A 72,089-nucleotide genomic window follows, 5' to 3' on the forward strand; every position below is an offset into this window, starting at 1 on the left:
ATGTAACTGACAGGCATTTGGCATGCACTTTTGTAAGCATCTGACTTTCCAAGTCTAGTCAACTGATGCCATTTGGAATTTGGTTAGGATCATGCAGTGTGTTACTAGTATTACAGAGGCTTTTAAGTCATTGCCATCTGCAAGCTCTCAAAAGAACAAGTACTTTGGGAAACGTTTTCCTCTTAGATGAGAAAGTAGAGTTGGTGGGAGAACTGCCAGTTATTTTTTCCTATTAGTGAGAAGGAGGTTTATTGATTCTTTGAGTGCTTATGGGGCTCTTATTTCTTCAGTCCCATAGCCAAACTGTCCGGTACTCTCATTGGCACTTTATTATTGTATTTATAAATGCTAAGAGCTCATCTGGCCCAAAGTTAGGCAGCTTGTACTTCCTTGCCATCTAAGAGTTAAAGCTAGCTACAAAGTCTTAAAATCAGCCAGTGCTCTGAGGTAAGAGCTGCAAATCTTGTTGACAATCGCAGAATGGTGAATCAGCAAATACTCTCATTGGGTTGTGAAAAAGAAACACAACAGACAATATTTATGGACTGCTTACTCTGTGCCAAGCTTTGGGCTCACTTATGGAGATAACAAAGGTGAATAATACAGAAATAGTCCTTAAACTTATGGAATTTGTAATATTGTGTAAAAACAATAGTTAATGTCAGAAGCAAATAATATCCCTAGGTCAGCAATGAAATAGAAAGGCACTTTGAAGATGAAAAAAAAAAAATCTGACAATTATGATGTCATCTTAAGGATATCCTAATATCTTCTGTATGATATGACCTATACATTTCTAATTTTTGTGCCAATATTCCATAACAATCCCATCCTCAACAATACTTATTGAGTACTAACTATATCCTAGGCACTCTGTTTGATACCAAAGAAAACATGAAAAATGGGAATGCAAGCTGGTGCAGCCACTCTGGAAAACAGTATGGAGGTTCCTCAAAAAGTTGAAAATAGAGCTACCATATGATCCAGCAATTGCACTACTGGGTATTTACCCCAAAGATACAAAAGTAGAGATCCGAAAGGGTATGTGCACCCCGATGTTTATAGCAGCAATGTCCACAATAGCCAAACTGTGGAAAGAGCCAAGCTGTCCATCGACAGATGAATGGATCAAGAAGATGTGGTATATATATACAATGGAATATTATGCAGCCATCAAAAGGAATGAGATCTTGCCATTTGCAACGACGTGGATGGAACTGGAGGGTATTATGTTGAGCAAAATAAGTCAAACAGAGAAAGACATGTATCATATGACCTCACTGATATGAGGAATTCTTAATCGCAGGAAACAAACTGAGGGTTGCTGGAATGGGGGTTGGGGGGGAGGGATGGGTGACTGGGTGATAGACACTGGGGAGGGTATGTGCTCTGGTAAGTGCTGTGAATTGTGCAAGACTGTTGAATCTCAGATCTGTACCTCTGAAACAAATAATGCAATATATGTTAAGAAAAAAAAAAGAAGAAGAAGAAGGTAGCAGGAGGGGAAGAATGAAGCGGGGGAAATCAGAGGGGTAGACGAACCATGAGAGACGATGGACTCTGAAAAACAAACTGAGGGTTCTAGAGGGGAGGCGGGTGGGAGGATGGGTTAGCCTGGTAATGGGTATTGAGGAGGGCACATTCTGCACGGAGCACTGGGTGTTATGCACAAACAATGAATCATGGAACACTACATCTAAAACTAATGATGTAATGTATGGGGATTAACATAAGAATAAAAAAATAAAAATAAAAAAAAATAAAAGGTCATAATGATGTGAAAAAAAAACTAATGATGTATTGTATGGTGATTAACATAATAAAACAAAATAAAATTAAAAAAAAACAAAACATGAAAAGACCAATATAGTCCCAGCCCCCATGAATCATGCATTCTATCTAAACATTAATAGCAAGAACAAAATATCTGGGCCACAAAAGTGTGGTTCATATTACATTATTTGTATATTCTGCATTATTGCAATTTTTATATTTTGTTAAATCATCAAATACACTCCTAAAAATTATGTTATTTTCTGGCCGAACTCTTTGATAGAAAGAGAGACGTAGATTAAGTGGATGGTCAGAGTTAGATTATGAATGAACTGCAAGAATGAAAGAGCAGACCTTGGGACTTTTGGTGATGTTTTCAATGGACTACCCAAGCATCTCACTACTTGTGTAATGAATGTTGTGAAAAGAGCACCACACTTGAAATCAAGAGTACTTGGTGTCCCCTTTGCCATGGAACAGAGCTGTGTGGTTTTGGGCAAATGACTTCAGACCTTTTGTCTCCTGTAAAAACAGGAATTTCAGCTCTGCTCAGCTCAAAAGATCTGTAACTCTCTGATCTATTTTTCCCATATAGTTGTTATTGACATTCCTCCGTGACTTGTGAAAGTTTAAATTTGTCAGAGACAACCGGCTATCTAGACAAAGAATTGTCAGTAAAGTCATGTGTTACTACTATTCATTTCAGCAGCAAGAACATGAGCAGCAAAGTGCATTTACTAATTAAGCAGGGCCTCTTTGTTTTTAGGCAAACAGGATTTGGGGCACTAGCCCAGTAGGATCACTGACTGTGAAAGCCTGTTGTAGCCACTGCTTCAGAGAGAACACTGAGCTTCAATTTCAGGATTTTAGCCCTGGCACAGGACGCCAGGACAGGCGTGTGTGGCCTTTGTAATTCTGCTCACCCACAGACCAATGGACTGAAAATCATGCATGAGTTTGCCTTAAATTTTTCTGCTGCGGAGCATGAATGGTTTCTGCCTCAGCAGCCCGGGGAACCCCTGGGGATATAGCCTTTGCAAGTCAGTCACCTTAAAAGCCACCAGGGGCCGGTTAGGGAGATTTCTTAGCTTGAAAATGTAAAGAGGAGTCAAGCAAAATGAAAAATATAAAAATGTTATTAAAACCCACGCAACAAATATGGATGCTTTAAGAATTTCAGGGTACTTTGGGGAGGGGAGCCCATCCAATTGCTTCTCACTAGGGAATCTTGCACATGAAACCCTTGACAGCACCAAATTAATGGCTCACTCCTTAAACCCTGGGTGAAGAATGATGACATGGGCAAATAAATATTAATGAAGCCATCTAGGGCATCAATATTTATAAAGGACTATTAATGTGTAAAGGCAGAGGGCAGGGGGGATAGAGGGCACCCTCTGCCTTTAGCTGCTACCTGGCTGCAAAGGAATTCTTAATGAAACTACCTCCCCAGATACCCATTCTCTCCCCACCCCCAGCCCTTCTAGACCTCATTATTTAGAGTCAACCTCTTGTTTTTACCAAAGGTACATTTTGGTTACCCATCGCTGAATATCTCCTCCTCCCATCTTCATGGCAAATATCTAATCCAGCATGACATCTCTCGTGCCCCTGTGGATTCCCGAGTGTTTTGGTATCTGTCATGGCTGCTCAGGAAATGCAAGCACTTTTTAATTTTAGCTTGAGTAAGGCACAATGTGAAGGTGAGTCTGTTCTGTGCAAACCAGCCGGCGTCCTGGGGTTGTTAGGTAGATTAAATGTTATAAGGGTTGTTAGTAGGATTAAAAGAGCAAATGCACATGAAATTCTTAGTGCAGCCTCGGACGTATGGGAGGCATTGGTACACTTTACTAGCATATTCATAGGGCCCTGGCCGGAACCCGATGGCACACTCAAACCAAATAATCCCAGGAGGGTTTCATAAAGGGTCTACAGGTATTTACAAAGGTATAGGGCAGTGTGTAAGGGCTAAAGACAAGGGATATTGCAGTACTGTGGGGATAGTGAAGCTCTAGGGGAGGGAATGGTTCCCAGAACCCAGAAAGGGCTGCAGGGAACCGCCTCCCCCACCCCCATGGGAGATGAGGTTTTCTCGAAGGAACACTGCCAGCCCACGTGATCTGAAGGGAGGGAGCCGCATACCCTGGGGAAGAGATGCTACTCCTTGTCTCTCCTTCTTCCTCCCTCCCTCAATTCCTGCCAGTACCTCCTTTCAGCTGAACCCAGCTCGAAGGGAACCTGTTTTTACAGTCCACGTGGGTCAGCCTTCCAGGGCTCAAGGTAGGGAGGACAGGCAAGCAGAAATTACCCAGGAGAGCTAACATTAGAATCTCACATGTCCCGACTAGCTGAGGAGGCAACTAGTCAATCTAAGGTTGTTGGGTTGTTTTTTTTTTTTTTACCTTGACATTCTTTTTTAATTTTAATTTTTTATTTAAATCCAATTACATCTGATCTACCGACTAGCCAACAAGACACAGCACAGGAAATGGAAATGTTCCCTGGCGGGTCACCTCAGTAAGTAAATAAGAAACCACATTTTGTTAGTACCTCTGTTATATGTAAATAGTGCTTCTAAACCAAATGAGAGTTTGAAAACAATTTGTTCTCTCCAAGCAGTGCTTTCTCTTTTATGTTATTTATTCAGCAAACACAGATAATAAAAAATTTACTCAGTGCTCTTCTGAATTCATCATAGTTCCTGATCCAGTTGAACCCCTTTGAATAAAAATTCTATTTTGGTACGTCTCAAAGATCCAATCACATAATTCTGGGATATTCAAATTTGGAATTTGTATTCGTTTGTGACGGCCACCACAACAAAGTAGCGCAACTGAATGACTTAGAAATGTGCTGTCTCATGCTTCTGGAGCTAGCCGTCCAAGATCAACCTGTCTGCGGGGCCACGGTCCGTCTGAAGGCGCTAGCAAAGATTCTGTACTAGATCTCTTTCCTAGTCTCTGGTAGTTCCTTGACCGGTGGCAGTGTATTCCAATCTTCACATGGTGTTCTCCCCGTGTGCATATCTGTCTCTGTGTCCAAAATCTCCCCTTTTCATAAGGACACCAGTCATATAAGGCCCACCTGAATGACCTCACTTTAGCTTGGTTACCTCTGTCAAGACCCTATGTCCAAATAAGGTCAAATTCTGAGGTATTGAGGGTTAGAACCCCAACATATCTTTTTTGGGGGGCACAATTCAACTCCTAATAGAATTCTTTGGGTTAACGTTTCCTCTGCAGGGCAGACAACAAGAGCTGGCTGTGTGGGGTTATCTCTGTGTCCCACTTCCATTGAGCTATGCAGGGGAATGATAGGTTGTAGCTGGGGATGGCTTCATGAAACAAGGGGCCCCAAGGGGAGATGACTCCCTGATACTAAGGAGCAAAGAATAAGAGCAAAATTAATATAAGTCAGCCAGTTTAAAGGGAATCTGGGGTGGCCTGTGAGAACAACCCCCCCCCCCATGGTATAGTGGCACCAGGACACAGAGCCCCTTGGGGAGTTGCAGACTGAGTGCCCCTCCTGGGTACTCGTGGAAGCAGCCTGTTCCAGAGCAGCCGTCAATGCCCCCCCTCCCCCTGCCACAGAGCACCCCCCCTAAAGTTTCCAGGAGTCCACAACACATCTAGGCCAAGCCAGACCCTACTGGAAACAGTTTAGACCATCAACTCCAGAACAACTTGAACGTGGTTAGCCTGTTACTTCCTCACCAACCTCTTGCCCCTAAAATCCTTGGGCAGTGACAAAAGGCAACCTGTTTTCTCTCCCCCTCCCGGGGCCCCTCTTCCTCCTGTTCCTCCCTCACCCCCAGTATCTCCTACCCTTTCATGTATGCCTTCTCCCTTTCGTTAAGCACAAAAATGAATGTTAATATTTCCCAGGATTTTGTCCTTGGCCCATCCACTTTTCTTCCCCTGTCCAGTCCAAGGCTCACCTTCTTTGGTGTCCTGGTTGCAACCCCAGTCCACCTTCAATTTCTCTGTTCTCCTTGTCTGCGTCAGACAGAGCCCTGCATTTGCTATAGTAAACCTCCTGCCACAGTGAATGTTTTCATCTCCTTCACTAAACCGTGTCTTGTTTGTCATTGTATTTCCTGGTGCCTCAGAATGATTGACATGTGATTGTCACTCAATAAATATTTGCTGAATTGTACAGGACAAAATGACTCCAAAATATTTATCTCGCCAGCCCTCCCGAGCTTCAGACGCCTCCTTACATCTGCCATCTCGTCGTTCCTTAGGTGCCCACGTGTCCCAAACTGGACAACTCCCAGTCTGCTTTGCTACCCCTGGATGGCCCAACGGTCACCCTCACCGCCCACACCGGAAGCCTGAGAAGCCATCCTTTACTGCACTCTCCGTTTTCAGTCAATCATGAGGCCCTAAACATTTCTCAGACATACCCCCTCTTCAGTCCGCCCCCCACTAGATACAGGCTCTAACAGGCGCTCAAAAATATTTGTTCAGTGAATGAATCCTGCTAACGCCCGAGTTCAGGGCGTGCACTGTCTACTTCAGTTATCCGTGCGGCTTCGCAAACCTACCCAAAACGTAGTGGCTTAAAACAACACTCATTTCTTTGACAGGTGGTTCTTGGGCTGGTCTGGCCTGGGCTCGCTTACGCGGTGGCAGTCGGGGGGTTGCTGGAATGGCTATCTGAGCAGGGTGCCTCGGTTCCCCAGCTTGTCTCTCATCATCCAGTAGGCTTGCCCGACTTCTGTGCGGCCCGGGGCTCTCTGAGCGCCCAGGGGGAGAACCTGAAGCTGCTTGGCCGCTTAAGGCCTGGGCTTGAAAGTCACGTTAGGTCACGCCAGCTACATTCTACTGATAAAACCCTGTCACAAGGCTCGGTCCAGTTCAAGGGTGTGAAGGATAAAAACCTCTCCGCAGGAGGAGTGGCCGCGTCACGCGACAGAGGGGTGTGAACACAGGAAGACAGGGCTCATCGGAGGACGGTCACACCATCCCTCTCCGCTTCCCAGAGCAGCCTCCAGCCGCCTGAGCTCACGCACACTTCAAGTCTGCTTTCCACCTAGCTTCCAGAACCATCTTCCCAGAGCACAGATCTGACCCCGCTGTCATCTTCCTTCATTTTCTGCCAACAGATAGAAGCTGCCAACAAGATAACCGTTGAATACCACACAGTTAGCTGTAATCACAGCTCCATCTACCTTCCACTGACAGTATGTGGTGAGGAGCAGACAGTGATGCCTGGACACGTGTCCCCAGGGGCCGGCTCGGATGGGGCCCTCGCAGTGCTTTCTGTGCGGCACAGAGACACCCCCACTGGTTGCTTTTATGACTTGGCCAACTCCTCATTTCGACTGTGAACTGAAGTCCTACAAACTGGGGAGTGGCAAAGGGGAAAGCGGCACAGAAGGAAGGTTCCTGGGCGCCTGGGTGGCTCAGTCGGTTAAGCGACTGCCTTCGGTTCAGGTCATGATCCTGGAGTCCCGGGATCGAGTCCCGCATCGGGCTCCCTGCTCGGCAGGGAGTCTGCTTCTCCCTCTGACCCTCCCCCCTCTCATGCTCTCTCTCTCTCATTCTCTCTCTCAAATAAATAAAAAAAAATCTTTAAAAAAAAAAAAAGAAGGAAGGTTCCACACCAAGGGCAGGCCGTTGGGAAAAGGCAGAAGCTGTGGGGAGAGGGGGTGGGGGGGTGGAGGGTGGAACCGGGACCCTCCCCCTCCTGCTTCAGGGCTCCGTCAGTCACTAAGACAGTCCGTGAATCTGGAATTAGGGAGAATGTATGCTTTCCTTATCTTTTTGTTCGTGTTTAATTTCAGTTTCTGGATTGTCAGTGTTGAAAGAGATGCAGGCATCTTAAACGCTTTTGCTAACAAGCTTCTGGGAGCCAAGTGGCCCTCATTAGCATCTTGGGGAAGCACTTCCCCAGCACCCACCAAATGCTCCTGTGCAGCGTTCCCCGATTCTGTTCCCGCACAGGCTGTGTCCTCAGAGCACCCGGCAGGAGATGATGGAGAATCCTGAGATGGAAGGAGTGCAGGGATGGCCTCAGGTGCGGGAAATGCATCTCTGCGGATTCCGTTTGCCCAGTGCGTGGTTCGAAGCTGTGGGGTTAGGGCAGGTGGCAGATGGCTCGTGTTTACAGGGAAAGGTTGTAGGAACAAGTGGGCAGAAGGGGGGTTCAGCTCAACATGCACCTCCTCCCACCTTTATTCATGGGCCCCAGCACCAGGGAAACACTCGGAGGTTCTCATTGTTCTGAACGAAATAACAGAGGACAGGGTGTTAGCAGCTTAAATGAAGAATTAGATGTGGATCTTGGACAATGGGGAAACCAGAAAAAGGATGTGCACTGGGGCCAATCGGGATGGGGCACCCAGAGCCAGGTGTCCCCTGTTTGAAGCCTGGGTGCTTCCCTACCTCACCTGGCAAGGTGAAGGGAGCTAGAATGCCCATGTGATGGCCACCATGACAGATAACCCTGGAGCTTCAGAAACCTGGGATCTTGGAAGACAAAGACACTAGAAGACAACAGACATCCAGCGTGGAAGGAATGGAACTGGGGTGGGGGGGAGGCAAATACATCTGCCAGCTAACTCTGCCTTTGCTCTGCTTGCAACTAGAACCCGAGATAGAATCTTTGCAAGTGGGGATGACAGCTCCCACCCACGGAACAAGGTTTTCTAATGTAACCAGGGTCTCTTGCTCTACCAGTTTGGGTACAATGACCTACCACTTCTAGAGTGGTCCCAAGGTCCAACACTGGAGGCCCCTCATGCCTCCATTAGCAGGAGGTCCACACCTTCCCTCATCAGGTCATCCTCCATGGTATCTAGAGCCCTGGGGGCTCCCCCAGTGCAAGAGATCAGTCCTATCCCTCCTACCTCATGGGAGAAACTGGAAGTCCGGTCATCCCATTAAAGGACCTCTCCTCTGCTGTGGCCCACTGCATGGCATAACTAGAAGACCAGCATCCCTGCAAGGTCTTGCTCACTTTAAGAAAAACCCCACATCTGCAGCAAACATCAAGCTTCATATGGCAGTGATTTGGGGGCAGGGCTCACTCTCCTCCAGGATTTTATTAGGATTTTTGTTAGGCTTTTATTTATTTATTTGACAGAGAGAGCACAAGCAGGGGGAGCAGGAGAGGGAGAAGCAGGCTCCCTGCCGAGCACGGAGCCCGACGCAGGGCTCAATCCCAGGACCCTGGGACCATGACCTGAACCAAAGGCAGATGCTTAACCACCTGAGCCACCCAGGTGCCCCTGCTTACTTCTTTTTAAGCAATCTCTACACCCAACCAGGGGCTCAAACTCATGATCCCGAGATCAAGAGTCACATGCTCTTCCAACTGAGCCAGCCAGGGGCTCCTCCATAGCAGGCTTCTTAATCACACCTCTTTGACAGCCCCTTCCACCTAGTCTGGCTATTATTTCTCTAAATATCTCTTTCTCTGTCATTCAGGAGTCTCAGAACTTGTAAAGTGCCTGATATGTTTTGTGGGTATTCACTGAATGAATGAATGAAAGAATGTTACTTTAGGAAATACCTAAAATTCCAGCTTATATTTATATAGGCTTGCAAGTGAGTCAAGGGGGAATATAGATAACAGAAGTAGGCTAAAATCTTCAAGTTATGTAGGGGGCATCAAAAGATGGTATTTCGTTCCCTTGCTTTGATCATTAGAAAAATATATATTCAAATATTTTTTAAAAGATAGATGGCTTTTTCACTCCTCTGCAGTTATTCATTCAAGTGGCTACTATGATTTTATATGAGGAACCTGAGGCTCAGGTTGGTTGAGTGACTTGACCAAGGTAACACAGCTAATAAGCAGAGGAGGTAGGCCCTATACTGAGACTGTCTGCCTTCAAGTCTCTTTCCACTAGGCCACACTGATTCCTTGGGACCCTTCACATAAAACCATTGATTGATTCATTTGCTAAGCTCCTAGCTTGGATTAGGCACTGTTTTAGGAATTAGGGATAGAAGGATTCAGAAAATCTATACTCTGGCAGCACAGAGAGGAGTGATCCCTCCTGCCTGGTGGGTCAAAGAAGGTTTACAGAGCAGTGGCATCTGAGCTAGGCCTGCCTCTCCTGACTAAGCCAATAAATCCCCTTTTTGACATAAACTAGCATGAGCAATGATAAGTAACTTGCAGCTAAAAGTTTCCTCAGACATGTTATTTGGATGTACCAGAATTTATTAACCAATCTAATACTGTTGGACATTTAGGTTGTTTCTAAAATTTCACTATTATTACTAAGATTATGATGAACCCTTTTTTTTTTTTTAAATTTTATACTAAGTAATCTCTACACCCAACACGGGGCTCAAACTCACAACCCAGAGATCAAGAGTCACATTGTCCACTGACTGAGCCAGCCAGCCATCCCTAGGATGAACCTTTTTGCGTATACATGTTTGTGTCATGTCTCAAAGGGTCAGAGGATATGTCTTTGATCCCTGTTACCACATTGCCTTCCAGAAAGATTAATCAATTACTCTTTCATCATAATTGCAAAAGAATGCCAATTTCTCTCCAACAACCTACTTCCTAATTGCAAGGTCCTGCATTAGGATCAGGATAATATGCATAAAAATACTTTACAAATAGTTACTAAATTTTTATTCATTATCACAGAACTTTTCTCTTAAGAGGGGGAACTGTCATGTTTTGAGTGTTTCCTATGTGCCAGGCACTATACCAAAAACTTTACAGGCATCATGCTTTTTAGATTTCATAACAACTCTTTAAGAGACTAATTTTTTTAATTGAAGTGTAACTGACATATAAAATTCTGTTAGTTTCCTGTGTATAACACAGTGATTCAACTTTCGTAAACATTGCAAACTGATCACCACAATAAGTCTAGTTACCATCTGTCACCTTACAAAGTTAAAACAATATTACTGACTGTATGCTGCAAGGGACTCTTATTATCCCCATGTTGTCAGGGAGAAAACGGGCTCATAGAATTGAAGCAATTTGTCCAAGGTCAAATGCAAAGCCAGCGCCGGAACCCAGGTCAGTCTGACTTCGGATTCTCACTCTTGCCGTTGCTTATGTAAGTGGCATATGGAAGTATGAAACAGTGGGGGTGTCAAACACACACATAGTTAACAATACTACCAGGCAAAGTTAGATAATAGGCAAGTTCATAGATGGATATGTAAGGCAAATGTATGCCTTTGCTAGGATGACTCAGCCCCAGCTCTGAGAGCAGGTGAAGGTGAAGAAATAGGTGGCCCGCAAGATACTGCTCCCCCAAGGTATTTCCCTCCCCTTTCGTCCCCACCTCCAGGTGCACCCCAACTCATTGTGAGCATCCCTCCCTCACCAAAAACTGTGCTGCAAAGGGCCCCAAACTTCTTTCATCTCATCCTCATCAAAATTCCTTTGTTCAGGGCGCCTGGGTGGCTCAGTCGGTTGGGCGACTGCCTTCGGCTCAGGTCATGATCCTGGAGTCCCTGGATCGAGTCCCGCATCGGGCTCCCTGCTCAGCGGGGAGTCTGCTTCTCCCTCTGACCCTCTCATTCTCTCTCTCTCTCTCTCTCTCATTCTCTCTCTCAAATAAATAAATAAAATCTTAAAAAAAAAAAAATCTGGGGGCGCCTGGGTGGCTCAGTTGGTTAAGCGACTGCCTTCGGCTCAGGTCACGATCCTGGAGTCCCGGGATCGAGTCCCGCATCGGGCTCCCTGCTTGGCGGGGAGTCTGCTTCTCCCTCTGACCCTCTTCTCTCTCACGCTCTCTGTTTCTCATTGTCTCTCTCTCAAATAAATAAATAAATCTTTAAAAAAAAATTCCTTTGTTCATAAAAAAAACTTAAAAGGTGTTAAGTTTCCTACTTTTTCTTAGTAGTAGTTAATTATTACAGAATTATTACCCCCCCAGAGACTAGTTTTTCCGCCCCATCTACTTCTCTTGTATTTTTATTCAAGTCAAAAAGCCTCACTTCATTATAAAAGTAATTCATTTTTATGCTACTAAAAAAATGACAATGTGAGTCAAATACACCAATTACATTTCTGTCCTTCTAGCACCTATCTGGAGACTTTGAAAACTGCTCGCAAGTCTTCAGAGACAACCAGCTGGCTTTCAGTCTCCTTCCGGACTGGCGCTCAGGTGCCCAAGTCCCAGCCTATGGCTGTCAACATGGATCAGCCTTCTCAGGCTGCGGGCTGGGGTCTCGGCCACACCTGCTGCACTCCCATGTCACCCTTTTGGGACAAAGGGGGGTGAGCTGGCTGGCCGCTGCCAAGGTGACATGCAACTCTGCAGCTTCCTGGTAAAGAGATACAGGGGCTCTGCCAGTTTACTACATTTATGGCCTTAGGTCAGCTTCAAAAATCTCAGTTTCCGCATCTACAAAATGGTGATAAATTACATTCTCAGGGCCTTTGTGGGGATTAAATGAGATAATGTGGATTAAACTCTTCGCCCTGTACTTGGCACACACAGGTAGTGTTTAAAACGTAATCATATATGTGGCTTCACCCTGGGAACAAGAAGGGAAACCATGTCCTGTGTGACCCCTGTCTTGAACTCTCAAACAGCTCTGCCTCTCCATTTCCTTGGCTCTGGATTCCTCTGACCTCTGGGGAGAGGACAGCAATACCATCATTACAGACTTAAGCACTATCGCATAGCTTGCATATTTTCAGCTATTACCTTTGTTCCTGCTTATATCACGCATTTTCCCTTAGAGCAAATCCAGGGGCCTATCTTAGTCCTCATCTCCCTGGCCTCCTGCATGGTTACGTCATGAGGAACAGTTGGAGTTGCAGGATTTAAGAAAAATAATGAAAATGATGGATTCATAGCCATTTGCACATAAAAAGCATCGGCTTTCATCAAAGCAGAAGGTGAAAGAACATTCCTAATCTACTTCAAATGATTTGAAGTTACATTCTTATAACAAGAGTAGAGTTAATAAAGGATTGTGTATAATTCACTGATCATACTCTATTTTAAACCAGACATTCTCAGAGCATGCTCTGCGGAATGCCTGTTCTGAAGAATGTTAGCAACACAACATTAAAGAAAATCCCTTGCTAGCAGAATATGAGAAGGGGTGGGCTAAGCAAAATTTAAATTGTAGGACTCTCAAAGCCTCCAAATGAAAGTGTGCACTGAATCTCCAAGGTGGGTTATGGTGTGCAATATTTTCCAAATTGGATTTTGAGCTCTGTGAGAAACATCTTACAGGACTTGCGTTCTTCTAAATCCACTTTGGAAAACAGATACAAACCCAAGGCAGATGAAACCACATTCGCTGATTGTTCTAAAAGTAGAAGTGAGGCTGAGAATGACACACTTGAAGACAGCCGGAGAATCTGTCCTTCTGTTGCCAGACAACCAGAATTTAAGAGGAAAGGGAGGGTAATGGTTAGCCCTGGGCCAGCCAATCAGATTGGGGCAGCAAATCTGGGGGACAAAGCGGCATCTATGTAAAGAGTTCTTTTGCCCTGGATGGTTGTCACGGAAGGGGAAAATAAAACATGCCCTAAAGAGAGCATATGCTACATAAACATGGCAGGGGAGAGGGGGGCAGGTGAGCATGGCGGAGGGGGAACATGGGATGTGTGGGGGCAGTCGGGGTACATTCCTCCCTTCAGCTTTTTGAAAATATGATAGACCTGTGCAAAGAAACTAAGCTCATGCCATGGATTATTAAATAAAAGATCCAAGTATGTATTTCTGCAACAGTATATAAAAATGACAAATTTGGGGGGCGCCTGCGGGCACAGTTGGTTGAGGAGCCGACTCTTGGTTTCAGCTCAGGTCGTCATTTCAGGGTCATGAGATCGAGGCCCACGTCGGGCTCCGTGCTTAGCGCCAAGTTTGCTTGAGTTTCTCTCTCCCTCTCTCTCTGCCCCTCCCCCCGATGCGCACACGCTCTTCCTCAAATACATAAATAAATCAATGAATCCTTTTAAAAAAAAAAAAAAATCACAAATTTTTTAACCACATGGAAAACAAAAAAGAAGAAAACTAGGAGTGCTTCACTGATGGCTCATTTAGACTTATAACCACTATGTCTGAGTAACTTCTGCTCCTTTCCCGCCTCCTCTACGTATCAGTCATGCTATCCCTACTTGCGAGGCCTTACACAGGCCACTGACTTTCCCACCACCTCTGCCTCACCCCCACCCCCAGACAAGATATATGCTTTGGTTTCGGGCTATTTCACTTGCCTGTGGCGACAAACAAATCTGTTGGCTCACCTAACTGAAGAGCTGAAGGGGAGTCTGGATTGAGGCACAGCGTGAGAGGGCCGCACACAGGGTCACGAGGACCCAGGTCTCTGCCACATCTTTAGGCCCCCCTCCTCCATGTGTTGGCTTCACTCTCAAGATCCACAGCAGGGCAAGATGGCCACAGCTGCCCCCAAGTCCAGCGGAGACAGTGGTCTCTTTTCCAGAAGTCCCAGCAGTTGTCCCCACTGAATCGCATTGGCTCTGGTTGGGTCTAGTCGCCGAGCCAATATAAACATTCCTCTCTGCTCCTTGACTGACCTTGCCCTCCATCCAAAATTCTATGAAGTTTTCACTTAGTGATTACTTCAGGGTCCCACTGCCTCTGTGTCTTGGTCAAGTTCCCTATATTTTAAAAAAGTTATAAACCATTATAACAAAATAATAAAAGCTATAAATGATACATGAATAGGGGGTGGATACTGGTGGTTCAGGATCATGAAGGCCTGGCCCTGGTGGTGCTGCCTGGACTGAGGGCACATGAGAGCGATTCTCCACTACAGTCCAGATGGCATTAGGGACCCTCTTCTCCCTCCACACCCTGAAGGAGAACAAGGGCTGTTGCCCTCCTGTACTCAAAGAGGGCACTGGGCTCCGCAGATCAAATCTGATGGAAACAGAGTAAACACAGGATCAAACTAGTGATGGGGTAGAAGCAGACTCTTTCTTCGTTTAGTACCTTTCTCTCCTTTTACCTGATCTTTAGAATATTCTAAGGGCTTCAGCTTTACTTTTCAACCATTCCCTGGTGGTTCATTGTAGGATTAACCAGGCTAACATGCATAATTCACTCGTGTGAATTTTGTGGCTAGGACTATGGTCTAGATTCCCTCATGTTTGGTTCTGGGTCAGCAGTATCAGACTCCTGGTACAGGATCAATAACCAGCAGTATCGGGATCCAGCCTTTGTGTGGCGGGGGAGCTGCTGTCTCCCCCTCCCCCACCCTTCTCAGCTCACCAGCATCCCTCTCCTTCACCCCACCTCTAGCCACCTCTCCCCAGCCTTCCCTGTCTGCCACGTACCCCCCTAGGAGTGTAAAAGAGGGTCTCACTTGGAGGTTCCCCAGCTATCGGTGATGCGGGCTCTTGCGCTAACCCTGCAGCTCTTTCAGTTAAGGCCTTAGAGGGGTGGGCAGCCCAAGAGCCTCCCTCCCCCCTCCCTCCCATTTCCTCCTGCTGGCAGATGCATGTGGAGAGACAGGCTGGGCTCCCCCACACCCACCTCTGTCCTGTTGCCTTAGCAACAAGACTGAGAAAGTTGGGTTTCTTGGTATCCAAGGTTACACTGTGCTCAGATGACTGTTACATGCTACATGTCCAAACAGGTCTACAGTTGGTTCAATGAGAGGTTCTAATTGCATACAGGTATATGCTGGTGACACAGCGAATCTGGATCCGACCACAAGATTCCCTTTCGTTTGTGTAACTAGAATTCAGAGTTGTAAGTAGGAACATTTGCAAAAGAAAAGTGGGTTCTTAAAGGCAGGGGTGAGAGCTGCAGGGAGAGTTGATAGAAAGAGAGGATGAACGTTATTAGTTACTTTTTACTCAGGCATGTGCATTTACAAAAGTAGAAGAGGACTGTGCATCTTTGCACTTTACAGTTCATAGCCCTGGATGTTTTCTTTTTGGCTGGTCCCACAGACCACCTCCCCCAAGACAGCCAAAGGTCAACCTTGTAGTCAAGGGACACATACAGCTCACCCCAGATACTTGGATCTGAGCAGAGGTAGCAGGCCCTCAAGTGCATGGTCCTTGGTGCCTTGGCCCTGCTCTGCCTTGCCTGCTCTCTCCTGCCATTGAGGAAGCCCCCCGGGGCCTGGCTCTGATCTGGCTGTGGCCTCCCAGCCCAGTTCGGCTGCACAGGTCTGTCAGCTGAGCTCCTGCATGGGCTCCTCAGGCCCGCAGGCCCAGGGTGCCTGGCTCCTAGTGTGGCTCATGACAGACAGCCCTTGGTGGTTTCTAGAATAGTTTCATCTCATGCAATCCCGAAAAAAATCCAAGGAGAAAGAAGGTACAGTATTATCGGGCCCATGTTGCAAGGGAGCAAACGGGGACTTTGAGCAACCCACCTGGTAGCTTGGAGCCTCTGCTGGACCTGGAGCTCAGTGTCCTGAGGCCTGGGGTCCTCCTCTCCCCATCTCTTAACCCCAAGACCTGGGAATGTGGTCCGGCAGGAAGCAAATTTGCCATCCAGTTTTGAAGAGATTTTGCATACCCTTTTACTTGGCATTCTTTCAGAGATGGGAAGAAATTAAAACAATCCCATCAGCTCTATTATTATAGTTCTCAATAAAAAGTTCATGGTGAAGGCACCTGGCTGGTTTAGCCAGGAGGCATGTGACTCTTGATCTCGGGGTTGTAAGTTCAAGCCCCACTTTGGGTGTAGAGATTACTTAAAGAAATAAAATCTTAAAACAAAACAAAAGAAAAGAAAAACCGTTCATGGTCACAGTGACAATATTTTCCAAACTAAAAAACAGGATAGGGGCGCCTGGATGGTTCAGTAGGTTGAGTGTCCGACTCTTGGTTTTGGCTCAGGTCATGATCTTGGGGTTGTAAGATCAAGCCACATGTTGGGCTCTGCGCTCAGCACAGAATCTGCTTGGTATTTTTCCTTTCTCTCCCTCCTGAATCTCAACCCTCCCCACCCCCACCACGCTCTCTACTCTCTCTCTCTCAAATAAATAAATAAAATCTTAAAAAAAAAATACAGGATATGCGGTCTCACCAATGGTTCTTGCTAACTTCTGAACTTGGTTTTATGAAAAAGAAAGCTCATCAAATTTAAATCTCATTCAGCTATACATTTAACCCATTGCCAACAGTGGAAAAAAATAAAATGACTTGGATCAGGATTATCCCAGCAAGCTGGGGACAGCTGTGCCTGCCTGATGATGCTGGGAGGTATGCAGCCACACCTACTTATTGTTTTAAATTCACATTCTTTTTTCCTTTCAAGAAGATTAAAGTGATTTATAGACAACTTTTATTAATCTTTGTGAACATTGAAAGGAAGTTTAACAGAAATTGATCACTTACCAGACTTCTTCTAAGAAACCCGGCTGAATTAATATTTAGGAGGAACTGTAGAATTCTCATCATTTACTACACCCTTTTTAAAAAATTCAGATTAGGAAATTAATAAAGTCAACAGTTCAAATGTGGAAAAAAAAGTGGTCTTTGATTAATGTCATGATCATTTTCCATTAAAGGCTTTTAAAGGAAACTTTATCGTCATTTTCAAGGGTTTTTTTTGTTTTTGTTTTTCTGGTTTCCTTCCAAGGAAGTTTCAGAAGGATTTAATAAACATGTAGGTCAGGCAAATGTCTAGAATTTCTAAGAATGAGATTATAAATTCTTTGCCACCAGAACTCTCCTCTAACAAGAAAATCTGGTGACAGCAAAGTGCCAGGGACTTTATTTTATGACAAATAGAAATAGTGAAGTTTTAGTATTAATTTGACAAAGCTATGCTCCAGAAACATGGAAACACAGCAGCCAAATCATCTCTTATAGTTTTAAAATTAATAAAAACCTAACTGCAGTATAATTTTATTACATTTTTATATCGCTTGTAAAATTATAATTAGACAAAGATGAAAACAGCCTTCTGTTATTTGAGTTCTTCCATGTTGTGCTGCTCTCGGGACAATTTATTCTTAAATATAACACTAAGCTATTTTGCAACATCAACAAAATTAAGCTCCCCGTGTGTCTTTTTTTTTTTTTTTAACGATTTTATTTATTTATTTGACAGAGAGAGACACAGCGAGAGAGGGAACACAAGCAGGGGGAGTGGGAGAGGGAGAAGCAGGCTCCCTGCAGAGCAGGGAGCCCGATGCGGGACTCGATCCCAGGACCCTGGGATCATGATCTGAGCTGAAGGCAGTCGCTTAACCAACTGAGCCACCCAGGCGCCCTCCCCGTGTGTCTCAATCGAGAGTATTACACAAGAAAACACTCTTCAGATTTAGTAAGTGTTTTATGGATTTAAAGGGAATGGAAATACATAGAGCCACACGATAGCTTTTCCAAAACAGGATTTGCATTCTCTCTGCAGGTGATGATAAAAAAAAAAAGCAACCAAAATGAAAACTCAGAACCAAATATATGAGGCTAAAGCTTTGTAGTACTTTGCACCATAAATACACATTTGTTCTTGTTTCATCTTAAAGACTGTAAATTACCCACCGCATCTAATGTCACTTGTGGCCACGTGTGTGTCCAGAGGCTTAAGTTTCTTCCCACTTTGGAGGTGGTCTGTGTGAAACTTACTGACGTGAATATCAGAAACTCACAAAGTGCCCACGGCCACTGTTTACAAGGATAGCTGAGCTTCCCGCATCTGACTGGTGTTAACGGTTTCTGACTTTGAGCAGGTGAGACACACAGTATCTTCTGGAATCCAGGTCTGAGGTCATTCAACCACTCAGTGGAGAAACTACACGCCGGAGAGAACCCTGGTACAAGATGTATCCTGCTTGAATCAGATTTCCCAAACAGCCACCAGATTTGCCCAGATTTGACTCTATGACACACACAACCAAGAGTAGTTAAAATGGGTCACAAACACAGCTTGCATTACAGAAGTGACCAGATTTTGGGCACTGCACCAGGGCCTTTCTTTTCCCTTTTCTTCTCCTCCGCACTTTATCTTTGGCCAGGCTACACACCAGCACAATTGGACCTTTGTTCTGCTGCCCACCCTCCAAAGTCAGTGGGGCTTCCTATTCTTGTGTTTTTCCTCCATCTGCACAAAACCAGCTCTCCTCCTACCGGCTAAATCAAGATTCATGCCGTGGGTAGCAGCTTTTGCTAATAGAACTTGAACTTGAAGGATGAAAGCAAAAACAGGATTAAGTTGTCTTTGGGGGGGTTAATTGCACTTAACCCTGGATGGAATGAATGTCTTGACTGTCACTGCCCTCCTTCTCTTCCCGTCCCCACTCTCCTGCTCCCAGTGCTATGATGCGGGGCTCCTGACACTCTCTCCTAACGCCAGGTTCTTAGAGACTTTGCACAGCACACTTGTTCTCTCAACCTGAACTTCTGACTTCAGTCAGTTATTTGTTCATGAGTTCAGCACATTTCCTGATCGTTTACTAGGGGCCAGGCGTTGTACTGAGGGTGCAAACTTCCATCATCCAACCAATCAATTATCAATATTTGTTGGACGACTCTTACACCTTCTACGTGCCAGTTACACAGCAGAGAACAAAGCTGCCTTCATGGGGCTTATAATTTACAGGGAGGGTGGTGAAGACAAATGAACGAATTATATACCTCAATTATATACTATGTTAGATGAGTGCCTGAAGAAAAATAAGACTGGAAGAGAGATGGGGAGGGTTAGGAGGGCATCACAATTAAAACTGGGTGGTTGGGAAAAGGCTCACTGTAATGACAACAGCAAATGAAGACCCGTGGGAGGTAAGGGAGCATGCCGTGTAGATGTCTGGGGTAGAGCCCTGGAGACAGAGGAATAGCCATGCAAAGGCCCTGAGGCACAAGAGTGGAAAGACTGGTGAGGAGTCAGCAATGTGGCTTGGACTGCGTTGGTGAGAGGAAGAGTAGCGGGAGATGAGATTAGGAAATACGGGGTAGAGGCAGATCATATAGGCCTTACAGGACTGAGGAGAACTTTCACTTCAACTCTGAGTGAAATGGGGAGCCATTTGAGGGTTTTAAGGCAGAGGAGGGACATGATCTGCTGTGGTAACCACCAACGGGATCGGGGTCGGGACTTGGGAGGCAGAGCAGGAAGACCCACGGAGGCCCCTGCAGTAGGAGTGAGAGGCTGGTGTCGGGGGGGGGGGGGGGGGGGGGGGCCAGGCAGTGAGGAGCATCGCAAGTCTGGATGTATTTTGAAGATGGAACTGCCAGGATTTGCTACGGATCGGATATGGGACGTGGAAAAAAGCAAAGGTGGTGTGGCTAAGGGTTTAGGCCTGAAATCGGGGACAATCAGAACGAGACACAATACCTGTCCTCCAAGAGCTCACAGTGTGACGAGGGCCCTTGTGCGAGGGGGTGCCTGCTGGGGGGCCCGAGGGCTGTGGGAAGTCCTGCAGGACAGCTCGCAGGAGCCTCGGGGCTCGTGGAAGGTGGCGCGAGCAGCGCTGGGGGCGAGGAGCCGGGCTTGGCCGGGGTTCCAGACTCAGAACCCAAGGAGGGGTTCCAGACTCAGAACCCAAGGAGGGACATGGCGCCCCGGGAATGGTGGCTGGGCAGGGCAGGAGGTGGCCACCAGTGACAGTCCCTCCCACCCCTCCTCCCTGGACCACGTACCATGGTTGGAAAAGCCAACCGGCTGTTTGTCCCTCTCCTCCACAGCTGTGGCCAATGACACGTGAGCTTCTCTGGCGGGGGGTTTGCCACCACTGGCTCTGCTCTCCGAAAGCAGGAAACTGTCCTGGCTGCTTCCGCCACTCTTGCTGCCCCTTGGGAGACCGACGTGGATGGCAGCAAGCTGCTTGCTCCTTTGAGGTGGTAAACCCACCCGCTAAGTGAGGAGGATGACGTGGGAAGGTGGAAAGAGGAGTCTTGATGAGGCAGAACTGTCGCTTCCTCTCTGATGGCCTGCTTCTAGACCTCTCCTGTGTGAAGCCACGAAATGTCTTTGCTTGCTGCAGCCTCCATTAACTGGATGTTCTGTAAGTGCCCAAAGCGTTCCTAAGGAATGGAGCCAGGGCCTTGCAGACCTTGGGAGTTGCTCTGACTCGCGGCTGGTGGGAAACCCGCTGAAGGGTTTATGCGGGAGTGATGTGATCTGATTTTTATGTTAGAAAAATCCCTCCGGTGGCAGCATGGAGCTGGACTGGAGATTGGAGGCAGGGAGGCCAGAATGCGAGAGAAGAATGGCCAGAGGGGTGGAGAGCGCTGTGTGCCGAAGGCTGGAAGACTCTTAACCTCGGGCACCTCTTCCATGACTTCTCAGAGTACTGTCTCTGCTTGTGGGAGAAGCAGGAGAGGGGCAAGAAGAAATTCTAATCCCTGCCCTTTCCTTCTGTAGAGGTTTCTAGGCCACACACCAAATTACCACAGGTGTAGCGGCTTACAGCCACACGCTTATTATCTCAGGTCTCCGTGGGATCAGAAGCCCAGGTGTCCACGGGCTGTCTGCTCAGCACCTCACCAGGCTGAGGGCAAGACATCAGCTGCCCTGTGATCCCAGCTGGAGCCCAGGGGCCTCTTCTGAGCTCATTTAGGTCTGCGGGTTGTAGGACTGAGGTTTCTGCTTTCTTGTCAGCCGTCAGCCAGGGAGGCTCTCAGCTGCTGGAGGCCTCCCCCAGCTCCTTGTCATGTGTCCCCATAAGCAGTTCTCAACATGGCAATTTGTTTCGCTCTTTGAGGCCAGCAGGACAAATCTTTCCTGCCGATCCGGCTAAGATGGAATTGCATGTAACACAAAGGAATCTCAGGCCTGATTGTCCCATCACATGCCCAAGTCCTGATCATATAAGAGAAGGGGGCTAGACAGGGCACGTATACCAGGGGGTGGGAATCTTGGGGGCCACGTGGAATTCTGACCACTCCTCCCATTTTCCTCCTTCCGTCTCCTTTCCTCCTGCTGTCTGCACTTGGGTGGGACCTAATCTTCCTACCTCTAGAAAAATTTAAGTCCTATGCTGGAATAGGAAGCTCCTTGTCAAAAGGGAATTTGAAGTGAATCCAAGGAATTGGAGTAGAACCGAACATCCCTCATTGGCTAATATGAAGTCCACCAGATTTGTTTACTGAACTATAGTGTTCATTGTGTCCCAGGTATTGCTGTTAAATGTTTTATATACATGATGTTATTTAATTCCCTCAACATCTGAGGGGAACATGGTGCCGCCATTTGACAGAGGAGGAATCTGAGACTCAAAATGGACTCACTCAGGCTCACACGAGTAGCAAGCAGGGGCGGCAAGTCTTCTCAAAGGCCTGCTCTTCACCACTGTGCCATACGACCTCTGGTACCACCTCACCAGGGTGTGCATGGTGGGCTGGGGGTGAGAAACAACAGAAGCACCACTCTGAATGACATTTCTCCATTGCGTTAAATAGAAAACTGCACCATCTTCCGAAGTTCTACACATCTGGTGCCTCAGATGGGTCCCCTTGGCTTCTCTCTTTGTGACTGATGGTATCTGACATTTTCAAATCCTCCTTTAGGCCTCTTCATCAGAAACACAACTTTGAATAAAATAAGAAGAATTTTAGACCTCAAAAATCAGAAAGAAGACCTCTCAGCCTGCTTCCTGCTCATGAAAGGATTTTGGCCTCTACCAGTAACTGTCAAGATGCTGAGACCTCTGTCACTTCCTAATCAAGTATGAGGTAAATGAAAGTGTCAAGTTTACTGCCCAGGAACTTTATGATTGTGTGTCACAGACTATCAGAAGTTAACCACTGGTTGCTGTCAACTGGTTGAGATGGAATATTCCATGTGACAGTGCAATGCATCTGTCTATATGGAGGCCAAAAACAGGGGTTGGTGTGGAGACATGTTCAACTATAGGACCTAAATGCTAGTTTATAACTTAAAAGGAATCGCATTTGTCTTCAAGAACAACAGAGTAGCTTTCAACCTTTTGAGTCAAACCCAAGAGACATGTAAACAATGTCCCATAGGTGCACATAGGTGATTGCTTATTACTGCAGATCCACTGAGGTTCTAAAAAGCCTAATGAATCCATTTGTGGGACAAACTGTGGACTCAACTCATTGGAGTTGACAATACCTCCCTACCTCTACTCCTGACGCTGAGCCAGACTAAGGAAAGGAGAACCATCTTTTTAATCACCTTAAGGCAGGAGCCACTGTGGCATCTGTGGAGGGCCTGGGCCATGGCATTAACGTCTTTCAAACCTACACGTGGGTATATGACCAGAGACACTTCCAAACCCCAAGAATTAGGACTTGGCCACGCTCACCATGTCCTACAAATGAAAGCTTATCCTGGGCTGTTCTATGATCAAATTGTCTTCCATGTAGACCTGGTAAACATGACCCACATCCCTTCCACTTCCCCCGGGACAATGAAAGTAGAATTTCAACTTCAGCTGTAACTTGCTGTATAGCTTCTTCTCTTCTTTCCTGGACTTGTCACTCTTCAGTGCATTTCTAATGGGAAGGACAGGGGAAACCCTTATACTGGGTTTTCCCTTAAATGTGAAGTAGCATGAATTTACAGGACTCATAAATTCACGTTTGCCCTTCATTCATATTTGCCCTTCGCTAAACCAAGTGTTTAAGTGACTTCTTACTTAGTTATATAGTAAGTTGGAAATCCTTGTTTACTACAGTATGTTATGCTTTTGTTAATATATTAGATTAAATCTAATTTGATACTCTATGATAAATGTTCATTTATTTTTTACAAAAAAGCAATACATTGTATTTTTAGTAAAAAAAAAATGGCATAAAAATAGACACATAGATCAATGGAACAGAATAGAAAACCCAGAAATAAACCCACAATTATATGGTCAATTAAACTTCAATAAAGGAGGAAAGACTATATAATGAGAAAAAGAGTCTCTTCAACAAGTGGTATTGAGAAAACTGGATAGCAACATGCAAAAGAATGTAACTGGACCACTTTCTTACACCATACACAAAAATAAATTCAAAATGGATTGAAGACCTAAATCTGAGACCTAAAACTATAAAAATCCTAGAAGAGAACACAGGCAGTAATTTCTCTGACATCAGCTGTAGTAACATCTTTCTAGATATGTCTCCTGAGGCAAGGGAAATAAAAGCAAAAATAAACTGTTGGGACTTCATCAAAATAAAAAGCTTTTGCACAGCGAAGGAAATAATCAACAAAACTAAAAGGCAATGTACAGAATGGGAGAAGATATTTGCAAATGACATATCTGATAAAGGACTAGTATCCAAAATCTATAAAGAACTTATCAAATGCAACACCCAAAAACCAAATAATCCAATTACAAATGGGCAGAAGACATGAATGACATTTCTCCGAAGAAGACATACAGATGGCCAACAGACTCACGAAAAGATGCTCAACATCACTCATCATCAGGGAAATACCAACCAAAACTATGATGAGATATCACTTCACACTTGTCAGAATGGCTAAAATCAAAAATAGAAGGATAAAGAAGTATTGATGAGGATGTGGAGAAAAAGGAACCCTCATGTACTGTTGGTGGGAATGCAAACTGGTGCAGCCACTCTGGAAAACAATATGGAGGTGCCTCAAAAAGTTAAAAATAGAACTACCTTAGGATCCAGCAACTACACTACTGAGTATTTACCCCCAAAAGACAAAAACACTAATTCAAAAGGACATATGCACCCCTGTCTTTATAGCAGCATTATTTACAATAGCCAAATTATGGAAGCGGTCCAAGGTCCATCAACTGATGAATGAATAAAGAATATGTGGGAGATATGTGTGTGTGTGTGTGTGTATAATGGGAAATTATTCAGCCATCAAAAAGAATGAAATCTTGCCATTTGCAAGGACATGGATGGAGCTAGAGAGTGTTACGCTAAGGGAAATAAGTCAGAGAAAGACAAATACCATATGATTTTACTCATAAATGGAACTTAAGAAATAAAACAAATGAGCAAAGGGAAAAAAAAGAGAGAGAGAGAGAGACAAACCAAGAAACAGGCTCTTAACTATAGAGAACAAACTGATGGTTCCCAGAGGCGAGGTAGGTGGGGAGACAGGCAAAATACATGATGGGGATTACAGAGTACATTTATCATGGTGAACCCTGAGTTACATATAGAATTGATGAATCACTATATTGTACACCTGAAACTAATATAAAACCGTATGTTAACTATACTGGAATTAAAATAAAAAACTTAATAAAAGAACAAAAATAAAAACACTTATATCTTTAAAAAAATCATAAAGAATTGACTGTGTGTGGGTTAAATCCAAGGCAGAGCTTCCAGCTTTTAGGACTTGCATAAATTTTGTCTAGAAGTCAATGGAGCATGGATAGAAATGCTGACCTACCTCAAGCAAAGCACACACCTTCCCGGGTCCAATTGCCCAGACCTTGGCTTGGGCCGGGGATGCCTGGGCATTGCTTCTTCAGAATTTCGCTCTTGATTTGTTGCTGCCAGGATTCTGACCAAGGCTTACAAAGAAGGCAGGAAGCTATTGGCACAAAATGGCCCTATTGCTTTGTTTTAGAATCTTTGTCTACACACATGGGCTGAGAAAGCACCAGGGAAAGCCTGAGAACATGTAAAGGAAACAACGGAGCCCAGTGGTAAAGACCGTGGATACTGGCCCAAGTCCTAACACCTGCTTTACCATTTGATAGCTGTTCGAAGCAACTTGTTTTTAAATGATACAACTTGATTTCATTCACTGTTACATGACTACAATTTAAATACAAGTGAGTAGCAATCTCTCTTTTTTATTGAAGTATAATTGACATATAATGTTATATTAGTTTCAAGTATACAAAGTAATGCCCTGATAATATGCACATGCAAAATGATCACCACAAAAAGTTTAGTTAACATCCATCACCTGACATAGTCACAAACTTTTTCTTTTCCTGTGATGAGAACTTTTAAGTTCTACTTAGCAACTTTCAGATATGTAACACGGTATTGGTAACTATAATCACCATGCTATATATCGCATCCCCATTTGGGGAAGTTTTTTTTCCCCTCTCTGAGCCTCAGTTTCCTTATCTGTAAGCTGACCACGTGCATACCCACCTAGGAGAGAATTTAAACGTGATATTAAAGCACCTAGCCCATGGCAGAGCCCCTGCCCCCAGGAAGTGTTTGCTCAGGGACGACTGTTGATACATCGCTTTTGCAGCTGATGCTTACCTGCTCTGCACTGTCTAGCAAGTTCTAGCAGAGGTACCTCCATGCCCCGGTGGCAGCTTAGACAAATCGCAGGCAGGAAATGTCACATCTTTTAGGCTAAGCTCTTAACCAAGAACCGGGATGTCAGAGAAGACTTTAGCATGAGAGGATGTTCAGAGCTACACGGACGGATGCACAGGAGTTAGCAAAACAAGAGAGTGTGGGAAAGGGATCCTGGAAGAGGATGTGTGAAGGCCTGGAGGTGAGACACAGTGCATCCTAGTGCTCTGTGGTCTGTTACTGCTGAGACTTAAGTCCCTTACATTTTTCCTGCCCTGATGTCTAGAAGGATGCATGACACATATGAAGTGTCACCATCTCTGTCACTTAGAGATTTGTTTTGAACAATTTGTGTACATGTATGTGAGTCACACATACACACACACACACACAAGCAGCATTCTCCAAAAGTTCAGCGATAATTCTAGTCTTAGGAATCAGAACCTATTTCACAGACTGTGATCCAGAGGGGGAAGCCGGATGCTTCTCCAATGCAGGCACCCTGGGAACACCACCTCCACTGCGTATTTTAAAGTGGCAAAAACATGTGAGCTCACGATCTTGGCACCGTGGTAAGCACTTCAGCTGGGTGATGTCACATACGCTATTGTCTTTATCCATTTCCCCTTAAGTCAGGCTGTCAAGCATTTGGGTTCCTGGAGACGTGGCACATTTGATGGGCAGGCGGATTTTGTAATAGCCCACCCTGCCTAACTCGGAGACCGGGATTTCTGCTGGGTTGTTGCTCTTGTTGTGGTTTTGGAAGCCTGAATGGAGGCTCTTTGTACCCATGGCCTTGTGACCTGGAAGGGACAAAGACCAAAGACCTGGTGAAGGGGGACAGAGTGCTTTCAGCTTTGGGGCAGAGTGGCTAGTGCCTTCTGGCTCTTTGATTCTGTCCCCATATCGTATTCAGCCTTGTTTGCACCCCATCTCTTTCAAAGTCTGCCACAGAATGACACCATCTGAAAACAAAAGTATCTTCCCTTAGAGCTCCTGAAAAGGAAGGAAAGAAGGAAGGAAGGAAGGAAGGAAGGAAGGAAGGAAGGAAGGAAGGAAAGAAAGAAAGAAAGAAAGAAAGAAAGAAAGAAAGAAAGAAAGAAAGAAAGAAAGAAAGGTAGAAAATCCTATGTCAACCAAATGAAAACCAGGGCAATGTCAGTGTTCTTGGGCCTCCAGATATTATAACTTATGGGCAAATATAGCTGCAAAAGAAATCACAGCTCACTCCCATGCTGACGGATTGGATCAGGCCAGACGGAGACCCCAGGTTCTCCTGCAGAGTCAGGCCCATGGCCCCCAGCCCAACCAGCTGGCCCCTCTTTCCATGTACCATTCTGAAGCCTGGGTTTCTCTGCATTTTGATCCTCTTCTCTGTGGAATATGCTATTCACACGCAGGGGTTACTATAGTAATAGAAAAACGCTGTTGTGTTAGAAATTTTGCAGAAATATAATTTAGGCAGGAGCATGAAACTGGTATGTTTATCTTTTCATGGGGATGGAAGCCCAGATTCTGAGCTTCCAGGGGCGCTGGAAGAATTCAGGTCTGAGCACAGCTGTCCAAACGCCCTGGAAGTGGGTCATTGCCTGACCAGTGGACTGGAAGGGACTGTCAGGCCTTGGGTGAAGCAGGAATGATCTGGAGAAGGGGGTAGAGGACAACACCCCTGGCCCAGGAAACCGTCAGATTCCGAGTGTGTTCCTCACCTCTGCCCCTGAAAAATCTTGCAAATGAATAAATGAACAAGGGACCTTGTTTTCTGTTCGTTCTCCAAGCTTCTCTTCCCCTTAAGAGTTGTGTCAGTGGAGGACTAAGACCTCCCAAGAGCAAGGCGTAAAGCTTATTTGGGCTTTTTCCCCCTCCTCCCCTGCCCCCCATCTGGCCCCAAGTCTAGGCTCACTGGACACTCAGTAAATGCTTATGTTGACTTAACCCCTAGCACTGAAGAACAGGAGGAGACAGATTTCATCAGTGGTGTGAAGGAATAAAGTAAGTGGACAGCCCCCTCTGCAGACATCTGTCTGAGCAGAGTTCCTGGGACAGAGGAGCTTTGAGTTATCATGTAAGTCTTAAGACCTCTGTCTAGGGGGTTGGAGAAAATGACCCTCCACCCCTCCCCCAGACAACCCAGGGCAGTTCTTGCTGATTCTATCATGCAGAACATTTCTGTGTCTCATGATGTGACCCACCGGCATATGGGCCCCACCTTCACTCCCCCACCCCTTTCAATGTTTCTAAGGCTAATTACCTTTTCCTCTGCTCTGTAGCATAAATCACAGGGAGGCGACTTAGCTGTTCACACTAGCATTTTATCAAAATCACAGTCTCATAGAGCGTAAGCACCGTCATGGATCTTACAGAGCATCTGGAACTGGGAGTGATTCACAATTTTTTTTCCACCCAACCCTCTAAAGGGATGAAACACACTTCCATCAGCAGGAGCCCTTCTAAAGCAGTGATTCCAATGGGGGGTGGGCTGAGTGGGGGGGTCACAATTGGAATCACAAGGGGCGGGGGTGGTAACTGTCAGGTTTGCTTTCTGTCATCTGGAAGGCAGAGCTCTGGGGAAAGGTGACACAGGACAGATACATCTTGATAAAGGTGATCAAGAACAGCCTGAACCACACAGCTGGAAGCAGTCCTGAACCCCTGTGCCCCATGGTTCTGCTATCCCTTTGTCTACACTGAAAATCACCAACCGAGTTAACATCTAATTGTCTAGATGTGGGAAGCCAGGGAGACCCAAGAAAGGGAAACAACCAGAAGTCCACAGAAAAAGACAATGCTCTGTGTCAAACTCAGGTCCTAGACTCCCACTCCAAGTTAGGATGTCGCACAGTACAGAGACGCCTAAAAAGGACTATGCTTTCCGAAGGAGAGGAGTAAAGGCACTGATCTGTTCAATCATTCATTTAAAATGTGGGATGAAGGAGGAGCCCAGGAATTTCTTGGAAAGAGGTGGGAAAGGCAGGGGAACGTGGGCATCAGCTAGAGACAGGGAAAGTAGAGGCGTGCTGGGCGAGGGCAGAGGCTGTTCTCCAGGATCTGCAGGCTGGGAGGGAGAGGGCTGTGTGGGTGCCAGACTCAGCGCTCGCCTGGACACCCCTCTCCAGCTCCCTATTCAGTGACATCATGTCGGTCACATACCAGCTCTGCCACTTACCAGCTAAATGACTCTGGCAAGTTGCCTAATCTCTCTGGGCTTCAATCTTCTCTTTTATAAAAACGAAGGTAGTAATGAAAGTCCTCATCTGCCAGGTTACTGTGAGGATCAAGTGACTTAATAAGGGTAAAGTGTATAGAATAGAGTGTCAAGTAGAAAGGGATCCTCTGTATTAACAACGATGAGTGCAAGCATCGCCCTGGCTGGTGTGTGCCCAGAAAACCAAACAAAGAAGGTCAGAGTCGTTCTAAAACATAAGCAGTTACTATGAAGCAAATGCATCAAAGTAAATGGGGGGTTAATCAGAGCCACCAGAATCTATCTTGGGCAAATCAATGAAGAGGGACTTGAGTGTTGAGGCCTGTGATGTGCCTGCCAAGCTTGGTGCCAAACACTTGTCATTCTTTTTCTCCAAGTCCTCCCTGCTTCTAGAGCCTTCCTCCCACCTCCCAGGTGTCGGCTTGCATCCCACTCTCTGGCCGTGGGTACAACGCCTCCACCACCTGGGGCTGGCTCCCCCACGCAGGGAGACTTGTCTTTTCAACTTGACTGAGAGTTGCCATCAAACCTTCCTTGTGCTCAGATCTCTGTCCCCTACCAGGTGACAAACTGCTGCACAGATGAGCAGATTCTAGGCATTCGTGGGATACTGATTTCTGAGTGCTGGAGTTGCCTTCATAACCATTTCAGGCAATGGTCACAAAAGTTTCAATCAGAATTCTAGAGAAATACGTGGTTTTCATAAAAGGAGAACAAATTACTCACCAGGAGGGATTCCTGATCACAGGATATCAGGCTACTTACTGCTTTCCCAGGGTGACCTTCACCACTCTCAGTGTCCTCTACTTTCGTGTCCCAAAGACACCTCCAATGCTATCTGGCCCGAACTGATGGCACCAGCTTATCTTCAAAATCAGCTTCTCTTATGTTCCTTTTTGCAGGTGTTGGCAGCCCCTGCAGTTACCCAGGTCTGAAATGGGTCATTCATTCTTGATCCCTTCCTCTTCCTTAACCCCCTGCCACCATTCAACAACGTCTGCTAAATTGAGGGTGACCAAATACTAGGGTCTGAATGTTTGTGTTATCCCCAACTTCGTATGTAGAAATCCCAATCTGCAGTGTGATGCTATTCGGAGATGGGGCCTTTGGGAGCTGCTTAGGCCAGGAGAGTAGAAGCCCCCGTGAACCGAACAAGTGTTCTTATCAAAGAGACCCCACAAGAGAGCTCCCTCGCCCCTTTGTGCCATGGGAGGCTACAGTGAGAAGCAAATGACCTGCAAGGGGGCCCTCACCTGACCGTGCTGGGCTTTCAGCTTCCAAAACTGTGAGAAATTGCTGTTTTTTTGGTTTTGTTTTGTTTTTAAAGATTTTATTTATCTATTTGACAGAGAGAGACACAGCGAGAGAGGGAACACAGCAGGGGGAGCGGGAGAGGGAGAAGCAGGCTTCCTGCTGAGCAGGGAGCCCGACGCGGGGCTCGATCCCAGGACCCTGGGTCATGACCTGAGCCGAAGGCAGCCGCTTAACGACTGAGCCACCCAGGCGCCCCGAAATTGCTGTTGTTTATAAGCCATCCAGGCTGTGTTAGTTTGCTAGAGTAGCCTGAATGGACTAAGACACCAACTGTCCCAGTTTTCCTGGGGCTGAGGAATTGCCCAGGATGTGAAACTTGCAGGGCAAACATGAGGAAAGTGTCATGGACATAATGTTCTAGGCGAAATTCTGGGAAGAACGTGGCCCTTAAACAACTGCACAACAGCCAGTGTTGTGCAGCTCCCCTAGCCCTCACAGGTAGACCAGAAGGGCAGGAAAACTCAGAGCCTTAGAAGCAGTTCGCAGGAGGGGTATACAAAAACTCCAACCCCCTCGCTTTGGAAGGGATAATTCAGAGAAGTGTTATTTTACACCATCTCGCAGTTTCTCTGCACATTTAGGCAAGTGATTAGCTGCTTGCCCTTCTCTGCATCACTCCCCTTGATGGTACTCCCTGTACTTCTCGAATAAACAACTCACAGTTGAATCCTTGTCCCCAGTTTGCTTCTGGGAAAACCCCAACTAAAACAGCCACCACAGAAGGAGCCCTAGGCCTCAGATTGGAGCCTGTCAATCAGTGCTATTCAATAGAACTTCCTGCGATTATGGGAATGTTCTAGATCTCTGCTGCCCACATCGAGAGTCACTAGCCACGGGTGGCTTTGAAGCATATGAAATGTAGGCTGGTGTGACTGACAGGCTGAATTTTAAATTTTACACAGTTTTAACTTATTTATACTTAAATAGTCACAGATGGTTTGTGACTATCGTATCAGATAACACATGTTAGGGGACAATTGTATCTTTCCCTTCATAAGATTAAAAAGTGTTTTGATTTGTTAAAAAACAAAGGTTGGGGGTTGATAAGGAGAAGAGGGTGGGGAAGGAGTGAGGCGAAAACCCCGGCTTCTGACAATTCCCTTTCGCCTGGGTCTCTGGAAGAAAGTTGTGTAGCTGAAGGATCATGATTCACTGATGCTGTCCGTGAAGAATCCCACTAGCTGGACTCGCAGATCATAGACTTACCTGCACTAATCATAAGGCTGGCATCACTCAAGATGCTCTTAGGTCTTGCAATTAGTTCAAATAAAATCACTCAAGTGTTCTCTTGGTAAAGTTGTTCCAGCTACATCCAAGCTACTTTAGTGCCTCTTGTTCTTTTAGCCGCATGTTCTTTGAGACGATGTTTCCCACGACCTTGAGTTTATTAGGTCGCCACGAGAGGTTGAGAGTAATCTCCTTTGCGGGAACATTGAACACATCTTCCTAGGAGAGAATATTTGCTAATAACCATTTGTAGTGCTGAGAAAAAAACCAAACTCTTTTCTCAAAGTCAGGCTGTTCACACGAACTGAGGTCCCTTGTAGTTATGCAGAGTTTTGTGTGGTGACCAGTTGTGTGTCTTACTGTTGTTGAGACAAAGGATGCAGTACAGTGACAGGTAAGTGCTTGGGCTCTGGGTCACCAGGACCTGGAGTGGACACCTGACTCTTCCTCTATGGGATTGTAAGACTTCATTACTTAATTTTGCCCCATCTGTAAAATGGGCATAAGAATTGTACCTAGTACCTGCCCCACTATAGTGGTATGAAGAGAAGATGAAGCAACGGAGGGAGAGGTCAGCACATTGCCTGGCACTTAGAAGGCACTCGATAGTTATCATCAACTTCACCATTGTCATCAGACAGACCCAAGTTCCAACCCCAGATTGTGTGACCTTAGCCAAGTTGCTTAACCTCTCTGTGTCTCAATTTCCTCGTTTTTAAAGTGGGGATAATATCTAGCTTGAAGGATTGCATGGAATAAAGATAACTTGTAGGCAGTACTTGGTATGCAAAAGGTACTTATTATGTAATTATTATTCTACCTTTTTTTCCCCTGTAGTGATAAGCACATGGTGGGAATGCAGTGAATACTTTCTGACTTGATTTTTTCCCGTCTGCTGAAAAATACCAGGCCTCTTTGAAATCACGTTAAAGAACTCTGAAATTTGAGTAGTGTTTTATACTTTAAGATATGTCAGGGATATTCCCTCATTCGACTTCTTGTTTTTGCTGACTGTAATCAGGGATAAATTTTGTATTTTACATGGTAATTTCAGTCATATTTTTGTGAGCTGTCTGGGCTAGGAATAAACCAACATTATCTGAGCACTTTGTGCCCAGCATTGGGCCCAGATTTACCTATATAATCTCATTTTGTCTTCATAGCAATCCTTTGTTATTCCTCTAAAGGGCTAGTATCATACCCATTTCACAGATACAGAAACCGAGGCAAAGGGTGGCTAAATGGGTACAAGATCACATAGGGCAAAGCCAAGTTGCAAAGCCAAGCTGTCTTCCTCTAGAGCCCCAGCTCTCTGGCAGTCTGCTATCTCCACACAATGTGGCTTTTCCTCTTCCTCAAGGAGCCCGATTCTGGCAAAAATCTTGTTATAATGAGTGTGGCCCATGTCTGCCTCAGCTCTGCTCTTTCCTATCCTTGAACCACTAGATCCCAGCAGCAGTTCAGGTCCTGACCTCCCTCCCCTCAAGGTCCAGGTGGATAATAGTTGTCCCCACTTGTCACTCCATGAGGGTAGCTCCTGTGCTTTTTTCTCTGCAGTGAAAGAGCTCAATGAAGCTTATAACGTGATAATGGATTTCCAATTGCTTTAGCTAACATCTTCGTCAATTGGTTTCCTGCGCTCGTTCCACTGCAGGCCTTTGCCATTCTGATGGAGACCAGGTAGTGCAGATTGCTGGGCCAATGCAAATGCAGTGTGCTGGTGTGCATGCTGCAGGAAGTCAAAAGCAAGTTTGCTGGGTGGGTCTAACATTTCTCTCTCTGTCTCTCTCTCCAACAAACTTAATGGATATTATTTCACAAACCCAAATGTGTTGCAAAACTCTCCCTTTTTAAAAAAGCAAGATGGCCTCCCATTTCCAGGCTTGCTGTAGTCGGTGGAACAATGACCATATATGGGCCAGATCCAGGCTGCATGTCACATCATTCACATTCTTGGCTTCCTGAGTCACTGGAAGTTCATTATCTAACCTTTCCAGAGAGCCTGCAGTGTGTGGGTGGTTCCATTCCTGCAGATGGACAGGAAATCAGATAAGCCCCATCTGTGTGCACATCTGTTTGGGGACCTCTTTACCTGTTCCCGGAGAAAGAGTTTCACATCGACAGTGAAGGGACTGCAAAATTCTTGCCTGGATTTCTAAATCCCTCACCGGAGTCAGTGGATATTTATGGACCAGAAGACATACCGCGGCCATGACAGGCTGGATCAGAAGGCAGAAAACATCTCTTTAAATCTAAGACCTCTTTAACTGTGGAGGCAAACAGTTAAAACATCAGAAGTTCAAAACAGAGGCAGATCGTCAAACTGTTCCACAGTGAACATCATTCTCCACATCCAGTCTTCATTCTAAACCTGTTCCTGTTCCCTTTAATCTCACAACTGTTGACACAGATTCTTCTTCTGCTCTAAATCCAGCCCTCTTCAAATGGAAAGCACCTTCGGGAACTTTCTCTTGGAAAGTTAGCCCTAAGTGGTGGAAGACGTTCATGCCTCTCAGTCTGCCGTGTGTCCACCCCCTCCATCTTTGCCCCCTTGGTTTGTGTAGAAGGCCTTAATAAGAAACCATCCTGCGCGCGTCTTCCAGGGGTCTGCAGTGAGATGAGGCTGGGAAGTTCATTCCACCCCAATGGTAACGGTCTGAGGTCCAGGCTTAGTATTGAGACACCCATGTTCTCCTGAGGAACTGGCTGGCTTCTGTCCTAGGGACCCTGTAAAACTACCTCTGGGGTCGCACACTTGAAGGCCCAGAGGGCAGTGCAGGTGACGTGAGAAGCTTGGGCTGGATGGGCCACCTGCACACTGAGCACACGTCACAGGGGACAGTTTGGTCAGCCCCAGCCGATGCTGCCAGCCAGGAAGGCAGGCCCAGGACTGCTATATCTTCTGATTTTTTTTTAAAGGGAAGCCAGTGTGAAATGTCTCAATTTTCTAAGCTTGGCAACCAACCAATTGAAAAATATACAAACAGTACTGACGAGGCCCAAACAGAACTTATCAATGGGCCACATTTGGTCCATGAGCCACCATTTGCCTCTTCTGGCCTTGACTATGAAACCCACATTCATGGCCTACCCTTAGCAAGCCTAGAAGATGTTGTGGTATGCATTGTTTTACTCGATAGTATTTCAGTCTTCACCTTATGTGTGCTTGTTTTTGTTTTCTCCAGCCTCATCACTTGACAATATTGAATATTATCTTGTTAAATTGCATGTGCCACTGAAGAGAGCTTTTTGGAAAGAGAAAGGGAAGCCGCCCATTACTTAACTGCAACATACCTTTCTTCCCTGCTTTCCACGCCTGCGCATTTGGACCGGTCTTGAGATGAATGTAGGCTAGTCTAAGACAATCATGGTAATTCCACTCCTCTTGCCAACAACTGGGTTAGGCATGGTCATGTGACCTAGCTCTGTCCAATGAGATGTAAGATCAAATCAAGGGGGCGGGGGGATGCACTCTGGAAAAGTTGTCCTCTGTGAAAAATCTGAGTTTTGTTTTTTTTTTTAAGATTTTATTTCTTTATTTGAGAGAGAGAATGAGAGACAGAGAGCACGGGAGGGAAGAGGGTCAGAGGGAGAAGCAGACCCCCCGCCGAGCAGGGAGCCCGATGCGGGACTCGATCCCGGGACTCCAGGATCATGACCTGAGCCGAAGGCAGTCGCTTAACCAACTGAGCCACCCAGGCGCCCCCAAATCTGAGTCTTGATGCCATTGTCAGTCCCAAAGCTAACAGCCCTGGGCCTCCCTCCCTCTGCTTCTGGTTAGGTGAGATAATCAACTTTTCTTCTTATTGAAGCTACTTTCTATCAGGTGTTTCTGTTGTTTGCTACCAAAAGCATCGAAACTGATACAAAAAGAAAATTTCTGGGTCACGAACCATGCTCTATTCAGGAGATCAGATTATCAGTCAGTGGGCCCAGGCTGACTGGCCCTTGAGGCCTCTTGCATCGAGAAGACCAAATTGAAGACTCTGTGCTCTCTCTCCTGCCAGGTGCTTGGGAACAGGCCTCGGGCACATTCATTCAATAACATTTTACCGAGTCCCTACCTGTGCAACCTCCAATGACCATGTGATTCGGAGCAGGAAGAACTAGATGTGTGTTTAGGGACTTGACAGAGCTCCAGAAATGAAAGCTGCAGGGAGTGCTTGCCCAAAAGTGTCAGGTGAATACACTTTCTTCTTACAACCTGTCAGGATTCCCAAACTGTCAGGACTGGACCAGTTTGGGCTTCCATTCTAGCAACATTTTAGCCTCTTACTCTACCATAAGCTAGAAAAATGTGAGTAGAAACGCCTGACAGAGGCATCAAGGGCTTAGCCATCCTCGAAGGGGCTACAGTGTGGAGGTGGTGGAGGGTGGCCACGACATTCCACAGTGGCCACTGTGCCCACATATGGCACCCTCTGGTCTAGGAGCCCTTCTCCCTAATTCTAGGTTCCTCGTGACACCTTCCATTTCCTGAACCCATCGCGGCTACAGCAAACACTATTAAGAATGATGATAATACTAACAGGAGGAGAAATTGTAGTAATGGCTAATCCTGAGTGTCAGACACTGTTCTAAGTGCTTCACGCATATGAACTCATGTAACTCTCACAACACCTCACGACTTAGGAGGTCAGTTATCCCCATTGCACGCATAGGGGACCTGGGGCCACGGTCACAGAGCTCGTCCCCTAGCAAAGCTGGGCTTTGAAGGGGGTATGGTTCCAGGGCTCGTGCCAACACCATCCTACCCAGTGTTAATTGTGCTCATTGCTGGCCTGGCAAGAGGGGATTAGAAAATGTTTACTTCTCACTCTCTGCATGATCTGGATTTTTAAAAATCTTGAACCTGCCCTACTTTTTGCTGGGTTAAAAATATGAGACATGACAGCCACCACATGCTCTTGGGAGAATGTGTCTAAACACTGTACACCTTACACTCTGACGGGCTGACCCTCAAGCCTATGTGTCTTCGTCCTACAAACCTTCCTTCTGCCCACTGATGAGACACTGGAAAAAGAGAGAGAAAGGGTGGACTCTCTAGTAACTATATGGTCCCCAGATAACCCTGGCTAGAGCACTCCAACCCGGAGAGGGGGTAAAGCGGAGAATGAGTCAAGTCTAAGGAAGGTGAACTTGGACAGGGCATTTGTCTTGGCTTTTCAATTGCAGGGCTTAGAGCATGAGAATCAGGGGCTACTGATACGTTTCTACAAGGCAAACATCTGATTTTCTTGGATAGATGTCTTTCTTCATTTAGATATCGTTGGGTGCATATGTTCCCACACCGTGGCTATGGAACAATTGCCCCCCTTGACTTGGCGGCGTAACAGAGCCATCTTATGGGTTCCGTGGGTCAGGAATTCAGTCGGGCAGAAGGGGTATGGCTTGCTTGTGTTCGCTCCACGGAGCCTGGGCCTCGGCTGGAGGCCTTGAAGGCAGAGAGCTGGGATCCTCTGAAGGCTCATTCACTCACCTGTCTGGTGGTGGATGCTGGCTGTTGGCTGAGGGCCTCCGTTTCTCTCCATGTGGTCTCTCTACTTGAACCAGTTTGGGCTTCCTCACTGCGTGGTGGCCAGCTTCTAAAAGTGAACATGGAAAAGATGGTGAGGAAGGGAAGAAGAGAGAGAAATATAAGCACCAAGGGGAAGCTCTACCCTCCTTAGGAGCTAGCCTCATAAGTCATATAGCATCACTCCCACCCTTCTCCAGTGGTCAATGCAGTCACAGGCTCGTGTGGAGACTCAAGGGGAAGGAAAGCAGACCCCACTTTCCCCATGGGTGGGTGTCGGTCACATTGTGAGAAGTACATGTGGGATGAGGTAGATATCTCCATCTTTGGAAAACACGGTCTGCCCCTTCATTTGAGGTGACAACAGCAGCAGAAGGAGCCTTGGCCATCCTTCTCATAGCTACCAGAGAGACTGCCCACCCCAGTTATAGCTTTGAAAAGACCCCTAACACTGGCCTTAACAGTTACCCATCCTGTATGCCTTTCCATCAGAGCCTTGTTCTGAGCAAGTTAATCGGAGAAACCCATCTCCGTTAATGGGTACTGATGGGTTACTCATCCCGTGAGACCTAATTGCAAGCAGTAGGGATCTGCCTTTTGGAGACATGATTGCTTAGCCTAAGCTGTGACTTAATAATGGCCCCAGGAGAAGGGAGTGGGCACACATGGTTCTCTTCTGGTGCCGCTCCTCTCATAACCGTGTGGGCAGCCACCTGTCTCTCCAAATGCCAAGCGAGGATCTGTGTGACAGTTCAATTAATGCAAGATTGCTAAGAGCAGGTATCCACTACAGTATGAGCTTAGAGAAGTACTTTATTTTCTGGATCAAAGATGTTAACAATAATTGTGTTTGAGTGGTAGAATTAAGGGGTGATTTGGGTTCTATAATTTCCTAATTTTTTTATGAGTGTGTATTACTTTTATCATAAAAGAAAAAAAGTACTTATTTTTAAAACTTGCATCAGTAAGAGATAGACCGACAGGAGACCTGGGCTCCAACCCTCCTCTGTCACTATCAGCTTGTGACATCTGCCAGGGCCCTGGATGGGCAACTCTGTGACTTTGTTTCCACAGGCATCAATGTTGGCCCCCTGTACCCAACTTCTGCTCCGTCCCAAGGTTGTCACGATCATCTCATGAGGAGCAGACGCAAAACATTTGGAAAAGGCCTAATTGCAAAGATACTATTTATTATTATTTGCCTTTTTTTTTTTTTGCCCCTAAGCTAGACTTTAGACTTCATAAAAACAGTAAAAGTGAAGTCAAGTTGTTTACTTGTTTACCTTAATATCCAGGGCCATTGCAGTCAGATGCTGGAATATAGTTTTCACAACACATTTAGAAATCCTATGAAGCTCCTATCTGCACACTCATGAACAGAATTTCCTTTAGCATTTTCTTCTTCGGCCTCCTTGACATCCATCTTATAACTACATGCAGCACCTGTGAGCTAATAAATAATGTATTCAAAGAATTCTGCAAGTCCAAAAAGGTCACCATTTGTACATCATCTGTCTATCAAGAGAAATTTTTGGCTCAAAGTAGAAAAGCAAGTTTATTTTGGTGTAACAGCTGCAAAAAAGAAATGGGAATTAGAGACCATGCCACTTAATCCCTTTCTAAATATTCATTTAAAGCCCAACTTTCATAAAATTTGATGGGCCTTAATGGGTGAAATCTCGCCAGATGGGGACGTGAAGATTGGGAAAGTAGCGTAACCTGGAATCGGACTTGTTGGGTTTATACAAGCATTCGTTAAGCCCTGCCTGCCTTGTTGCCCAGCTGAAGAGGTGAGTGATGCTGCAGAGACTCAGGACCACCCTCACCACCCACTCCTTGGATCCTGGAGCAATCCTGATTGAGGCCCCAAGCCTTGCACAGAGCCCCCTTCCTCACCCCACAAGCTGGAATGACTCATAGTGATGACTTCAGCCTCACTGGTTTCACCCCCCCATCCCTGGACTCCCCTCTTCCTGTGCTGTGAATGTGACCTGCAACAGGCATTCTCACGCTGGATCCTCAACCCCATGAAATAGACAATACCCCCATTTTCCCAATGAGGAAACTAATTTAGAGAGGTCAGAGAACTTGCCAAAGGCACACACACATGGCAAAGCCATGTGTGTCTGTCCCAAATTCCTTCCTTTTGACCTCTGTGCTGTCCTGTGTCCTGTGCTTCTGTTGGACCCCCAGGGTGAGTCTCCTCCCCACCGCCTCCTGCCCTCACCTGCTGGTTCAGTAAGACCTGTGTCTTCCTCTGGGGACACTTCATTGCTGCTTTCTGTGTGCTGTGGGTGGGCCAGGTCAGGGGTGTAATCATTGGGAAATGCACCATCTTGGGAGAAAGGACGACTTTCATCCCTTTCTCAGCCTAAACAAATACAGCTTCACCACCAGGGAACACAGTATTGACAATTTCCCCTTCTCTCCAGGCCATGGGATGCCCTGGGGTCTCTGACTTCATTATCTGGCCCAGGGGGCAGCCGGTTTCTTTTGAATTAGTTGTCCTGGCTTTGGAAGATGGCGCCCGGACCTTGGAAGATGGCGCCCGGACCTTGGAAGAGCCGTGTTCCCGTATTTAGAGCAGCTCCCATAGTAAAAAGATGAAGACCTCAAGCACAGAAAAGCTGCACGGATCTTTCCCAACCTCCTTCAGCGGGGTGGGCCCACCGGGGAGCAGAGCAATGACAGTTTGATTTGCATTGTTTTCAGAGCCACATGTTTTGTTTGTTTTCCATCAGGGTAGGCTAGTCAACAATGGGCAAAGCCTTTCTAATGTCTAAGAACATACGGAGAATTCTAAACCAGTTTTTAAAATTCAAAATGGACATTCAGCCCCTGAGTCTTACTCCACAAGAGAGAAATAGATGGATTTGCATCTTCTGTCTCAGTTGCCGGAGAAGAGGCTCCCTATCTTGTGACCAAAGGCCTCTGGCCCCAGAGGCTGTGCATGTGGGTTCCTGACAGGCCTTGAATTCCAGCTTCTAATCTTTTGCAGACCTCAGTCTGGACAGACTAAACTCGAAATGTCTTCAAAGACAGCTCAACAGAGGCTGCACACTGCATGTGCTAGCTGTTATCTGGGCTCAAGTTCATGCCTTCCTTGATTGCGTGAACTGCATTCCCTAGAGAGGCAGACTGTCTCCATTCCAGCTCTTTAATCATTCTTTGTATGGGGCTGGGTCAAACTTTCTGAAGGGCAACTGATTTCAAATAAATAGTTGCAGGCTCAGTCCAGAATACATTTTCACTCTATTGTAGTGGAAGGGGACATGTATAATTGCACGTGGATCAGAGAAGGCAAGAGAGGGAAGGGTCAGCCCAGGACAGGAAGAGAAAGAATACATGTGTCCATAAATTACATAATCTACAATTACATAATGTGCTAGCAAGTAACATACTAGATCCCCAACTCTCTGGGAGGAAATAAAATAATTTGTTTTCCTTTTCCCTTGTCCTTTTCTTCCTCTTCAGCACTGAAAATGAGTTATGATGCAAAATCAAATTGCTCTAAACCTGTTATCAATACCCACCCTTGGAGACAATATGAAGCAAGCAGAGAATGACTATTCCCCATTGAATTTCTCCCATAACACTGTCACTATAACTACCACTACTAACTACGACATCGGGATAGGCTTTCTCAGATTACAAAACTCTCCTTATTCCATTTGTCATCCCCAAACAACTCCATGACTCCTCATTCCTATGATCCCCACCGCAGAAATGAGTCAATCCATCAGTTTCTCACTGTGTAGACAGGGAAGTCCAAATCAAGACTCTCTGATGATACTGTGGATTGGGATTTGTGGCTGGATGGCCCCTACATTTCTACCTTAGACCCTCTAGACAGTGACTAGCACACTGTGCATATGGTGGTCACTAAATTCTGTCTAGTTACCTAATTGTTGCCCGACAGACTACCCCAAAACTAAGAGGTTTAGCGCTACGACCACTTTCTTATATCTCACAATTTTGTGGATCGGGAATTCAGAGAGGACTTGACAGGGTGATTCTTCTGCTGCCTGCAGTGTAGACAACTGGAGCGAGCTGCTCTGGAGGGTCCAAGGCTGCTCACACACCTGGTGCCCTACAGTGACAGCTAGAAGGCTGTGCTCAGCTATGCCTTTCATCTTCTCCCAGTACCCTCCAGACCTCTCCACGTGGTCTCCCCAGCAAGGTAGCTGGACTTTTTATGAGGAAGATTAGGCCCTTAGAACCAGTGTTCTGGGAGACAGGAAGTGAGCGTTATCTGACTTCTAAGGCCTGGACGTGGTCAAAGCAGTCCCAGAGTCTGCCCAGATTTGAGAAGGATGACAAGTTTACCTCACGTTTGGACAACCCCGTATTAAGAAGAGAAATCCAAAATTGATACTATTTGATGATGATACCTGAATAGTTATTTATGAATGGATGCTCACGGTTTTGAGGAATTTTGATTCACAGGAGAGAAAATATATGGTATGTGTTTCAGGGCCCACAAATTTCTACCCTTCAACAAATGACCAGCTTTGGATTTCCCAGAGTACAGTGTATATGATGATCAGCTGGCCACCCCCAGGAAGACTAAAAGAGGATACGGCTCTGGGGTGATTTTTGAGGCCTGGATTTCCAACAGCTCTTTCCCTCCCTTAAAGAATGCCCAAATCTTAATCCCCTGAACCTGTAAATGTTACCATAGATGACAAAAGAGACTTTCCAGATGTGTTTAAATGAAAGATTTTTGAGATGGAGAGATTATCCTGATTATCTGGGGGTACCCAATGTAATCACAAGGGTCCTTATAGTAGGGAGGCAGGAGATCAGAGTGGGTAGCCAGAGATGTGATGACAGAAGCCAGTGGTCTGAGTGATGTGAGGAAGGGGCCATGAACCAAGGAACGTGGGTGGCCTCTAGAAGCTGGAAGAGGCAAGGAGCAAATTTTCTGCTGGAGGTTCCAGAAAGAGCCAGCCCTGCCAACATCTTGATTTTAATGCCGTGAAACTCATTTTAGATTTCTGATCTCTAGAACTGTAAGATGATAAATTTGTGTTGTTTTAAGCCATCAAGTTTGCAGAAATTTGTTACAGTAGCAGAAGGAGACTAATACCCTTCTCTAAAGTATAGCTAAGAAATTACAACAACATCTCATGGGGTTTATATCAACAAAGGGGTCAACCTCACAAATAATAAAGTCTAGCAAAATCTCTTTCTGCAATTTAGCATCCTGCCTTTAACTAAGTCCCTGTTAACACACTCTTCGATTTGTGTTCTCCCTTCCTTTCTAAGGTAACAGCTTCCAAGCAAAAGAATTAAATCTAACCAAGAACTAAAGACTATCTTCTAATGAGCGAGGGAGGGAAGAACAGTGAATTTTGTTTTTGTGAAAACTTCTAAACTCAAAAGAGTGGTTTCACTGAGTGGGGGAGGGTGTCTCTTTTAAGAACTAGGCCATTAAACACTGAATGCATTTCTTAAGGATTATCTGAGTGGTTCACTTCTTTTCACACCAGAGAATAGAGCTTAACTAATACCTTTTTTTTTTTTTTTAACAGGAAACACTGTTGGGGATTTATGTAATAATGCTTATTTGCTTTTGACAAGTACTTAACAGACCACTCTCTGTGAATCTGGAGGCTCATAACAAGTAAGCTTGTCTTCACCGCAGAGAGACAGGGAAGGGAAGACTCATCCAGATCCCACCCTAAGTCGTGAAGGAGCAGAGGGGATTCAAGTCTGAGCCAAGTCCCAGGTGCCTTCCACTAAACCTCTCAGGTCAATGTCAAAGGGAAATGTTCCTACCTAACTTCCTGCTCCCCACCCAACAAGAAGGGTTGGGGAATTGAAGTGATAAATGGAAAATGAATACGATATCTTCCTGTATCAAGTAACAATTGGATCTCCGTTTAAGAGAACTGACACCCAAGAAAACGGGGAGATATGAATATGAACTACTGTGGTATTAGGTGATAAAAGCCTGGTGGGGGTGTTAAAAAACCTACCAGTTAAAGATGTGCCTCGGACATATTTATGGGTCCAATGACATATCTGAAACCTGCTGTAACTTCTCTATCCCTGGCTTCTAGAGTTATGATGACAGATGACATAAGGGTGGCAACCTGTTGAAGCTGGATGATGGGGTCCATGGGGTTTCACCTTACTATTCTTTCTACTTCCCTGTTGGTTTTGAATTTTCTATGATTAAAAATAAAGAGAAAGAGAACTGTGGCCTCAGGTCCCAGGACAAATACCACGGAGATCTCATTACATAGGGTTCTCTTGTCTTAGTGTGTCTGTTCTCAGCCTAAGACCCCTGGCTGGCCTCCTTGAGCACTTCCGTGTCTGAGAGCAAAGATCTGCCCTGGAGCTTGCATCTCAGGAAGGTGGATATGGCCAGCCGCCCCTGGCCAGCATTTTAGATGAGGGAAAGACAATGTCCAGCTTGTCTGAAGGAGAAACAAGGAAATGCTCACCAGGGCAGCTCACTATCTGACACCAGTGGAGATAGGACCCATGTGTCCCAAATAAGACAGAATCAGGGTCAGCAGCTGAGGGCTGGAATCCATCAGGCCCCAAGAGCCCACCTGGGCCCACTCAGCAGTTCCTGAATCTAGTTCTAAGAGGCCCTTTCCCTTAAAGATTCTCTTTTCTTTCCCATTTCTTTTTTTGAGTATGGTTGACACCCAGTGTTACATTAGTTTCAGGTGTGTAACATAGCAATTCCACAAGTTTGTAGGTTATGCCGTGCCCACCACAAGCGTAGCTACCGTGTGTCACCACACAACACTCTTACAGTATCACTGACCATGTTCCCTAGGCTGCACCTGTTACCCCTGTGCCTTATTCATTCCATACCTGGAAGCCTGTGTCTCCCACGCCCCTTTGGGTGTGCCCATCCCCCACCCCCTTTCCCTCTGGCCACCACCAGTCTGTTCTCTGTATTTACCCCAAGATTCTTGATGACTTCCACAGCTGAAGTGGGACAGGCGGGGAGTTCAGGTACAAGGTCGGAGAGCTGCAGGTGTGGGAGAAGCAGCTTGGGGTGGTCACCTGGAGAGCAGAAAGGCTGCTTCCTACCCTAAGATGGAGAGATGGTAGGACAGTCCTCTCTGCTCCCTATATGGGCACTCAAGTGAACTCACATGGGGGTAGGAGAGGGAAGTGACAAGGTTTCCCCTGCTTTTCTGAGAAGTAAGATGGTTCACCCGCCCAGAGGACTGTGGGAGTGTTTTCTGGCTTGCTGAGTGAGCTCCGCTGCCTCCCTTGACCAGACTTCGGGTAGCCGCCTGGGACAGTGCCGACCCAGGGCCTCCAGGAGGCAGCCGGCCAAGATGTCAGTCAGGCAGCAGCAAAAAGTGTCGCTGACATCTTTCTGGAGTTCTGAATATCATGGAACATTTTTCATTCAGCTACAGGAATATTCCCTACCAAGGGGCATGATTTCCTGCTGAGATATTTAGAGTTCATTGTTCTCAACCTTGGCTGCACATTTGGATCATCTGGGAGATTAAAACCCCCGGTGCCCAGACCCTGCCCCTGACCAATTAAGTCAATAGGCCTCAACGGTGGGCCTGGGCGCCGGGATTGTAAAAGCTCCGCAGGTGATTCCAAGGTGCCCTTTTTAGAATCATTCAGGCCTCTGCTCACCTGTCACCCCCAGAAAGGCTTTCTAGACCAGCCCACTGAAGGAGCCTGCTTATTTTCTCTTCTAAGTACCTACTGATGACCAAGATGACGTGATAGAGTCTTGTGTATGTTTTTATCATCTTACTGTCTAATTAGAAAGTTCTGTATGGGAATGGACATCATTTAATCATCTGTTTTGCTCACCACCATACCCCCAGCTCTACGAACTGCTCCTGGCATACAGGTGTCACTCACTAAATGTTGCTGAATGAATGCATTAGTAGGAAGCAGTTCTTTTTTTTTTTTTTTTTTAAGATTTTATTTATTTATTTGAGACAGAGAGAATGAGAGAGAGAGAGCACATGAGAGGGGGGGAGGGTCAGAGGCAGAAGCAGGCTCCCTGCCGAGCAGGGAGCCCGATGCGGGACTCGATCCAGGGACTCCGGGATCATGACCTGAGCCGAAGGCAGTCGCTTAACCAACTGAGCCACCCAGGCGCCCCAGTAGGAAGCAGTTCTTATACATTTTATGATCCATTCACGGCTGGTGGTGGATGAGTAATGTCTGTAAGATTGCAGAGGAGAGGAGAGTGGATCAGAGTGGAGCCTGGCCCCAACTCCAGGCTTTGGAGGGACAACCCTCCTGTTGGGAGGTTGTAGAGTCCCTCAAAATCACCATTAGGTGGCCCAGCAGAGTGTGGTGCACAGCGCCATCTTCTGGACAAGACAAAACTGGGTTTGCTTTTCTCACATCCTGGAGGGTTGCCTGAAAGCAGCTCTTCTTGGAAAAAGAGCAGAGAAGGCAAGCTTCATCCTCAGTGCATTCACCAGTATGAGTGAGCACCATCATGGATGAGTGTGTGTGTATGTGTGTGTGGATTAAGATTTTACCTAATGCACAAATGCAAAACCAAAATCCACCGTTCTTTTAGGATTGATCCAGTGAAGAATCTCTGGGTCTGTGCCAGGAAAGTTAAACCCAAGAATCTGCAAATAACTCTCAAAAGTGAAAAATGTCAAGCCTCCACTCTGTGGGACATACTGCTCTCTCACCCCTTTCAACATCTGTTGTTCTGAGGCCAGCCTGAGGTGACCACATAAAGGGCTAATTGATGGTCTTTGATCAATTTCCTGGAGCTAAAATGACAGAGGACCCAGCTGTTAGAAGAGCTATTCCAAGTTCTTAAGTGGGTTTCCAAATGCTTACCGTATGTTCAGTAAACTTCAGACTAGTTTATTATTTTTATATTGTAACCTGATCTTCAGAACGAAAGCTCCATCATCTCTCGATCTCTCTCAGACATGCACACACACGCACACACACCACGCCCAGATACACACAGGACTTAATATACTTAGAAGCTTCTCTTAGACCTTTACAAGAATATTGTTCTCTATTTCAACTCAAAAACATTGGATAAAGCCAGAAATAATTCCTGGGAGGGCTGAGATTATTTAACTAAGAAGGAGAAAGTTGATTTTTTTTTTAAAGATTTATTTATTTATTTATTTGAGAGAGAGAGAATGAGAGAGAACACATGAGAGGGGGGAGGGTCAGAGGGAGAAGCAGACTCCCCGCCGAGCAGGGAGCTCGATGCAGGATTCGATCCAGGGACTCCAGGATCATGACCTGAGCCGAAGGCAGTTGCTTAACCAACTGAGCCACCCAGGCGCCCCGAGAAAGTTGATTTAAGAGAAACTTCAAATGAAGAGCAAGCCTTGATTAGATAAAAATAGGACTAAGATACGTGTGAGCTAGGCATACGGTGGGGGTTTCTACTTTATGAGGTTCTGTTCAGGGACATCACACCACCCTGTGTGATCGCAAATCCTGTTGTAACAGGATTGTAAGGTCTACCAAAAATTGTTATGCCAAATATGGGCAGCAGCTGTTCAGTACAAAGGTGCTAACAATGACAACCAAAAAAATCAGCTTCTGTGTGGCTAGAGCAGCTCAATTAAACATCAGGAAAAATGTCCCAACAGTGAGTGATTATATTCTAGACCAAGCCATGGAGAGAAGCAGTGAAATACCTTTTCTGTGAGTCTTTTCAATATATGACAGATACTCATTTGAGATTTCTGGAAGCTGAGATTCTCAGGCGTTGGAGGCACTGAAAAAATAAGTAAATTCTGCAGTCATTCAGCAAATATTTGATGAGTCCCTAGTCTATGTCAGTGCCAGTCCTGGTCCCTGGGGGGTATGCAAGCCTGTGCATGACCCAGTTCTGCCCCCCTGGGAGTGAGGGATGATGCAGATAAGCACTAATCACCCCAGGAAAGGTTGCTTCTCATGGGCATGACCAGGTTGTCCTTGACCTGCAGGTGGAAAGATGGGTCGGATTTGGTTTGATGCAAGCAGGTGCCACCAGGCCAAGGCGATGGTGGGAATGTAGACCCAGCCCTAGCAATACACAAGTCAGGCCTAAAGGATAGTGGGTCATGTGGGCTGGAAAAGAGATGTATGGGGTGAAGCGGGGACAGCTGAACTGGGAAAGGTAGTTGTGGGTGGCCTCGAAGGCCAAACTAAGGAATTTGGACTTTGTTCATGAGCAACAGGATGTTAATTATGACCTTCCAGATGCCAAAGGTGAAAAGGAATGGTTTGACTCACATATGTTCTGAGCCTGGGTGTTGGGTCTCAGGAGGGTCCCCTCTGTGTTCTGGACATCTGGGTGCAGGCACGGGGGTCCTCTTCAGGAGAAAGGGCAGCTGTGGCACAGGAAGATGCCGTATCCCACCCGACATGCTTGAAACCCAGCTCAGAAGGCATACCTGAGCAGCATTGCCTTGAAGCGTCATCGATCGATTTCTACTTTATTACATCTGTAAGTTACGATCTTAAAGAGATAATAGCCCTCTCTTCTAGAAGCTAAGAGGTCTATAAACCACTTGCTATTTTTCTGGTGATAATACCCTTCCTTGGTGTTTTGAGACCAATTTATCTCTGTTATTTTAGATTTTTACCTACACTGTAATTGCTCCCTCTGAGAGGCCTAGTGCGATTTGAAGGCATTTAAAAAACTGAAATCCAGGGGTGCCTGGGTGGCTCAGTCAGTTGAGTGTCTGACTCTTGATTTCAGCTCAGGTCGTGATCTCAGGGTCATGGGATTGAGTCCCACTCTGTGCTCAATGCAGTCTGCTTGTCCCTCTCCCTCTGCTCCACTCGCCACTCTTTCTTAAAATAAATAAATAAAATCTTAAAAAAACAAAAACACAGTTGAAGTCCTTCCCATATTTCTGGGACAAGAGTAGCAGAGTGGTTAAAGTTGAGTTCTTGAGTCAGACTTCTTGCGTTCATAACCTAAAAACATATTGTGGGCATATTACTTACCCTCTCCAGGCCTCCGTTTCCTCATCTGTAAAATGGGCATAATAATGGTACTTACTACCTGATAGGATTATGAGAACCAAGTGACCTAATACATGTCAAGTGATTACAAGTTCCTAACACAGAGTCGAAGCCCATAAATGCTCTCTTCATCAGTTTGCATCCTGTACTTGGGTCAGAGTCAGCCCTTTTTTGGTAACCGCGCGCCTGGCTCCCATCTGGCCTGATGCTCTGAGTCTCCCATCAGGAACCGCCCCCCTCCGCCCCCCCCCACGCCTGGCTCCTTCCACCTCCTGGCCCTCCGCTCCTGCCCTCTCCCTTTGCCTCCGTCCTCAGCAGTACCAGCCTTCGCTAGAAATGTGTGCTTGTGCATGCTTCAATGCCTTTGCGTGGATGTTCCCAGGACTTTCACATCTCCCCTCCATCACTCGAACCCAGCACGGGGGACCCCGCCGCTATGAAGACCGCCTGGCTCCCACACTACCCTGCGTCACGCCCCCGCCACCCCGGAGCGTGCACTGTCCGCTGTCCTATTCCCGTCCCCGCATCCCGTCCCCGCATCCTCAACCCAGGCTCGAGGCGGAGCAGGCAGGCAACTGATACAGATTTGCTCACCTGAACTAAATGGAGCTCAGAAGATTCCAGTCCACCTTGGAGCTCCAGGCATGTACAAGATGCTGTCTCGGGGACTTCGGTGGGAGCGGGGGACCCACTGACTCAGTCAGTAGCGTTCCATGATCCTGAGCGGGGAGCTAGGGACTCCCGGGCCCATAGGTGCAAGGCCCGCGAGGAGTGAAAGAACAGGATGAACAAGCACACAATCGTGTGGAGCGGGTCAACGCCAAGTGTCAATGCTGAAGATGGGATGGGGTGAATTCGAGGCTGGGGTCCGCGGAGCAGAGACCTGGATTTGAGAAGAAGGTGGAGGGTGAGGCAGTGTGGGCCGGGCAGTGCCCGCGGGATCCCAGGATAAGGACCTTGGAGATGCCCAGAGTCCCTGCACGGGTCCACAGCCTCCAAGCCGAGCCAGGGCAGGGGGAGGGCTTCGAAGTAAGAATCAGATGGGGAGGACTACCCTCCATTCTTGGGGAAAGGACCTTCCCGACACAGGTCTTATTCTGCTCGTTTTTAGGTTCTTTTTTAAAAATTTATTTTATTTTTTGAATTTCACTTATTGATTTAGGTTCTTTTAATATGACCCTTTAATAATTATTTATAGAATGAATAGCAAGGAAAGAAGCAAGATATAGAACAAAAAAGATGAGCTATGGACTCAAATGGACACCTAGGTTTGAATCCTGGACCCACTAGCTGCTAGTTCTGCGACTTGGGCATGTTCCCTACCTTCTATAAAACTCTTCTTGGGGCGCCTGGGTGGCCGTTAAGCGACTGCCTTCGGCTAGGGTCATGATCCCAGGGTCCTGGGATCGAGCCCCGCATCGGGCTCCCTGCTCAGCGAGAAGCCTGCTTCTCCCTCTCCCACTCCCCCTGCTTGTGTTCCTGCTCTCACTATTTCTCTGTCAAATAAATAAAATCTTTAAAAAAAAAAAAAAAGACTCTTCCTTATCTGTAGACTGGGGAATGACACATGCTTCATTTTGGGACAAGGTCAGTTTTATTTAAATATAATTTACATACAATAAAAACTTAACAATTTTAAGTGTTCAATTTGATGAGTTTTGTTTCATTTGTATAATGGTGCAACCACCACCATAATAAAGATATTGAACATAATCACCTTAGAAAGTTTCCTCTGGAGGCACCTTGTTGGCTCATCAGAAGAGCATGGGTCATGAGTTTGAGCCCCACGTTGGGGGTAGAGGTTACTTTAAGAAATAATTAATTAATTAATTTTAAAAAGTTTCCTCATGCCTCTTAGCAGTCAATCCCCTCCTCCCACCCCAGCCCCTGGAAACTAGTGATCTGTTCTCTATTATCACGATTTTGCTGTTCCTAACATTTCTTACACATGGAACTATACAGTATTATAATCTTTATGTCTACTCTTTTTTCCCCCACTTTGCATAACTCTTTTGAAATTCATCCATGTTGTTGCTATTATCCAGGGTTCCTTCCTAGTTGGTCAGAGTACAGTGGTGTTTATAATTAATTGTCATGACCAGTTATAGGTTTCTTGGTTCCTTTTCCCCATCCCCCTGCACCACATGACTAGCCTAAAACAAAAATAAAGTAAAATAAAATAGTTCATTCCTTTTTATTGCTAAGTAGTTTTCTATTTTATGGATATTCTGCAACATATTTGTCTATTCACCAGTTGATGGACATGTAATTCCAGTTTTTGTCTATTATGAATAAAGCTATTATGAACATGTGTATGTAAGTCTTTGGGCAGACATATGTTTTCATTTCTCTTGGGTAAACACCTGGGAGTAAAAGTGCTGGGCATATGGCAGGTATAGGTTGAACTTCATAAAAAAGGGTCAATCTGTTTTCCAAAATGGTGATACCATTTTACATTCTCCCCAGAAATGTATGAGAGGGCTAATTGCTGCACATCTTCACCAACATTTGATATTATGTGTCTTTAAAATTTTTTAAATTGTGAATTTTAAAATTTTAAATTTGTGATTTGCAAATATTTTCTCCCGTTCTGTGGCTTGTCTTTTCATTTTTAAACAATGTGTTTTGAAGAACCAAAGTTGTTAATTTTGATCAAGTCCAGTTTATTAATGTTCTCTTCTGTAGTTCATGGTTCCTGTGTCCCAGGTAAGAAATCCTTCCCCAGCTCAAATCACTAAAATTTTTCCTGTGTTCTCTTCTAAAAGTTTTATAGTTTTTCTTACCCTTAGGTCTTATGATCCATTCAGGGTTAATTTTTATATATAATGTGTGATAAAGGTCAAGATTTTTTTTTTTTTTAACATTTGGATAACAAACGATTTCAGCCCTGTTTGTGGAAAAGATTATTCTTTCCCCATGGAAATGCCTTGGCTTCTTTGCCAAAAACAAAATGGCCATGTATGTGTAAGACTACTTCTGAATTCTCTAGTCTGTTCTAGGATCTATGTACCTATCTTCATCAATACCACTTTCTCTTCATAGCTGTAGATTTATAACACATCTTGAAATCAGGTAGTATAACTCAAATGTTCTTCTTTTTTAAAATTGCTTTGCCTATGCTAACTTCTTTGCATTTCCATGTATATTCTAGAAGCACCTTGTCAATTTCTATAAAATCCCTGCTAGGATTTTGATTGAAATTGTGTTGAACTTATATATCAATTTGAGGAGAATTGACATCTTAACAATATTGAATCTTCTGACCCATGAACATGATATATGTATTCTTTAATTTCTCTCAGTAAGGTTTCATGATTTTCAGTGTACATGACTTGTGCATGTTTTATGAAATTTACAACAAAGAATATAATATTTTAATGTTATTACATATGGCATTTTTGTAATTTCAGTTAATGATTGTATTTAGGAATACAAATAATTTTTCCATATTGTTGCATTATGCTGTGATCTTGCTAAATTCACTTTTTTTTTCCTAAATTCACTTTTTAACTAGTAATTTTTTTCTAGATTCCTTAGGATTTTCTGCATCAAAAATTATGTCTTCTGTGAATAAGACAGTTTTACTTCATTTCCAATCCGTATGTCATTTCTTTGTCTTGCCTTATTGAACTGACTAGCACCACCAATACAAGGTTGAATAGCAGTGATGAAAAAACATCCTTGATTTGGTTCCAATCTTAGGCATACAATCTTTCACCATTAAGTATAATTTGCTGGGTTTTTTCATAGACACTTATTATCAGATTGAGGAAATTTTCTTCTATTTCTAGTTTTTTTTTAAGTTTTTTAAAATCATGAATTGGTGTTGAATTTTGCCAAATGATTTTAGCTCATCTATTGGTAGGATCCCATGGATTTGCATTTTTAGTCAGTTAATGTGGTGAATTGCATTGATTTTTTTATTGTTAAACTGAATTTTCCTTCTTGGAACAAACTCTACTTAGTTATGATGTATTCTCTTTCGTTTGTATATTGCTAGCTTTGATTTGTTAAGCATTTTTGCATCCATGTTCATGAGAGATTTGTCTATACCTTGTAATGTCTGTGGTTTGGTATCAGCTTTGTCTCCTCATTTATGGAATCCATTGGATTCACCTGGGATTCCCCCACAGTGGCCTGCAAACTCTCTCAAGGCATTACACTGGGGCAATTATAGGACTCATCTTATTCATTTCCAGTTTCACAGGGATCACTGTCCTTCATTTAGCATCATACTCTAGGTGGTCTTGGGTTCTCCAGAGCACTTTTTACCATCTAACTTGTCCCCATGTACTTTCTATGTTTGCCTCCATCAGCTCTCTCCTGCAGTAGAACGCAAGCTCTTCACCATTATTTGTCCAACACCCAGGATAGTTCATGGCACATAACAGACACATAACACAATATATTGTTTATGGAATGAGTAAATGAATATTTTGTTGTTGTACTCTGTTGTTTTATCATTTATTTTTTTCTCTTTTATGCTTTATCTCCCAAACTAGAGCCATAGTTTCCTGAAGACACCTCTCTGATCATCAATTCAGGATTATTATGAAGATTAAATTAAATTACACATGTAAGGGTCTAACCCAGAATATGGTTTATACAGATGCTCAAAAGATGTCAAGTGCTTGTTTACTAATTTATACTTTCTTCTATTCATTTAATAAAGGTTTACTTGCCGGCCACCATGAATAGATTTTGCAAGGCAAGGTCCTTAGCGAAGCAAGACATCTAAGACACTAACAGAGGTATATCATCAGTGTAGCTCATGAAATGGCCATATTTTAAACTCTACAGTTCTGCAGGAAAGTGGTGGTATTTTTGCCACAGCCCACATCAAAGTCCAGATGGAGTGAGGGAGGGATGGAAATGGAGCCCCATAACCCCCAGGAACTCTTAAGATTTCATCTCCTAAGTAGTATCGTCCATCTGTTTCTGTAACTTCCTTAGCAACTTAACAAGTAAATCCTTAAATAGTAACTGCCAGCAATATTTCAGGGTTTTTTGTATTTCTTATTAGGTATAAGAGCCATGAAGGTAGCCCCTTATAAACTGTTCTGCTATTAGAGATGTCCGTTGAGCTTCTCTGCTAGACCCATATGCCCTTTCAATCTGTCTCTAAGGGGAGGTTTCTACTTGGTTACAATGAGCCAGCACTCACAAATCCTGCATATGGACATCCATCGTTTCTGCCAATCCAGCATCCAACACCCCTGCTTGAGGCAGCAGCTCCCTGGTGTTCCCTGGGACCCTTCCCAGGCTCAGACTAATGATTAGGGTGAGGATAGTGCCCCTCGGATGATGACTTACTTAGCAAATCATTCTGAGAAGCGCATATCTTTTTTTTAATATATAAAAATAATGTTTGTTCTTGCAACTTTGGTCTCCTGGATGGTTCTTTCTTTGAAGAGTTTTCTTAAGTACAGAGAAAACATTTTGTTATATATTGTAGTCTGATTAGAAACGTGTTGGTCAGACCTGACGATATGATGAGTGTGTTCGTACATCAAATAGATTTCTTATCCTAGATCATGTTTTTCAAATCAGGTCTTTTTCATTTTCTTTTATTGTTATTTTAAATATGACTCAAATTTCAGTCACTACCAGAGTAGTCACTGCTGCTTGTTATTCAAACTCCCAGTAGCTGGACTCCAAACCTCAGAAAATGTGTCTTCTTACATTGTTGACCATGATGAAATGACATCAGCAGATTGGAATAGGAGTCTTCGTGTTCTTCATTTTGGTTCTTAGGCTCCATCAGCAGGTTCCCTGTACCTGCAAAGTCCAGATATGACAACCATAGATATTTTCAGATTTTTCAGTCCTGATTTCTAAAATGTCCCTTTGTGGGTCACCTGGGTGGCTCAGATGGTTGGGTGTCTGCCTTTGGCTCAGGTCATGGTCCCAGGGTCCTGGGATCAAGCCCCACATTGGGCTCCTGGCTCAGCGGGGAGCCTGCCTCTCCCTCTGCCTCTCCCCCTGCTTGTGCTCTCTCTCTCTGTATCTCTGTGTCTCAAATGAATAAATAAAATCTTTAAAAAATAAAATAAAATAAAATAACATGTCCCTTTGTCCGCAACCATATCTACTTGGCCAGCTGTCTTGACTTTTGGATTGTGATCCGAAATCACTGTAAGAATAGAGCCCTTGTTTTCATCACCCAAAGTCTCAGCTCCTTCACCCCACTTTCCCTACTCCTTGTCCCTCTTGTTCTTCCTGCTTCTGCAATGTGAGTCTTGGGCTTTCAGCCATTCCTTCAGCAAACTGATGACCTTTGCCCCAGATGACCATTGTCATAAACAATGTCGTGCTTCTTGATCCTCTTGGGTCCCCTAAAAAATATTATTTTGATGTGTTTAGCTGCACAAAGACACAGCACTGCAAGTGCTCAGGAGTTCCCATCTCCTTCTCCACCCTCTCAAGGCCCTTAGCCACTGACTGCCTGTGGAGGAGCATGAACACTCAGCTCAGGCTGGGCCAGCTCTGAGGCCTTCCCTACCCCCATGGTTCCCCTGAGGGGTGAGGCTGAAGCTGAGCTTCGCAGAGCCTTCTGACTGAGATCTCACCCTTGCTTGGCGTCACAGGTTGAATTTGCCTCACCCCTACCGCTCAACTCACATGTTGAAGTCCTGACCTCCAGTCCCCTAGAATGTGACCTTATTTGGAAATATGGTAGTTACAGATATAATTAATTAAGATGAGGTTACACTGGAGTAGGGTGGGCCCTCATCCAATATGGTTTGCATCCTTATATAAAGGGGAAATTTGGACACAAAGACATACACACGTGCAGAATACCATGTGAATGTGAAGGCAGAGATTGGGGCGAAGCATCTACAAGCCAAGAAAGACCAAAGATTTCCAGCAAACCACCAGAAGCTGGGAGAGAGGCATGGATTCTTCCTCATAGCCCCCAGAAGGAACCAACCCAGCTAAGACCTTGGACTTTTAGCCTCCAGATCTGTCAGAATACATCTCTGTTATACAAGCCACCCAGATTGCAGTACTTTGTAATGGCAGCCCTGGGAGACCAATACACTTGGCTTCGTACCTTTCCCGGTCCCACTTCCCACTCCCTTACTGGTCTTTTCTGGGAGAACTTCCATGATCTAACTACTTGCACATGAATTCTCATCTCCAGGCCTGCTTCCTGGGAACCTTGGACAGATATCAGACCCCAGATGTCTCTCGCCAGCCTGGATCTCTCCCAAGCTAGACAGCGGAGCCAACTGCCCACTAGACACCTGCACCTGGACATCCCTCAGATATTTTAAACTGAATGTGACGAAATCAGACTCGCCACTTCTGATATCTCTGTGCAACCCAACCCTGCTCCTCTAAAGCGTAATGGCGCCGCCAAGCTTCAAATGGCTTGTGTCAAAAATTTGAAAACTACCTTTGCCCACTTTTCCTCTCCCGCTCCCTTAGAGCTCATCATTGTCCAAAGCCTGTCAGATTCCCCCTCAGCTCCCAGGTATCTCCTCCTGACTCCATTCTTCCCTGCTACTGCCCTGGCTTGTCCTTCATTTATCTCTCTTGGACACTAGTCTTGTCCCCAGTCTTTCCTCTTCTATCCCCCATAGGACTGCCAGAATATTTCCATGACAGAAACCAATGATGTTACTCTTTCTCTTAAAACTTGTCTGTTTCTATCACCCACAGATGAGACGCAAACTCCTTGGCAAGGTGAGCCTAGCTCCTGCCCCACATGGCATCTTCCTTATGGGCCTCACCAAACCAGCAGGAGTTCCTCAGGTGTGTTTGCCATGTGCTCTCCTGCCTCCTGCTCTACCCCTGTTTTAAGTCTAGAACCATCTCTCCCCCGCCCCCTCACTTCATCCTGTGTCTGGCTAATTCCAGCTCTGTGGAGCCTCCTAGCCACTCCACCCATCACCTCTGCTATGCCCTGGATGTCTGGGCCACAAGGATGTTGCCCATAACTCTGGACTGTAATTGTTCACTCTTCTCACTAGACTGTGAGCTCTGTGAGGAGCAAAGGAGAGAACAAAGCCAGAGCCCAAGCAAGGGATCTGGGCAGAGTCTAGAGGAAGCTTTTCCAAACCCTGCTTTATTATTCTACCAGCAGTGTTTTCTTTGATAGCATGTTCCTGAACACTCTAAGTCCAAAATTAACCTCATCTCCATCCCCCCTCTCCGTTCCTCGATTGGTGCTACCCTTTCCCTGGACAGGAAGACAATCATGTCTGTTACTCCGGTAGCAAAGGAAAGACAAGCTTCCTTCTAAGGCTTTAGGGGTTTATGGTCATCTTCTTGAGTAAATGAGGAGGGTGAAATCAGAACTCAGGAAGGTGAGATTAAGCTCATCTTTGGGCCTATTAGTCTTTTTGTTTTCCACCTCTTGTCTCTTGCTTTAATGGAAAGATTTCCATCCTTGAAGAAATGAGAAGTCATTTGGACTTTGAGATTAGAATGCAGGTAATGAGTATCCTCAATGCACTCCTTGTATAAAACACATTTTATTTTATCCTTTCTGAGTTTGCCCTGGAAAGTTTGTGCTCTGTGACTCATTTCATTTGGTAAGCATTTACTGAGCACCTACTACGTGCCAGGCACTGGGCTAGATTCTGGGGATGCAGAATTGACTAAGAAATGGTATGTCTTCACCAGCAGACACCAGCACTCTAAAGAGAACATGGTGTGGCTGGCAGATGGCTAGTTGTTCCCCAATCTTTCCTCTTTCCCTCTTCACAGTAACAGAGTTTTCTTAGCCCTGTTGAGCACCTGGGGCAGATAGTGAGAGGGGGCTGGGACTCTGAGAGGCGAGAAGAAAAGAGTGACAGTGGTAGTGGGTGGGGTGGGGCTGGGGGTGGTTCTGAAGAGCAGAGAGGAAGGAAACTTTGCAGCCATAACATGTGACCCAGACTTCAGAAATGAATATTGGATTTTTGTTAAATGATTTTTTGGGGGTCTATTGAGTTGATTCTATGGCTTTTCTTTATTAAGTTCTTAATAAAGTGAATTACATTAATTGATGTTTGAATATTAAACCCATCTTGCATATATGGGATAAACCCCATTTGGTCATGATTTATGTATTGTTGGATTTGAACTGATAAAATTTTATTTAGAATTGTTACAGCTATATTTATGATAGATTTTGGTCTGTAGGGGCACCTGGGTGGCTCAGTCAGTTAAGCGTCTGCCTTGGACTCCCATCATGATCCCAGGGTCCTGGGATTGAGTCCTACGTCTGGTTCCCTGCTCCATGGGGAGCCTGCTTCTCCCTCTGCCTGCCATTCCCCCTCTTTGTGCTCTCTCTCTCTGTCAAATAAATAAACAAAACCTTAAATAAAAAAAAGATTTTGGTCTGTAGTTTTCTTATAAAGTCTTTGTCTGAGTTTGGAGTCAGGGTGATACTGACTTCGTAAAATGAGTTGGGAAGTCTTGGATTTCCTGGAAGATTTGGTGTTGATTTGGTATTATTTCTTCCTTACGTGTTTGATAAAATTCACTGATGAAGCATGTGGGGCAGGAAGTTTCTTTGTGGGAAGGTTTTTAACTACAAATTTAATTTCTTTAGGGCTATAGAGGTTCTCTATGTCTTCCTGAGTGAGCCCTGTTAGTTTGTATTTTTCAGGGAATTTGTCCATTTCATGTAAATTGTCAAGTTTATTGACATAAAGTTGTTCATATTATCCCATTATTATTTTGTAAATAGCTGCAGGGTCTGTAGCAATGTTGCCTCTCTCATTCCTGATATAGGTAATTTGTGTTTTTTTCTCTTTTCTTTCTGATCAGTTTGGCTAGAGATTTATCAATTTTATTGATCTCAAAATTTTTGACTTCATCAGTTTTTCTCTATTATTTTTCTGGGTTTTTTTTTTTCCTTTCATTGATTTTTATTCTCATCTTTATTATTATTTCCCCTTTCTCCTTCTTTCGATTTCACCTACTTTTCTTTTTCTGGCTTCTTTTTTTTTTTTTTTTAAGATTTTTTATTTATTTGAGAGAGAGAGAGCGAGAGAGAGCACGAGAGGGGGGAGGGTCTGAGGGAGAAGCAGACTCCCTGCTGAGCAGGGAGCCTGATGCAGGACTCGATCCTGGGACTCCAGGATCATGACCTGAGCCGAAGGCAGTCACTTAACCAACTGAGCCACCCAGGTGCCCCTCTTTTTCTGGCTTCTTAAAATGAAAGCTGAAGTCCTTTCTTCGAGACCTCTCTTCTTTCCTAATAAAAGTATTTGGTGCTATGAGATTCCTTTTAAGTATTTCTTTAGCAGAATCCCACAAGTTTTGTGTTTTCATTTTCATTAAGTTCTATTTTGCCTTTTGATTTCTTCCTTGACTCATGAGTTAGTCAAAGTGTATTATTTCATTTCCACATCCCTGGGATTTCAGAGATCTTTTTATTACTGACTTCTAATTTAATTTCATCATTGTCAGAAAACATAATTTGTATAACTTGAATCCCTTTAATATTTATTGAGTCTTATTTTGTTGCCCAGAATATGGTCTAGCCTTGTAAGTGTTCTATATGCACTTGAAAAGAATGTGTGTCCTACTGTTCTTGGGGGTTCTCTGTCTGGGCAAATATGTTGCCAGTATTGTTCAAACTTTCTATATCATCACTGGTTTGCTGACTACTTGTCCTATCAGTTATTGGGGGGGGGTATTGACCATAATTGTGGATTTATTACTCCTGGAAGTTCAATCAGGTTTTGCTTTGTGTATTTTGAATCTCTGTTATTAGATGCATAAATATTAGAGTTATTATGTCCTCTTGATGAGGTGAACCCTTTGTCATTAAGAAATTGCCTTTTAAAATTCCTGGTAATATTCTTTGCTCTGAAACATACTCTGTCTAATATTAATATAGCTACTCCAACTTTCTTTTGATTAGGGTTAGCATTGTCTAGCTTTCCCCATCCTTTTACTTTTAACCCATTTGTGTCTTTATATTTCAAGAATATTTATGAAAAACACTATATAGTCAGGTCTTCCCTTCTAATGCAATCTGACAGTCTCTGCACGTATTTAGACAACTTACATGTAACACGATTATTGATATCGTTTGTTTAAATCTACCATGTTACTATTTGTTGTCTAGTTTTACCATTCTTCTCTTTTTTCTCTCTTACTGCCTTCTTTTGGATTACTTAAATATTTTTAATGATTCCCTATGTCCTTTTTTGGCTTATTAACCATAATTCCTTGTTTTCTTTTATTAGTGGTTGTGTTAGGAGTTAGAGTATATATTTTAGTTTATCAGTCTACCTTCCAGTGATAATATACCAATTCATATATAATACTTAGACCTTCAGTAGTGTATTTTCATTTCTCTCCTCCAGACCTTTGTGCATCTAGCACAAGCCTGAGAAGTGATTCTTTATTTCAATTTATTGCTTATTATAATATTAATATTAATATTAATATGACAACAGCTAACATATTGAGCACTTTGTATAGGCTAGGCACTAGGGTAAATGCTTTACATGTATTAGCTCATTCTCATTTGGGAACTTATTTCATCCAAGTAATCTCAGAGTGGCATCTCCCTGTTACAAAATATATAAACAACATTTCTAACTCACTCTGTGCCCGCCACTGTTCCAGCTGCATGCAATTGCATGCACTGATTCATTCAACCTTAATAATAACCTTACAAGGCAGGTAGAGGGAATTCAAGTAACTTGCTCAAGACTGGAAGTTGAGTCTATCAGTCTGACTCCAGAATCTACCTTCTTAACTGGTACACTATTAATAGGGACTATATTGATCTATTAAGTTAAAATAAATAATTGTAGGAGATGGGTGGGGGGAAGTGGTAACTGGGTGATGGGCATTAGGGAGGGCACTTGATGTAATGAGCACTGGGGTGTCATATGCAACTGACAAATCACTAAATTCTACCCCTGAAATTAATAATACAGTGTATGTTAACTACATTGAATTTAAATAAAGAATTTTTTTAAATAAAAATAAATTAATTAAATAAAATAAATAATTGCAATACTTTTAGGATGAGGTACTTCAGGTCAGAATAACAGATATAGATAACTAGGAAGTTATTTCTGCTCTCTGAATGGAACATTTTTCTTTTGAAGACCCACATACTAGTCCCTGCTTTGAGGCTTGCTTGCTTTTACAGCTCATGGAGATCATGCACTCAGACCTGTTTAGCTCTCTGCTTCCCCAGATCAAAGTCATGGGGTCACTTTAGAAATAAAATGTATGTTTTTAAGAGCACAACCTTACCTCACTAAATTTCTTTCTTTTTTTTTTTTTTGGTAAGTTATTCATAAAAATCATGGTCCAAGAACATGAAATTTTAAAAAAAGGACCAAAAATCTATTCTACTATCTGAGTTCTCCTTTTACTTTTAGAGTGTCGTATGGGATTTATGCTTTAAAATCATATTTCTCTTCCCGATGACCCAGCAATTGCTCTACTAGGTATTTATACAAAGGATACAAACAGAGTGATCCGAAGGGATACATGCACCCCAATGTTTATAGCAGCAATGTCCACAATAGCCAAACTATGGAAAGAGCCCAGATGTCCATCCATAGATGAATGGATAAAGAAGATGTGGTGTATACACACACACACGCACACACACACACACACTGGAATACTACTCAGCCATCAAAAAGTATGAAATCTTGCCATTTGCAATGACATGGATGAAACTAGAGGGGATCATGCTGAGTGAAATAAGTCCATCAGAGAAAGACAAGTGTCATATGATCTCACTGATATGAGGAATTTAAGAAACAAAACAGATGAACATAGGGGAAGAGAATGAAAAATAAAATAAGATAAAAACAGAGAAGGAGGCAAACCATAAGAGCCTCTTAACGATGGGGAACAAACAGGGTTGCTGGAGGGGAGGTGGGTGGGGGATGGGGTAACTGGGGAATAGGCATTAAGGAGGGCAGGTGATGTAATGAGCAACTGGGTGTTATATGTAACTGATGAATCTCTAAATTCTACTTCTGAAACTAGTAATACACTATATGTTAATTAAATTGAATGTAAGTAAAAAATTTTTAAAAAATCATATTGCTCTTAAGATAGTGCTAGAGGAAATATGGTGGATAGGTGCAGAGTTAACAGAATACTTGTTTCTTGAATAAAAGAAGGTTAAGTCAACATGTACCAAAGTACTGGCGCCATGACCCATGTTATGCAGGGTTTGTCCTTCAGAACTGTACACTGTGGTAGGTATTCTCAGTTCCATTTTACAGATGAAGAAACTGAGGCTCAGGTTTACACAGCTCATACATGGGCGAGGGGAACTGTGAGACCAGGTCTCTCTTCAGCACAGCCCGTACTTCCTCTAGTTCCCTTTACCACCAGATATAGAATCCATTATTATTTTCTTCCTACCGTTCTTATTTATTAACTGTAAAGGCTAAAGTAAATTTAAAAATAAATAACTTGAACTTGCGGTTTCTGATTTTCAAAGGAAGCATATTTCTGAAGAAGTCAAGAAAGGAAAAGTGATCTGAAGTCGATGCTTGCCGGGGTGGAGATGCGAAATGCCCTCGTGATTTGGGCCTGGGACGCAGATCGCAGATCGCTGTAATCCGGATTCGCAGGAAAGGTGGTAGCTGAGACACATTCTGCACCGACTCTTTATATGCACGATTGCACTGTTTCGCTTTGGTCAGCAGGTGGCAATATTGTGTCGCAAGGAACATTTAATGTTACTGGAGGAGGTAAACAGTGACTTTGTTTTCATGTCAAGAACTGTATTTTGCAATAAAATAGTGGGTTCTGATTTGATCTCTTGCATCCTATTTCTTCACGTGAAGAAGGCAGCACAAATATTTCAGGCAGCTTCTTTGCAGCGGTGCGTGGACCGCGGTTGCTCGTCCTCAGACCTCAGTGAGGAATGGGACCGGCATTCTGAAAACTCTCCCCGCGGAGCCACTGGTGACCTCTTGACTCCTGAAAGCGGGTGCCAGTCACAGGGCTCAGAGTCACCTAATGGAAAGGTAGGTTCTTCGAGCGACGGTGGAGATTATAGTAACATCTCATTGCTTTAGAGATCCCCCCAATTCAAAAATTTCAGTTGCTAACTTCCCATTCTAAAAGTGAAGCAAGGTGGGGCGGGGGATGGGGGGGAGCATTTACACCAAGAAAATGGTTGCGGAATGGGTGCACAGAGACAAATTCATGTAATTTATGCCTGAGAGAGACACTGAGCTCCTTACTAGGAGCTGTTTACTCTTAGTTTCGACATAATTCTAATCAAGCTATTTCCTTTTCTGGTAGGTGGCAGAATTGGAAGAGGGAACAATTTGGGGGGGGCCGGTGCAAAGACAGACTCACGTTCAGAAATCAGGGTAGTAGGCCTGGCAACAGAAAGACGTAAAGAACAAAAATGAGACTAAAGGCCTGGGACTGCAGGGCTGGGACAGACAACCCCCAGGGATGTCACTGTCACAGGGCTCAGCCTGTGTACAAAGGCCCCAAGCCACCCATCTGAGCCAGAGTTCTCTCTGCAATGCTCCATTTCATAAGGCAAGCAGTGTGTAATGAGATGGAGAGGAAGAGCTTTCTATCCAACTGGGGAAAGAGAAAAAATAGTTTGCTGCGAAGAGTAGTTTCAGCAGCTGGGCAAATGAACTCCTCACCCAGCGAGAGGCAATGTGAGCCCTAGAGCTCGGGAGGCAGACCGACCTGGGCACAGGTCCGAGCTGAGATGTGTTAAAGGAGCACCAGCAGGCTGCTCAAGCTTCTTAAGCCTTGGTTTCCTCATCTGTAAAATGGGGATTAGAGGGTTTTGGTGAACATGGAAAGTGCTTAGCCCAGGGTGGGCATACATCAACCCCAGCTATCATTTTTTTTATTCCAGGTAAGCCAAAGTGTAATGTGCGGTCCTGACCTCTACCACTGTTGGGATCCCCAGGACCACAGCCACACCGTGGGTTGCCCCATTCCTGGACAGGTGTCGGGCTGGGTCCCACAGCTGGGCCCAGGGGTTCTGGACACTGTTCTCTGTGCTTGCTGCAAAGCGTGGCCAGGGGTCCCACCCCACATCTGTAGTTTGGGACCCCTAGCCACATGGCTACGCTGCCCCCTGCATCCTTGGCCGGTCTCAGTGTTGCTTCCGTCTTCTGCCTGGACACTGCCATCCCATCCCCTGAGCAGGGGTGCCACTGAGGCCCAATAGTATCATGACCCTCTCTTTCAGCTTCGAGCAGAGCCTCAGCAAAGCCAGTGTTGCAAGAACTGAGCCCGGCCTCATGGACAGCACTGACCTCAGGATGAGTCCTCCCAACCCAGGTCGTCCCTGACAGGCTAGACCCTGTCCCCTTCTTTGTGTGAAATTCTCATCCCCCATACCAGCCCTTCTTGTTTCCCCCAGGAAAGTATTTTAACTCTGGGTGGCTTTGATGAGAGCTCAGGGTTCCCACACTGGATTACAGCATAGACCCCCGGGTGTCCCTGGTTCTCCGACATACTCCATATTTGTTTCGGTGGCTGTGGTTACCAAGTGCCATATACTGGGTGGCTTAGGTCAACAGAAATTTATTCCCTCACAGTTTTGGAGGTCAGAAGTCTGAAATCAAGGTGTCAGCAGGGCCGTGCTCCCTCGAAGTTTCTAGAGGGGCATCTTCCCTGGCCTACTCCAGCTTCTGGGGGCTCCAGACATTCCTTAGCTTGTGGCTGCATCGTTCCAACTTCTGCCTTTCTGTGTCTTCTCTTCTTCTGTCTCTTATAAGGACATACGTCATTGGATACAGGCCCCATCAGGGTAATCCAGGATGATTTCATCTCCAGATCCTTAACTTAATGACATCTGCAAAACCCTTTTTCCAAACAAGGTCACATTTGCAGGTTCCCTATCTTCTGGGGGCTACCCATTCAACCCAGTCCACACTCCATGCCTTGATGACTACTGAAGGTGGAGGGAGAGCAGTGGAAGAAGGCTTTGGAGTCTCTAGTTTGGGTTTGCCTGGGCTCTTATACTAATCCATTTGAGGGACCTACTCATCTTGCCCCTCCCCACCTTTCTTTCTTCTTAGTCCCAAGGCCCTCCACCCTTCCAGGCCATGGTCATGCATGCTAACAACTGATTGGAAAGATCTTCAGCATCTCAAGATGTGTCCATAGGAGACACTGTGGTCCCCACCCTCATGCCACACAGTTTCCCCAAAGCAGGCCCCTGTGAGGTCCACTAGGAGAGTCCCAGCACCCCTCAATGCTCTTATCTTCAACCTAGGAACCCAGCTCTACCCCTGGTGTTCTTCCTTGAATGCTGACATCACACTCCGAGCATCCAGCTGCAGCCTCCCCAGGCTCTGTGTATTAAACTGCCTCCACCTACTGAAAGTCCATCACACACACACACACACACACACACACACACACACACACACATCAATGCTTCAAGGTAAAGACTAGCACCGTTAATCCCCACAGTATTCTGAAAAGGTTATATCCAAATTGGACATTTGGACATTGGCATCTATTTTCCTATGGATTTTCAATATTTTAGCAATGATCTACATTTCCTTTCTCATCACTTGTCTCATAATTTAAATATTTCTGTGCCACTCCAAGTTGTGATTTATAAATGCTAAAGCGAACATTCAAAAGTCATGCGGGAGGTGGGACGACTTTCCTCTGACAGGACTGTCCCTAACATTGTAGGACATTGTAGGACGTCTCTCAGCCCTGCCCCCTTCAAGGCCGGCAGTGCCTCCTCACCAGTGACAACCAAGAGCATCTCCAAAGAGCAGAATGGGCCAGGGCAGTGGGCCTGGCAACCAGAGCCCCTTTGCTCAGAGGGGAGCAGGGCAAGCCTTCCCAGCGGAAGGCTTGTCTAGGTTTCTCTGAGCTTTCTTCTCATTTCCATTTCTAGGAGTATTCCCTACCTTAAAATAACTGCAGATCTTGGTTCTCTGATACACATCTTGAAGCCTATTCATTGATTTCACTGATGGGTGCTGAACAGACTCCAGGTTTCAATCTTATTTGAAGACCTGCTGATCTTTACCTCTAGATGTGGAAATTTACCTAGATGCAAATGGCCACATCTGCTGAGCCTAACCAAATGCAAAGCAACCCTTCGGCTCTTTCTAACTCCACCAAACCAAGGTCTCCAGTGGGGACTTCTACCCAGGTCCCTAGTTTTGCTGATGGGGCTTTCCCCTGGGCAGCTAACTTCACATCTGCATTGTTAGTTTCCCGTGTTCCCAGGGGGCCTGTATCCCCTGGGGTTCGGAAGAGACTTTAGAATTCCTACTTTTCCGAGCAAGATTATCAGGCCCCCGGCAGCCAGGTGCTCCTACACCGTCCACTTGGAGTCTGCTTTCACCTGGCCTTGCTCCGCCAGCAGGTAACTCCCGGAAGTTGTAGCCAGAGGAGGGGGAGATGGAGCTCTTTCCTGATGGGTAAATATTGACTTGTGGTTTGTATCATGGCAATCAAAGCCTTTCTTGCCCTGGCCCTCCCACACTCTGGACTCCTACTCCCTTCCATACACTGCCCCCCACCATTCAACTGCACAAATGATTAGATTTCCCATAACCCAAAAAATAAGCATTATAAAGGCTCCATATGGTCCTTATCTTGGATTGTCTTTCCTCTGCTTCTCTGTCTAGTAGAAGCTCCCTCCTACTTCCAGGCCTCAGTGAAACCTTGCTGGCTCAGCCCAACTAACACTCTCTCCCCCACAGCAGCGCTTCGTGCCCAGCCTACGTGGGACCAGGTGTCCCGCCAGCTTTGGGCCGCCTGCCTTTGGGAGTCTCGGTTAGCTGCTCCTCACATGTGCTCTTAGCATCTGGGCAAACGTTTCACGGAAGCCCTGTCTCTGTATCCTCACGGCCCCTTGCTATTGGCCAGGCAGTGAGCTTCTGGAGGGCCGGGCCATGTTTCTGTTTGGTGGCTTGTTTTTGTGGCCCCGATTCTGAGCACAGTAAGCAGCACAGACAAAACATGTTCAGTTAAAACTGATCGAATTGATTAGAATTTCAAAGCTGAAGAAAAGATCGTTTACTTCAGGTCATCTACTTCAGAGATGATCCCACGTCCAGAGAGGCAAAGCGGTTTGGCTATGTTCCCTAGCGAGTTACGATGGAGAGACTAAGCCAAATGTCGTGAATAAGTGGTTCCAGAACACTTGCCTTTTATTTAGCACTCTGCACAGCATCATGGGGTCAAAAGAGAAACAGGAACCTTTATTTCTTCCAGAAGAAACTTACAGGGCAACCCACTAACAGTTACATTGTATTGTAGCCAACCCTCAGCCAAGGCTTCCTGAATGAATTAATAAAGAGATCAATGAGTGGGTGAGCGACCTATGTTTTTATTATTTAAACTCTCTAATGTAAAGTGCACACCTATACGGGAAAATGCACACATTTTAAGTATACGACACAAAATTCTCACAAAGTGAGTGCTCTTTAACCACCACTCCAGTGAAGAAATGAAACTAAGTCCTCTTTATGCTTTCTCCCAGCTCCCGCCTATGCTCTCCTCTCCAAAAGTAACCCCTTTCCCCATTTAACCATAGATTTGTTTTGCCTGGTTTTGATCTTTATGTAAATGGATAACGCAGCCATGGTGTCCTTGGGTCTGGCTTCTTTTGCTGAATGTCATGTTTGGAAGACAAGTCTGTTATGGTATATTAGTTGTGGTTTGTTCAATTTCATTGTTGTGTAGAATTTCATTGTACGATCACACCATCCTCACCACCACTAACTAGTCTGAACCCTGACGTGCCTGGTTTTAAACACTATCTCCACCACGTGGTACCTGTGTGATTTGGTGTAAACTGAGAAATTTCTGGTGCCTCTGTTTCTTCATCTGTAAAATGGGGATAATAGTAGTTTATAATATAAAAAGGATTACATGAGGCACATGGGTCTACACCTCAGTTTTTAAACCTGAAATTTTATTTGGGTTATTCTTACTATATTTACACAAATCTTGCATGGACCTGTATCATTTTTTAAAAATGGCTGCACAGTATCTCATCATATAAATGCATCATAATTTATGTAGGAAGTCTCCTGTCGAGAGATATCTTAAGTTGTTGACAGATTTTGCTATTGTAAACAATGCAAGGATTACTAAGAATATACTTTGCCGAACTTTTGCAAATATATTTTGGGTTAAGTTTCTTGGCAATCGTATTGCCAGATCAAAAGACACATGCTTTTGAAATTTTGATGAAACTTTTCTCTGAAGAGGTAGTGCCTTTTTATGCCTTCAACAACCCCATGTTGGACAACCTGATTCTCATCAACAATCAACATTGCCAAATGTGTTGATTTTTGCAAATTGGATGGGTATAACATTTTCATCTTGTTTGGTTTTACATTTGAAAAAATTAGAAGAGACATTTGCATCTACCTGCTCTTATTTTTAGTTTATTTTTCTACTAGATTATTTTGGGTTTTGTAAGAAAATTTTAAAACTCTTTGTAAATTAAAGAAGCTTATACATTCAAGAAATATAGGGCATATAGTGTCCTCCCCACTTGTCATTTGTCATTTGATTATGTTTAATGTACATAGTTTAACTATTTTGTTGTATAATTTATCGATACTTGCCTTATGGCCCTAGGTCTTGTGTTTTGCTACACCATTCTGAGATTATATATATGGACATTTGGACATTGGCATCTATTTTATATATATATATATATATTTTACTTTTATGGTTTTTTTTTAATGTTGAAATCTCTGCTCTATTTGGGATTTATTTTGGTAAGTGAGTAAGGCAGGGATTGAGCTTTATATTCTTTTTTTTTTTTAAGATTTTATTTATTTATTTGAGAGAGAATGAAAAAGAGAACACAGAGGGAGAGGGAGAAGCAGACCCCCCCAACTGAGCAGGGAGCCCGATGCGGGACTCGATCCCGGGACTCCAGGATCATGACCTGAGCCGAAGGCAGTTGCTTAACCAACTGAGCCACCCAGGCGCCCCCTTTTTTTTTTTAAGATTTTATTTATTTATTTGAGAGAGAGAGAGAATGAGAGACAGAGAGCATGAGAGGGAGGAGGGTCAGAGGGAGAAGCAGACTCCCCGCCAAGCAGGGAGCCCGATGTGGGACTGGATCCTGGGACTCCAGGATCATGACCTGAGCTGAAGGCAGTTGCTTAACCAACTGAGCCACCCAGGCGCCCTTGAGCTTTATATTCTTTTCAAACAGTCAGTTTTCTCATATTTTATTGAATAATCTAACTTGTCCAACTGGTTTGGAATGCTACCTTCAAAAGATACTAAGTATATGTGTTTGACTTTCTTTGTGAATTCTCTTCCATTCCATTGAATCACTTGTCCATTTCCTCTCCAGAAGAAAATGGGACTTTATTGACTCTATAGACTTTAATATCTGCTAGGGCCACTTATTCTCTCCACCTCCACCCCCCAAAATTTTGTTTGTATTCATTTCTTTGAATTCCAGTATCATTTTATAATATTCCTTCTCTTCCAAGATACTATTTTATTGAAATGACACCATTTATGGACTAATTTAGAGAGATTTGATTTTATATTGTTGTTTTCTGTCCTAAGAATAAGAAATCTTCTCTTATAGCTCAGTTATTTAAAATTTTTCTGTGTATACGTTTTCCGCATTTCTTCTACAATTTATTTCTTAATATTTTATTTTTTTACTTGCTATGGTAAAGCAAGATATTCTTTCTATCATATTTCCCAGCTGGTTATTGTTTATTCATAGTCAAACTATTCATTTGTGTACTTTAATGAAATAACTACCTTTTGATACTCTCTTTAGTTCCCAAATTTTGGAGTGAGCATCTTGGCCCCTCTAAAAATATAACCCCGTCATCAGTAAATCGTGGTCACGTTACTTTCCAGTATTTGTATGTCGTGTTTCTTTTTCTAACTACATTGGAGTGTGCTTCTAGAACTCTGTTAAGCAACAATGGGAGAGTGAGCACGCCATTTTGTTCCTGATTTTCATGTTGTGCTTCCCTTTGGTCTGTGGGAAGACCTGTGGTTGAGTCAAGATCAGACCCTCTTTTCTTTATTCTAGGCTGCACCGAGAAACCAAACTGGGAAGGAATTCTCTACGAACCCAGTCACTTCACAGGAGCAAAGTGCTGGAGCTTGAGGTCACAGACTCCACTCAGTAGTAAAGTATATGTTGTCTTGCTTCGTTTACCGAGTGTGTCTCTGTCAGTCTCTGTAGAGGTTGATATGTGAAAGGGTAGTGCCTGAGACCACATTCAGCTTCCTGGTCTCCTCGCCAAGCAATTTCCCACCCCATTATGTCATTTCCAATAATACATTTTTCACTTATTAACTATAACTCACTTACCATTTGACATTTGTACCTTATGTGTGTTTATTTAAATAGTCTGTTTTTCCAACCCTATTTTATGTTTTTAAAGTTCTGGAACCAAGTTGCATTTCCCCATATATACTCAGTCCCCAGCATGAAGTCCCACATGCAGTAAACCCCAGATAAATAATTAACTGAAGTGAATTATGTGAGGGCACTTTGAAATTAGGAAAGTACACTTTGTATAAAACATGAAGATCTTAATAACCATGAGAATGGTTCCTTTAGTCACCTCTCAGTGTTGTTTCCAGGATCAAATGAGATCAATAGGAAGGAGAATATCTTGAATACTTGTAACATTGTGAAGGCTGATTTTCCACTGCACCTACCGTGTTGTAATGAAATGATGGGCTTTGTTTGTTTTCTTGGCTAGACCATGAAAACAGGACCAAGTCTTATTCATCCTTGGTACCCACCCCAGCTCTTGGCATAGAGTAAGTACTTAACATTTGTGGAGCTGAATAGAGCAGCAAAAGGTCTTATTCTGATATGGGGCCAGTGGTGCTCTTGGTCTGAGGGTCACATGAGACATGGCTCTAATTCGAAATGGCCACAATAGACCAACCACCAAAAATGGGACCCAGCTCTGGAGACTGTTAGTGCCTTGGAGTTCCCCACTTTTGGTTTCTGATGGCTTATCCGGTAATTAATCACATGGGGCTTGGAGCTATTTCTTCCGCTGTTAAATGCTATTAAATTATTTTATAATTTGGGGTTTTTTCCTCATATTTTTAGGTCGTTTCCTAATCAGATGACATGCAACTTGGGGAATGGTATATTAATATATCTGTTAAAGATTCCTGCACTCCTGGTGTTGTCCCTGGCCCTGACCCAAGCTCATCAAAAAGTCTTTTTTTTCCTCTCTTCTATTTCTGGACTGATCTTTTGACTTCCTCATCTAGATTCTTTTTATATTTTTAAAATCCAAATCTTTTTTTGCTACCCTTTGGATTCCTGGATCACTCCGTGAGAACAATAATTGCTATTTATGGAGGGCTTACCATATGCCAAGCATTGTACGGGGCACTTGACATAGAGAAGTTTTCACGACACACGCTTTGCTGATGAGGATCTACTTGGAAGTTGCTTTTCTCTATTCTGCTCGAGCAGGGCAAGACAGTCTGGCTGCCTGTATTTCAGGATGCACGCAGGGTCCCCATAGAGAGCGCTAAGGAGGGGTTGCACTTGGCAAGGTGAAGAATCACGTGACAATTTTAAATGATTGTTAAATTGCTCAGGTGACTTAGAAGCAACTTGAAAATTGGATGTCATAAGTGCCAAGGCATGCAGGTTTCCACGGCGCAAACTGAGGTTTGGGAGTTTTGAAAGAGCATTTACTACTTTTGCTCTGCCTTTGTGAATACCTTATTTGTTTGTTTGTTTGTTTGTTTATTTATTTATTTATTTATTTATTTATTTATTTATTTATTATATTCCTCCAAATGGGGCAACTCCATGAGCTGGGGATTACCAGGATATTAGTGTTCCCCTCCTGAAAAAGAAGGCTTGCTCTTTGTACTCCAGATGCAATTTTTTGTCTTGGCTTTTCCCATATGTTCCTAGCACCCTGGACCCAGGTTATAATTATCAGGGATTAAGCTGACTTTCCGTACCTGTTCAATCATAAATGTTGAGGCAGTTTTTCTTCCTTGTTTGCAATGGCTTATTAAATTGCACATCGATTTATTAAGCACTACAAGGCTAACAGTTCAAGGGGCAGATTTAAAAGAATCATTTATCCAAGGAAAATCTCAGCAACAGGATTAACGAGGACCTAGCCTGCTCGTGAGGGAAACCTGCAAAGTGGCCCCCCAAACATCTTCGTATGGTGTTTCTCCCATTTCTTAATACATTTCTTCTTATTGCTTTTGGGGCACTGTTTCCAAGAAATCACACCTAGTTATTTCCCATTGGCCTCCTGAGAGTAAGTGTCAGGTAAGACCAAGGTGTCTCTGAAGACAGAAAAGAATATGGGGTTAAGTTCTGGTGGGGCTTGCATGGTTCCAATGCCATTTCAGTCCAACAAAACCGAACTGGAGCCCTATGAGAGAAATAAATAGTTTTGTTTGTCTGACACTCATGTTAGCTTCTGGTAAATTCATATTTCTCTCCTCACCTCTTTTGGGGAAATTGATCCTCCTCCCCTACTTCACCTGTGCAGTTCTATCCATGGCTGCCAATCATAATGTCCCACTCTACTCACGTTAGGACTAGGGATGGGACCCAGGCTATGCTAAGGAGACACCTTCACTATGCCAAGGAGACTTTTTAGGGTTCAACGTCTTTGGTGGTGGTGATGGTAGGGGCTCTGCTATCTCCGTTGACAGGTTGGGAAGATATGAGAGAGCGCATACAGCAGCCATGGCTCCTCTGTGTGGAATGAGTCCCTCTGCCTTTAGAGGAAGAAGAGACGAGCTTATAAGTACAGAGAAGCAAAAATGAGAGTGGAAAGACAATCTATTTAGCTATAGCTTTCCTTGTTACATAAACTCTAAATTACCCCTTTTGCTTAAACGAGCTTACACTGAGTTTCTGTCACTTACAATCAAAACTGCCCTGATTAGAACAGCTCTCCCTTAATGGGTGCCTGGTCCCATTCCCAGTGTTCAGGAGACAAGGAGGAATATGATTCTGTATCTGTTTTCAAGGAACCCAGATCTATCGGGAGAGGAAGTTACCTCAACAAACTGCAAAGCAACGTGATG

The sequence above is a fragment of the Mirounga leonina genome, unplaced genomic scaffold (assembly GCF_011800145.1).
Source record: "Mirounga leonina isolate KUSES-001 unplaced genomic scaffold, KU_Mleo_1.0 Mir_165, whole genome shotgun sequence".
In the NCBI taxonomy this organism is placed as follows: Eukaryota; Metazoa; Chordata; class Mammalia; order Carnivora; family Phocidae; genus Mirounga; species Mirounga leonina.